The sequence below is a fragment of the Balaenoptera borealis genome, assembly GCF_965194805.1.
Source record: "Balaenoptera borealis genome assembly, chromosome: 4".
NCBI classification, from domain to species: Eukaryota; Metazoa; Chordata; class Mammalia; order Artiodactyla; family Balaenopteridae; genus Balaenoptera; species Balaenoptera borealis.
In genome coordinates, this window is record NC_138861.1 from 92,082,805 (window position 1) to 92,154,893 (window position 72,089).

A 72,089-nucleotide genomic window follows, 5' to 3' on the forward strand; every position below is an offset into this window, starting at 1 on the left:
TTAACATGAAACTACTGGAGCAGAAATACATTTAGTGCATCAAATAACTGAAAGGAAATGGTGTTTTATTAGAGTGCCTCCAAAAGCTATTAGACTATTTAAAGACGGTTCATTTCTTTAAGTGTACAGAGACTGATGCACTACAGAAAGTTCAGGCAAAGCCTCTTCAACCACTTTCCTAATGTCACTTTTATTTCTAAATAGATTATTTTCTGGATAATACCAGGGACTTAAAAGCCAGCTATTAAAACCTCTTAGCTGGAGAGAGTTCAGCACTACCAAACCAGCTTTACAACAAATGCTAAAGGAACTTCTCTAGGCAAGAAACACAAGAGAAGGAAAACACCTACAATAACAAACCCAAAACATTTAAGAAAATGGGAATAGGAACATACATATCGATAATTACCTTGAATGTAAATGGATTAAATGCTCCCACCAAAAGACACAGGCTGGCTGAATGGATACAAAAACAAGACCCATATATATGCTGTCTACAAGAGACCCACTTCAGACCTAGAGACACATACAGACTGAAAGTGAGGGGATGGAAAAAGATATTCCATGCAAATGGAAATCAAAAGAAAGCTGGAGTAGCAATTCTCATATCAGACAAAATAGACTTTAAAATAAAGACTATTACAAGAGACAAAGAAGGACACTATATAATGATCAAGGGATCGATCCAAGAGGAAGGTATAACAATTGTAAATATTTATGCACCCAACATAGGAGCACCTCAATACATAAGGCAAGTACTAACAGCCATAAAAGGGGAAATCGACAGCAACACAATCATAGTAGGGGACTTTAACACCCCACTTTCACCAATGGACAGATCATCCAAAATGAAAATAAATAAGGAAACACAAGCTTTAAATGATACATTAAACAAGATGGACTTAATTGATATTTATAGGACATTCCACCCAAAAACAACAGAATACACATTTTTCTCAAGTGCTCATGGAACATTCTCCAGGATAGATCATATCTTGGGTCACAAATCAAACCTTGGTAAATTTAAGAAAATTGAAATCGTATCAAGTATCTTTTCCGACCACAACGCTATGAGACTAGATATCAATTACAGGAAAAGATCTGTAAAAAATACAAACACATGGAGGCTACACAATACATTACTTAATAATGAAGTGATTACTGAAGAAATCAAAGGGGAAATCAAAAAATACCTAGAAATAAATGACAATGGAGATACGACGACCCAAAACCTATGGGACGCAGCAAAAGCAGTGCTAAGAGGGAAGTTTATAGCAATACAAGCCTACCTCAAGAAACAGGAAACATCTCGAATAAACAACCTAACCTTGCACCTAAAGCAATTAGAGAAAGAAGAACAAAAAAACCCCAAAGCCAGCAGAAGGAAAGAAATTATAAAGATCAGGTCAGAAATAAATGAAAAAGAAATGAAGGAAACAATAGCAAAAATCAATAAAACTAAAAGCTGGGTCTTTGAGAAGATAAACAAAATTGATAAACCATTAGCCAGACTCATCAAGAGAAAAAGGGAGAAGACTCAGATCAATAGAATTAGAAATGAAAAAGGAGAAATAACCACTGACACTGCAGAAATACAAAAGATCATGAGAGATTACTACAAGCAACTCTATGCCAATAAAATGGACAACCTGGAAGAAATGGACAGATTCTTAGAAATGCACAAACTGCCGAGACTGAACCAGGAAGAAATAGAAAATATGAACAGACCATTCACAAGCACTGAAATTGAAACTGTGATTAAAAACCTTCCAACAAACAAAAGCCCAGGACCAGATGGCTTCACAGGTGAATTCTATCAAACATTTAGAGAAGAGCTAACACCTATCCTTCTCAAACTCTTCCAAAATATTGCAGAGGGAGGAACACTCCCAAACTCATTCTACGAGGCCACCATCACCCTGATACCAAAACCAGACAAAGATGTCACAAAGAAAGAAAACTACAGGCCAATATCACTGATGAACATAGATGCAAAAATCCTCAACAAAATACTCGCAAACAGAATCCAACAGCACATTAAAAGGATCATACACCATGATCAAGTGGGGTTTATCCCAGGAATGCAAGGATTCTTCAATATACGTAAATCAATCAATGTGATACACCATATTAACAAATTGAAGGAGAAAAACCATATGATCATCTCAATAGATGCAGAGAAAGCTTTCGACAAAATTCAACACCCATTTATGATAAAAGCCCTGCAGAAAGTAGGCATAGAGGGAACTTTCCTCAACATAATAAAGGCCATATATGACAAACCCACAGCCAACATTGTCCTCAATGGTGAAAAACTGAAACCATTTCCACTAAGATCAGGAACAAGACAAGGTTGCCCACTTTCACCACTATTATTCAACATAGTTTTGGAAGTGTTAGCCCCAGCAATCAGAGAAGACAAAGAAATAAAAGGAATCCAAATCGGAAAAGAAGAAGTAAAGCTGTCACTATTTGCAGATGACATGATACTATACATAGAGAATCCTAAAGAGGCTACCAGAAAACTCCTAGAGCTAATCAATGAATTTGGTAAAGTAGCAGGATACAAAATTAATGCACAGAAATCGCTTGCATTTCTATACACTAATGACGAAAAAATCTGAAAGTGAAATTAAGAAAACACTCCCGTTTACCATTGCAACAAAAAGAATAAGATATCTAGGAATAAACCTACCTAAGGAGACAAAAGACCTGTATGCAGAAAATTATAAGACACTGATGAAAGAAATTAAAGATGATACAAATAGATGGAGAGATATACCATGTTCCTGGATTGGAAGAATCAACATTGTGAAAATGACTCTACTACCCAAAGCAATCTACAGATTCAATGCAATCCCTATCAAACTACCACTGGCATTTTTCACAGAACTAGAACAAAAAATTTCACAATTTGTATGGAAACACAAAAGACCCCAAATAGCCAAAGCAATCTTGAGAACGAAAAATGGAGCTGGGGGAATCAGGCTCCCTGACTTCAGACTATACTACAAAGCTTCAGTAATCAAGACAGTTTGGTACTGGCACAAAAACAGAAATATAGATCAATGGAACAGGATAGAAAGCCCAGAGATAAACCCACGCACATATGGTCACCTTATCTTTGATAAAGGAGGCAAGCATATACAGTGGAGAAAAGACAGCCTCTTCAATAAGTGGTGCTGGGAAAATTGGACAGGTACATGTAAAAGTATGAAATTAGAACACTCCCTGACACCATGCACAAAAATAAACTCCAAATGGATTAAAGACCTAAGTGTAAGGCCAGACACTATCAAACTCTTAGAGGGAAACATAGGCAGAACACTCTATGACATACATCACAGCAAGATTCTTTTTGACCCAGCTCCCAGAGAAATGGAAATAAGAACACAAATAAACAAATGGGACTTAATGAAACTTAAAAGCTTTTGCACAGCAAAGGAAACCATAAACAAGACCAAAAGACAACCCTTAGAATGGGAGAAAATATTTGCAAATGAAGCAACTGACAAAGGATTAATCTCCAAGATTTACAAGCAGCTCATGCAGCTCAATAACAAAAAAACGAACAACCCAATCCAAAAATGGGCAGAAGACCTAAATAGACATTTCTCCAAAGAAGATATACAGATGGCCTACAGACACATGAAAGAATGCTCAACATCATTAATCATTAGAGAAATGCAAATCAAAACTACAATGAGATATCATCTCACACCGGTCAGAATGGCCATCATCAAAAAATCTAGAAACAATAAATGCTGGAGAGGGTGTGGAGGAAAGGGAACACTCTTGCACTGTTGGTGGGAATGTAAATTGATACAGCCACTATGGAGAACAGTATGGAGGTTCCTTAAAAAACTACAAATAGAACTACCATACGACCCAGCAATCCCACTACTGGGCATATACCCTGAGAAAACCATAGGTCAAAAAGTGTCATGTACCACAATGTTCATTGCAGCTCTATTTACAATAGCCAGGACATGGAAGCAACCTAAATGTCCATCGACAGATGAATGGATAAAGAAGATGTGGCACATATATACAATGGAATATTACTCAGCCATAAAAAGAAATGAAATGGAGGTATTTGTAATGAGGTGGATGGAGTTAGAGTCTGTCATACAGAGTGAAGTAAGTCAGAAAGAGAAAAACAAATACAGTATGCTAACACATATATACGGAATCTAAGGAAAAAAAAAAAAAAAAAGGCCATGAAGAACCTAGTGGCAAGATGGGAATAAAGACACAGACCTACTAGAGAATGGACTTGAGGATATGGGGAGGGGGTGGGGTGAGATGTGACAGGGTAAGAGAGTGTCATGGACATATATACACTACCAAATGTAAAATAGATAGCTAGTGGGAAGCAGCCGCATAGCACAGGGAGATCAGCTCGGTGCTTTGTGACCACCTAGAGGGGTGGGATGGGGAGGGTGGGAGGGAGGGAGATGCAAGAGGGAAGAGAAATGGGAACATATTGTATATGTATAACTGATTCACTTTGTTATAAAGCAGAAGCTAACACACTATTGTAAGGCAATTATACTTCAATAAAGATGTTAAAAAAAAAAAAAAAAAAAACCTCTTAGCTGATAAGATTAAGGATTTTCCTTAAGACAAGAAGATTATTCCAAAAAATTACAAATACATTTCAAAATAAGAAAGTTATTGCTGTCATAATTTTTGTGGGGATTGCACCTTGGTATAACATGTTTTATTGGATTTTTCCTAAGGCTCAGTCCTCCTTTTATGTCCAGAAGGATATTAGAAACAAGCTTTTTAGAGTAAGGGAGAATAATAAGAAATGCCCTACTGTCAGTTTTGAAAAAGAACAACTGAAAAGCACATTGAAACCTAAATGATGGATGACCAGTGGGGAAAAAAATGTAGGACTGGGTCTAGGAGGACAATCTGCCATTATGAAAGCCCTCAAAAGCGTGCGTATTTTAGACCAGGTCATAGGGGAAACTGTTGCCCAATGTGATCTTGTGTCACTCAGTTCTTCAGTAATGCAAGTAGGATATTGTTGAAGCCATAATTATTGTGAGGTGAGAGAGCCGTGATGTAACAGGCCCATCTAAGTTAAAATCAGATTATTAATAATATAATATCTTGGGAGTCAGAAAATAAAAGTTCAACTTCTAGGAAGAATCATCCTGTGGGTGTCCTAGTCAAATGCCCTGAGATTGAAGACAGCACTTTCCTATATAATTGAAAGTAATTGTGGTTAAATAATGTAAATGATATAAACTGTTAAGAAAAATAAACCAATGAGAAGTGTCATCATTGTGTATTCTAATAGCCTTCAAACAAAAATATTTCCACATGATTTTGAAAAATAGATTTTTGAACCAGAATATTTTTCTGTCTCTTTCTATGCAATATATAGTAACTTTACTCCCCTCCTTTGTAATATATAATAATTAGGCCACAAAAGGCAACCAGATATTACAGTTAAAATAATTAGATTATTCTGACCAGATCACTTAACAAAGACTTTCTCCTCTTTCAGCTGTGATGGGATGCATAATGATCATTTTGAATTGGGTCAGACACTATTGATATGAAGGCATCGTGAACTTTAAGAGCATTTCCAACTCTGAAATTGTATAATTCCCCAATACTCTGAATGCATGACGCTCTCTCCTTCACTTGCTCTGATCAGAATATGCTTTCTCTTTGCCAAACTAAAATCTGCAATCATAATCATCTGGGTAGTCACAGCCAAGGCATCCCCAGAGAATGTGGCCATCACAGGAACAGCTGCCCTTCTGACTATATACAGGAGCTGGGCAAAGCTTAAACAGTTCTGCTTAGATTATTTTATTTTATTTTACTTATTTATTTATTTGTTTATTTATTTTTGTTGGTTCAGGTGCCTCATGAGCTAAGTCATGAGACAAATCCCAATAGACAGAAGTAGGTGGGAATTATTTTTTTCCATCATCTAATGAAATAATCCTGGCTCTGCTTGTCCTCTTTACTGTAATTAGGGTAGTAGAAAGATAGCTAAACTAAAATAGTGCTTGTCTAAATAGTCACTAGGTGAGGCATTCCAAGTCCCCAGTGTGACAGAAAGGAAGTATATCTTACTAGATAAAAGTAAAGAGTCTGTATTCAGGCTACATGAATGTGAATACCAGCTCCAACTCATCTAGTTATATAACGTTGGGCAATTTAGACTCTCTCAAACTCAGTTTTCTCATCTAAAATGGGAAGTAATTATAACAGCTGTCTTAAGGAGTTATGATGAGCCTCCAAAGGGTGAATGCTTAATAAACACACTTAACACGATGCCTGATGCAGAATACATACTCAACTAATGCTGCCTTTTATTATTGTGAGTCATCTGCATGCAGTTATTTATTCCCTGGATGGTTAAGTTGGGGATATTTTGAATGTGGCAGTGAATGCCAGAGGGCATGCCTCAAGAAATCCTACATCAACATGGGCCTAAGGAACTGCCCAAGATTCAACTGCCTTATTCTACTGTAACACACATGATGAGAAATCTGGTTCCTTCAATAGATTATAAAAGTTCTTGAAAAGATAAGGACCCAGCAGGTACATTTATACTTCACATAGTAGACAATAGATAAATAATTGTTGAGTCAGGGAGGTCTAGCAGGCTACAAAATTGCAGTACTTTCCTATATAATTAAAAGTAATTGTGGTTAAATAATGTAAATGATATAAACTGTTAAGAAAAATAAACCAAGGAGAAGTGTCACCATTGTGTATTCTAATAGCGTTCGAACAAGAATATTTCCAAACAAAAATATTTCCACATGATTTTGAAAAACAGATTTTGAACCAGAATAAAGCCCTTGGTAAACATGAAATGGTAAATAAATGCTGGAAACATGCAGCATTTACAAAGGAATGTTTTGAGTAGTCTCCAGTTTATCGACAATATACATCATTGTGCATTTATAACTTAATGGTGCTTTCATTAAACGCCATGCTTCTCTGAAAAATGACAAAATTACAAGGGTAAACTCCCAGCGTGGAGTAGATCTGGTGATGGGTGCTCATTAACTATTTTTTTTAATCAGTGCACTAAAAAAGAAAGAAATGGAAAATGTCCTGCCTGGCTTTCAATTAGTGTATTTTGCTCCTTGCCATTTGTTCCCAATGGTCTATTTTGATTAAACCTTGCATTTTCCCTTGCAGAACTTTTTTTTTCTTAATGCTGCTCTAAATTAACCTCTTCTCTTCTGTTTATAATATAGCAAGCAGTTTAATATTGGGCAACTAAATAACCTCATTTATGAAAACCTGAAGTTATTCACAGCTAAACAAAATCACAAATGATTGTGCAGTGGAAATACATTTTATTTGCTGTAGCATTTTCATTAGGTTGAGCATTGAATCAAATTGGAAATCAAAGAATAAAACCTGCCTCATATAAGCAAAGATCATTTTTATGTCAGTGAATATTACCCCTTTCCTGTCATCTTTTCTGGCTAATATAAAATCATGTACTGTTATATATAAATGGGGATTTGTAAATTGCAAAGCTTGTTAACAGTAATTACTTTTTTAGCTTGAGATCAACCAACATTTACTTCATTTTCCCTGACTATAACTTTGACATATTCCTGTCATTCGGTAGGAGAAGATTTGGATGGAAAAGTCTCAGAAACGGGCATCATATTTTGTGTTTGATGTGTGTGTTTGTCATTCTTCTTGACATAATGAACATTTCCCTCTCTTTTGCTGAAATCAGCACTGGAAAAGATCAAATACAGCAGTCTTTTAACAGTTTAAAATTGCCGCTGTCATTATCTTGTCAGTTACATGAGACCTTGAGTATGCAGGGCTATGGAAATCTTTCAAGACAAATTTGCTAGAAACACTGCTGGGGAAGACTTTATAAAACCTAAGAACTTTAATCATTAGAAAATTCATGGGTAATGTAAGTGTTATTTAACAATGGCCAGAAAACAGAGTGGCACGGTTTTACAAGCATGGCCATTCAAGGACATTTTGAGCAGCTTGGTCATTTTATTGCAATGTATTTTCATCATCTTCAACTTTTCTCCACATGTCAACCTATGTGTTTAATAATCCACTCTTAAAACATTCATCTGTGTTAAAACCTGGATTTACCTTTCTTTTTCAGTCTATTCCATTTATGTTACCTTTGTTATAATTGGTGGGGAAAAGGAGATTTCGAAATAGAGTGAGGATGAATCCTGGATCTTCCATTTGATAACATTTACTGGTTGTGTGATCTTAGGCAACTTCCTTATCCTCTCTAAAGCCCAGTTCCTCTCTTTAGGTGGCATACAGTACACACTCAATAAATGATGGCATATCCAGTCTCTAAGTCAGAGCTCAATGTTGATTCCTCTGCTTTTGAAAATGTACTATACATAATTCCCCCCAATTAATCTAGGCTCACAATGCAGCTGTCACTTCTTCAGTAATAACTCCACATGTTGATTTTTGTATCTTAATTCATCCTCTACTTCTATATTTCTGAATTTAGAAAAACAAATTTACACTTGAATGTCTGAGTGCTGTCTCAAAATCCAAATACCAATGTTTGATTTTTTATTCCTAAGTCAATATGCTTCTTAATTCCCACATGTATGTCAGTAATACTATAACTTTCTTCTTCAGCAACATCCTTAGGAGCAGGATCTCACACTGAATTATTTTCTTCATTTCCTCTATTCACTTAGTCATTCAGGACAATCCATTCTTCTTCCACAGTATCTCTTGGATGATTATTTACATCCAATTCTGCCACCTTGATCTGGTTTCCTATCACTGTGAGTCTCATCCAGAGAAAGATTTTTTTAATATCTCACCTTCATCTCATTCAATTTATTCTCCATTTAAACATTAGGCCACTTTTGCCAATTCACCACTTTGTTTGATAACTATACCAATATCTAATTTCTGAGGACAATTATTTTATAATATCTTAATGTATTCATTCAGAAAATTTCTTGCATTCAATAGAATAAGTTTAAATTGCAGTGGTGGAAATGAAAATAATTTTTTGCTCATACTCCATTTTGTCCAGCTCATTCAATGAGTTAGTTATCCTTGTTAGTGTCTTTAAGTGGATGATACATTGAAAGCTCTCTGGCACTTTTGTTTTTTGTATGCATTTTAGGAAGACAACATAATATATACTTATTTTGCATATCCCATTAAAGACTGGAGATTCAGTGACTGCATGTAACTAGAATACCTTTTCCCCAATTAATTGTGTAACCAAATCTCTTTTCAAATTACTTTCTATTTAAAAAATCTTTCCTTCACATATATCCTTCACTTTTTTTCTTAGAAACTGTAGGATACATTATGATATATTTCAGTTCCTTTGCCAAAAATCTATCAGTTTTCTACTGATCGAATCCTTTATATCTCTGAGGACCTAGTTCAAATGCAGCTGCCTCCTCAGGAAGCTTTCTCCATACATTTCTCTTTACATTTTTTCTGAAAAGTTTAAAAAAATTTTTTTTCTATTTTATCTAGGTTTGGTGATATAGAGAAAGTGGCAACTTATATGAGGTTGAAGGTTCTTTAGCTTTAAAAATATTAGGGAGGATTGTTCTGAATTTAAAAAAGCATAATGTATGTAACATTTGTCATTAAATCTTCATGTGTGATATGTATTTAAAGAGAACAATAACAATTATGATTAATAGTATCATATCAGCCTGGCATTGTTGGATTAGATCTACCTAAAATTTTAAAAAATGTATTTCCTTTAGTGGTGAGTTCCCATGTATTAGAATTATCCAGATAGACATTAGAAAACTGTAAATTATGAGACTAAAGAGGAAGGCATTCCTGAATTTTCTAAAGTAATATGTAAATTCAAAGTTTCTTACAAATTTCTATGCATATGTGATTATTCTCTCATTAGTGCTCATTGGGGACACAAGTATATATGTTTTTATTCAAAAATATGGTGTTTTAGTAGTTCATTCAGGCTGCTATAACAAAATACCATAGACTGGGTGGCTTACAAACAATAGAAATTTATTTCTCACAGTTCCAGAGCTGGGAAGTCTAACATCAAGGCATTGGCAGATTCAGCGACTCGTGAAACCTACTTTCTGGTTCATAGATAGCTATCTTTCTGTTATGTCCTCACATGATGGAAGGGGCAAGAGAGCTCTCTGGGGTCTCTTTTATAAGGGCGCTAATTGCAATCATGAGGGCTCTGCTCTCATGACCTAATCACTACCCAAAGACTCCATCTCCTAATACCGTCACACTGTGAGTTGGGATTTCAACATCTGAAATATGGAGGGGGGACATAAATATTCAGTCTATAGCATGGGGGAGTCTGCAAATAGTATTTATATATACTACTTTATTTTACTGTCTTCTAAATATATTCTGAATATCCTGGAAAATGATTTTATTAAAACTCAATACAGAAGTTTTTTAAAAAACAATTGTTACCACACTACAAATATGAGCCAAAGAGATACCTTAATAATTTGTAAATTAAAAAATATGTTATAATTTTTTTAGATATTGACTAGTAATTTACAAATTGTTTCTTTCTACAACAATGTAATGTGTAATAGAAATAAATTTTCATAAACTATAATATTGAAATGTCATGATGCAAATTATATATTTGTATAACAGTATAACTAATAATGTTTTACCCAGTTAATTCTCATAAAAATTCAACCAGATAGAGGTGTTGATTCCTTTAAATCGATAAACCAATTAGATTACAAAAGGTGGTTACATAGTATTATCAGGGACACACAAGTAACAATGTGGATAGAATTCAAATCCTTTACTTTTGATCACAAGTCTATCCCATCTGTACTGCTCTAGGTAGAATATCACAGTTGCCTTCATGATGCTGCATTATATATGATGCCGTTGAATCCTAATTATGCTCTAAGAGTCCCTGTGTATAAACCTTTTTTCAAAAAAAAAAAAAAAAAAACCTTTATTTCTTATTCGTGGATCCTCAGGCCCCCTGGAAATGTCTGTGAATCCCCTAAAGATTTTCCTTGAAATTTTCTCCATGTGATCAACTTTGGGCCATTGTTGGACTTCTTAGCATACTTGAATCCCTTGTGGTAGATTAAATAATGGCCCCTCAAAGGTATCTATGTCTATGTCCTAATCTCCAGAACCCATGAAGATGTTGTCATACATGGCAGAGGGACTTGGCAAATGTGATTAAGATATGGATGTTGAGATGGGAAGGTTATCCTGGATTATCCAGGGTAGGTCCAATGGGTCCTTATAAGGGAAAAGCACAGGGTCAGAGTGAGAAGCAGGAAATACAGCTACAGAAACAGTGCTTAGAGTGATTCCGTGCTGAAGAAAGGGCCATGGCCCAAGGATCAGGATTGCCACCAGAAACTAGAAAGGGCAAAGAAATGAACTCTCTTCAAGAGTCTCCAAATTGCCAGTGTCTTGACCTTAGCCTAGAAAGACTAATTTTGGACATCTGACTTACTGAACTGTAATTTCTTTTCTTTTAGCCCCTATAAGTTTGTGGTAATTAGTCATAGCAGTGTTAGGAAGCCAACACATTGCTTAAACTTTATGTAACAGTTTGTGTTTTCATGGATTTATCTGAGAAGTGAACTCAAAAATTTTAATTTCAATCTGAAAATAGCCTTTTATTCAAACTGCTTAAGGACTATATCAAGAACTATAAGGTGTCTGAGGTTTTTACCCTACTTCTAAGCTAAAAATTTTCTGAGAGACAATACAAGACCTCTGGATCAGAGACAAAAGGAATTTGTTACTCACAGCATAGCAGGCAACACAGTTATCAGCATATTTGTATTGTTTTCCCTTGCCTATAAGTCCCACTGGGCCCAGATGGACACTATTCATGCAGTGAGCTTGCGTCACAAATGAGGAACCCATGTCCAAAGGCCTAGCACTTTTTGAAAAAACAGCAAACATTGTAGCAAGTTGCAACAAACCAGTCCCCTACACACCGGGAGCAAGTAATTTTATGGTAGCCATGCTGCTGTTTCCTTGGTTTAATTATTTGCCTATGTGACCAGCTACAGAAACTGCTCCGTAAAAGGAGACAGGATGTCCAAAGGGACCACATTGTTTACATCATTTTTTTTATAGTGAGAAGTTTAAGTAATATTTTAGTGTAAATCTTAATGTAATCTTTACATTTCCTCCTTTTAATTTTTATGCCCACATATATTGTATAATATATGGCATAATATGCATTGGGAAGTATTTTAATAGTGACCATGTTCCTAATTATGTATCATTTCCAGCAGGATAATATTCCATCTGGATTCTTTTAGATTATTTACTGAAATCCACAAATACATTCCATGATTATCAGTGGTGTCTTGGATATCTTCACTCATGTCCATCTGTTCAGGGAGCACTGTGCATGCTCACAAGGGTGATTTTCCACAGGATTGCAGTTATTAAAATCAAGAGATTTGAGGGGCAATTTATTGAAGGCAGTAGATGATAGCTATGGCATCGTATTCTCCAGGAATCATGGCTTTTCCTCTTTAACAAAATCACCATTTTTACATCTGAATACATGTATTAACTCTTGTAAGGCAAAACAACACAGGGAGAAGAATACATAATTTTAGGGAAAATTTATAGCAAAATGCATTTCCGACTTTCACTAAAATATATAATAATCATTGTTGTTATGTGTCTTAAAACTGATGACGAAAGGATAAATGAAATTTTTAAAAAAGGAAAAAGCTATGGATAAGCTAATCTCACTCAAACTCTGATGTGAGTTACAATAATCTTAGGGAAGTGTATTCAAAACTTTAGACGCTGCACCCATTATTTGAGATGCTGATTCAGCAGATACCAATGTTTATTATTATATTTTTAGTCAAGTTTCCCAAAGTTTAAAGTTCTCTTCTCTAAGTCACCTCTTTAACTTGTTTCAGAGAACTTGATTTGTTTTCCTAAACTCGGGGTCGCCGTGGACTGGGGACTGACAGCCACTGGGAACACATGAAAGCAAAATGTAAGCTAATTGAGATGGGCAAGGTCTCCCAGAATTTGTTGAGTCAAGAAATGTGTGAGTATTTTCTATAGATCAGAGGTGAGCCTACATGAGAGAAAACTGGAATGGGATTGTCTACTGTCCTGTACAAAAGTCGGTGAGAGAAGTGGAGAGACTCCAGCATCAAGAAATTGGTAGTGGATGCTGAATTATTGGGGGCTGAAAAAACACCCAAAAGAGAAATGCATCTGCCCTCAGTAAGAGTAAGACATATCCAGAGCTGGGACTTTCTGAACAACCCTGAGAAAGAAGCTGGTTTAGCCACTACCAGTCATGCAGTCTACACCTTATCCTTTCCCACCTACTACAAGAGAAGACATGACCAGGGGGAGAGAGCAGAAGACTATACTCCTTCCTCAAATGCCAAGAGCTACTAATTTCAGGGTATGGGATGAGTGTGTGATTACTGGGAGAATTCTTATAACTAATTAATTCACTAATTATTGATTACCATCTTCAATAATCTAATAATAACCTAATTTCAGAATGGAGACCCTGTTTGCATCAAAGAGGGAATTGAATTGTCTATTACCTAAGAGTTTGGGAAGGTTTCCAAAGTTTTCATCCAGTGGCATGGAGATGACCCTCATGAATAAATTTTAAAGTGACCATGGGAGGCTAAATCAACTCATAAATAAATAGGATTGTATTTTACTCTCAACTTGGGAGTTGTAGGTTTGCACTGGAGCACTACTAATCTGGAATTATAGTGTTCTTTCTTTGTCCCATGGAAAATAATTTTTATGGGATTCCTCAGAGGTTCTCTTACCCTTACTACTTACTACTAGGAACCTCTGCTTTCAATTCCCTGGCATGAGCAATGCTTTCTCCAAACCATCACTGACCTATGCCTATTTTACACACGATGACCTATGCCTATTTTACCTTCAACTTTTTCTAATGAGTTTTCCTTACTCCTGGCAAGATGTATTCTTAGGCAGGTAACTTTTCAATATAACTGAAAGACTGCTGTCAAAGAGTCCATAACTGGCTCCATGGCAAATGCCCACATTTCCACTATCATCGGAGGAGGAACAGCTTTTCTTCTTTGAAAATTATCAGATACAAACCAAGTACAATTCCCTTTGTCCTCCAAAATTTGGAGGACATGTAGGTTTTCTGAATTATTTTATTTTTAAAAATCTTTCATTCTACCATACTGCCTATCTCAGTGAGTAGCATTGTCATTACGTTTCTTGCAAGCCATAAACCCAGAGTCATCCTTGATTCTTTTCCCAGTTCCATCACATTCATTATGTGATGAAGTCTTAACGGATTATATCATCTTACTATCTCAGCAATTATTTTGGATCTTTTCACCCCCAATGCCACTGCCTTAGTGCAGGCTCTCTCACTTGTATTGTGTATTGCTACATTGCATTCTTTCTGACTCTAGTCTGGCTCTTCTCCAATCGCTCCTCTTTCTAGCTACAGGAATCATTTTTTCAAATATATAAATCTGATAATGTCACTTACCTATTTAAAAATCTTCAGTTTTTCTCTGTAGCTTTAGGTTAGCATCCAGAGTCCTTTGTGATCTGGCTTTTGCTACTTCCTGCATTATCTCCACCACTTTTCTATTAACTTCCTCTCCATCAAACTGTTTCTCACTTCCTTGATTTCAGAATGACTCTTTTGTCTAAGAGCACTCAATTCCCATTGCTATATCTTCTGAAACTCTACTCATTTTTCACACCTTGGAATTATCCCTACTTACAGAAGATTTCTATACTAAACCACCCTTCCCATCCATGCTTATCTTCCATAGTTCCACATTCCACAATTTAGAGCATATGCATCTACATTATTTTTGAACTATTAATTCATTTAACAAATATATCATAAAAAGTTAATGTCAGTACAAAAACAGACTAACAAATATAGAGAACAGACTTGTAGTGGCCAAGGGGAGGCTGGGTAAGGAAGGATTGGAAGTTTGGGATTAGCAGATGCAAACTATTATATATAGGATGGATAAACAACAAGGTCCTACTGTATAACACAGGGAACTATATTCAATATCCTGTGATAAACCATAATGGAAAAGAATATGAAAAAGAATATATATATGTATATATGAGTCACTTTGCTATATAGCAGAAATTAAATCAACATTGTAAATCAACTATACTTCAATAAAATTTTAAAATATATTTTAAAAAGTTAATGTCAGGCATTGTTCTAGGCACAGGAAATACAGCTGTAAACAAAGAGACAAACCCTTGCCCTTGTGGAGCTTATATTCTAATGAATTAGATAAATAATAAACAATAAATATAGAATAAGTAATTCAACGTCAGATACAAAGGCCATGAATTAAAATGGAGCAGGGGAAAAAGAGAAAATTCCTGGGTCACAGGGTTGAGATCCAGAAGGACCTCTCTAGGGTGATGACACTCTTCCTAAGAGAAGAACATTATAAACAAGTGCATCAAAACCTCATGTCCTGAAGCAGGAGCACTATTGGGATTTTTTGAGGAAAAGCAGAAGCCAGTGTGACTGCATGGGAGAATTAGGATTATAGTGGTCAAAAAATAAATTCAGAAAGATATGTAGAAGCCTTTAAGTATTTGTATCAGTAACAACTTTTTTTTCTTGCAGCCTGAGAACTATAAGTGCGATCAGATTGTGTACCAGGTTCAACCACTTGATCAATTACCCAACTCCAGGCTCAATAGTTATTGAGTGTTGAAAAAGTCAACATCAATGTTTTGAGAAAAATAGGTTTTGTTTTGGAAAAGAGGACTCTGAGATGTATGTGTATTATGTTTGTTTTTAATAAATAAACTTTATTTTTTAAGAGCAATTTTAGGTTCATAGCAAAATTGAGTGAAAAGTACAAAAGAGTTGCCATATACACCCAGTTGCCACACATGCATACCCACTATTGATGTTTTGCACCACAGTGGTACATTTCTTACAGTCAGTGAATCTACACTGACATCTCCTTATCACACAAATTCCATAGTTTACGTAAGGGTTCACTCATGGTATTGTACATTCTATGAATTTTGACAAATGTATAATGGCTTGTATCCACTATAGCAGTATCACACAGAATAGTTTCACTGTCCTAAAAATTCTCTGTACTTTGCCACCCTCTCCCCTAACACAATCAGAGATTTTTTTTTACTCTTTCCATAGTTTTGCCTTTGGAATGTCATGTAGTTGGAATCATACAGTATGTATGTAACATTTTCAGATTGGATTATTTATCTTAGTAATATACATTTACGTTTCCTCCATGTCTTTTCATGGCTTGATAGCTCATAATTTTTAGTGCTGAATAATGTCCCACTTCTAGATGTACAACAATTTATCCATTCATCTACCAAAGGACAACTTGGTTGCTTCCAAATTTGGGCAATTATGAATAAAGGTGTTATAAACATTCATGTGCAGGTTTTTGTGTGGACATAAGTTTGCAATTCCTTTGGGTAAATATCAAGGAAGAGAATTGCTGGATTGTATGGTAAGAATACATATAGTTTTCTAAGAAACTGTCAAACTGTCTTCCAAAGTGGCTGTACCATTTTGTATTTTAACTAGCAATGAATAAGAGTTCCTGTTATCCCACATCCTCCCCAGCATTTGGTGTTGTCAGTACTTTGGAGTGTGGACATTCTAATAGATGTGTAGTGATATCTCAATGTTGATTCAATTTGTATTAACCTTAATGACATACTGATGTGGAGCATCTTTTCATATAATTATTTGCCATTTGTAAATCTTCTTTGATGAGTGCTCTGTTAAGGGTTTTAGTCCATCATTTAATTGGGTTATTTGTGTTCTTATTGCTGAGTTTTAAGAGCTCTTTGTATATTTTGAATAACAGTTCTTTATCTGCTGAGTCTTCCACAAACATTTTTACCTAGTCTGTGATTTGTATCTTATTCTACTGAAATTGTCTTTCACAAAGCAGAAGTTTTAAAATTTAATGCAGTTAAGCTTATCAATTATTTCCTTCATGGCTCATGCCTGTAATGTATCTTAAAAGTCATTGTATACTCAATGTTATCTAGGTTTTCTCCTCTGTTATCGAGGTGTTTTACAGTTTTGTAGTTTAAATTTATGTCTATGATCCATTTGTGTTAATTTTTGTGAAGGGTGTAAGTTCTGTTCTAGATTCATTTTTTTGTGTGTGGGTGTCCAATTGTTCCATCACTATTTACTGGAAAGACTATCTCTGCTTCACTATATTGCCTTTGCTTATAGGCAACTGAAAGATCAGTTGACTATACTTATGTGGGTCTATTTCTGGGATCTCTATTCTGTTCCACTGAATTTTTTTTTTTTTTTTCTAAAACTATACTGTCTTAATTACTGTAGCTTTATAGTAGATCTTGAAGTACGGTATGTCAGTTCTCTGACTCTATTCTTCTCCTTCAATACTGAGTGGCTATTCTGGGTCTTTTACCTCTCCATATAAACTTTAGAATCATTTTGCTGATATCCTCGAAATAACTTACTGCAGTTTTGATTGGGATTACGTTGACTCTATAGATCAAGTTAGGAAGAACTGACATCTTGGCATTATTGAGTTTTTATATCCATGAACATGAGATATCTCTTCATTTCCTTAGTTCTTTTTTGATATCTTTGATCAGAGTATTATAGTGTTCCTCATGTAGATCTTGTACATATTAAAGTTACACCAAAGTATTTCATATTTGGGCATTCTAATGTGAATGGTATTATGTTTTTAACTTCAAATTCCACTTGTTTATTGCTACTATATAGGAAAATAATAGACTTTATATTTTAACTTCGTGTCTTTTAACCTTGCTATAATTGCTTATTAGTTCCAGGAGCTTTTTAAAATCAGTTCTTTTAGATTTTCTGCATAGACCATCATGTCATCTGCAAACAAAGACAATTTTATTTTTTTTCTAATCTGTATAACTTTTATTTCCTTTTGTTTTCTAACTGCATTACTAGGACTTTCAGTGTGATGTTGAAAAGCAATAAGGAGAGGGAATATCCTTGCCTTTTTTGTGATCTTAGTGGGGGAGCTTTGATACTCTCATCATTAAATACAGTATTAACCATAGGGTTTTTGTAGATATTCCTTATCAAGTTGAGGAAGTTTCCCTCTATTCCTAATTTACTGAGAGTTTTTACCATGTATTGGTATTGGATTTTGTCAAACACTTTTTCTGCATCTATTGTTATGACTATAGATTTTTCTTTTTTGGTCTGTTGATGTGATGGATTGCATTATTTGATTTTCAAATTTTCAAACAGCCTTGCATTTACAAGTGCAAATCTCACTTGGTTGTGGTTTATAATTATTTTTATATGCTGTTGGATTCAGTGTGCTATTTTGTTGAGGATGTTTGTATCTATGTTCATGAAAGATATTGGTTTGCAGTTTTCATTTCTTGTAAAGTCTTTGTCTGGTATTACGGTAATCTTGGCCTCATAGAATAAGTTAGGAAATATTCCCTCTGTTTCTGTATTTTGGAAGAGATTGTAGAAAATACTATTTTATTTAAATATTTGGTAGAATTCACCTATCTGATAGAAGTCACCTATCTGGGCTTGGTGTTTTCTGATTTGGAAGGTTCGAATTATTGATTCAACGTCTTTAATAGATACAGTCCTATTCAGATTGTCTGCTTTTTCTTGTGTGAGTTTTGGCAGATTGTGTCTTTCAAGGAATCCTCCATTTTCATCTGGGTTATTAGAATTGTGTGCATGCCACAACTACTGAGCCTGCGCTGTAGAGCCCACGAGCCACAACTACTGAAGCCCAGGTGCCTATAGCCCGTGCTCTGCAACAAAGAAGCCACCACAATGAGAAGCCCCCGCACCACAACAAAGAATAACCCCTGCTCACTGCAACTAGAGAAAACCTGCATGCAGTGACGGAGACCCAACGCAGCCGAAAATAAAGAAATTAAAAATTAAAAAATAAAGACAAGTGAATTCCCTGGTGGTCCTGTGGTTAGGAGTCTGCGCTTCCATTGCAGGGGAGCCAGGTTTGATCCCTGGTGGGGGAACTAAGATCCTGCAAGCCACAGGGCGAGACAAAAAAAAAAAAAAAAGGCAAGAGATAGGTGATGGGAAGGATGTGGAGAAAAGAGAACCCTGTTGGTGAGACTGTAAACTGGTACAGCCACTATGGAAAATATTATGGAGGTTCCTCAAAAAATTGAAAATAGAACTATCATACAATCTAGCAATCCCTTTTCTGGTTATATATCCAGAGGAAATGAAATCCATATCTTGAAGAGATAGCTTCATCACATTCAACACTATTCACAATAGCTAAGATATGGATACAACCTAAGTGTCTCTCAATAGATGAATGAATAAAGAACATATGTAGTTCATCCATAAAGAAAAAGAAAATCTTGCCATTTGTGACAACATAAATAAAGCTGGAGAACATTATGATAAGTAACATAAACCAGGTACTGAAAGACAAACTAAAAAAAAAAAAAGTTGTGTGTATGGTTTTTCACAAAATTCCTTTATGGAGTTAGGTATTTTTCTTCCACCAGGTAGGTTAGGCTCTGATTAAAACCCCAGCAAGTTTAATACTGATAAAATTGCTCCTCCTGAAGACAGGCCTTTTTTAGAGCAGAATATTCTGGAGTATTTAAAAAATGGTTACATTTTCCCCTACCCCTGTCATAAGCATGAGGGAATTTTTCTCCGTTATTCACCATGAGGACCTGATAAATCTCTTGGAGTAAAACTCACAAAAACATGGGTGTCCCCTTGACAATGTTCCCCTGGAGTTTTTAATACTTAGAGTTGTCCACACAACTCTGCAATTTGCCAATTATAGTTCAAGTTTTTCTACATCAGCACTGGTTCCTGGGGAGGTTTCTGCTCATGGGTTTCTGCTCTTGAAATTTGTGATTCTCTGTAACTGCTTGTCTGTCTCTCTAATTTTTTTGTGCAGTGGTTTACCTTGTGACCTTACTTCTTTGACAGATCTAAAAAGAATTGTTGATTTTTTCAGTTTGTTCAGCTCTTTACTTTTTGTTAGGATAGAATGGTGATTTCTAAGCTTCTTACATGCTGGACCAAAACCCTGAAGTCTGTATATGTATTTTACAATTGTAATGTTGTATAGGCAATTGAATATTTTGGCTCTTGAATGCCAACAGAGGATTTCTGATAAATGATATAAATTTGGGAGTGTCCAGCACGTAATTGCTAATCCTCATATTAGATTGCAGATTTCTTGACTTCCAGTTTGTAATTGGGTCAGCACTTTATTTGCAATTTTTTCTCATTAACTGCCATATAATAAGGTTATTGACAGAATCTTCAGAATGAATGACAAAGAGTAGGTTCCAGATACAGGCAAAAATTGCATTGGCATTTGAGTCACAGAAAGAAAAAAAGACACAAAAGAGAAAGAATTATCTTGACAGGTGGTGATGTACTCATATCCAGTAACTCCAAAGAAGGGGTGGTTCTCAGAATCTGTTAATACTAAAGGTAGGAGCCAGATTTCGTTAGGGTTACTGTGAGCTGCCCAATGTCACCCATTAATGCTCCTGACTAAAGAGCCAGAACTAGATGTCAGATCTGCTTAATTATATTCCTTGATTGCATTAAGAGGCAGCAGGTCAATACCTGAATAGGATTTAGCAAAAACTTATGACAATATGCATATATAATGTTGTACTGTGAAACTCATATACATCCTTGAATTTAAAAAGGCACATTTACATCTATCCCCTCTCTTGATTCTGACAGAATCTGTATCTAATTAGTATCCACATTTAGCAGAAGAACTTGAGGCTAAGTGTGGTTAGAGACTTTCCCAATGTCAAGCAAAATGTAAGTAGTGGAGGTGGAACTAGTCATTTCACTCAAAATCTCATATTCTTTCCACTTCTTGCTGAGCTGAAATAGAACACATAAATTTATTCTTGACATACCAGCTTATTTGTCACAAATATTATAATTTGGGTTGAGAAACCGATAATTGAAGAAAAGTGTAAAATTCAGATGGAAGACCCAAAAAACACCTTTTTTTTAGACTCATGGTAATCTGTTTTCTCATGAAATGGTGCACATATGCAGGGATATTGTAATCAGAATACCCAGTGGAATTCACACACTCATTAAACTTCTCAAGCAGAGAGCAATATAAACTAACACAGTGGAAGTAAGGTCAGTGAACATAATTAGTGAAACACCTTATAAAGCGAAATTGGTGTGTAGCTTTGAAATCTTCACTTTCTACAGTTTGAGAAAATGTGACTAGCTGCTTGTTTAAATTACTGCTGTGTAGCTGTGGTCATGCCATTTGGAAGTAGGGAGATACACAACTGGATGAGTTACTAGGAGGCACAGATGTGTCAAGAGAGTTTGTTCAATATTACCCATTGTCCAATTACTGGTGGTTTTCTTCATTTATGGGACTTTCAAAAGAATCCCTCTCCCACATCTGATGAACCCTGTGTATAAGAATTATAAATAGATGGATACTCTGTGGTGAAGGGTTGCTATAACACAATAGGAAAAGTACTTGTGATTTGTAAAGTGTTGTGTCAGTGCAAGTAATTTTTATTCATTAATATTTTCACTCTTCTACAAAATTCATTAGGCAACTATTAGGTCAGATACTCTGGTATCCCTGAAAAAAGAAAATGCATGAAATGTGGTGCCTGCTTTCAGAAGATCTATTGGGTGAAACAGAAAAAAAAAATTTTTTTTTTTTTTTAAGGGCAGGGATTTTAATTTTTTTTTTAATTTTTATTTATTTATTTATGGCTGTGTTGGGTCTTCGTTTCTGTGCAAGGGCTTTCTCTAGTTGTGGCAAGCGGGGGCCACTCTTCATCGCGGTGCATGGGCCTCTCGGTATCACGGCCTCTCCTGTTGCGGAGCACAGGCTCCAGACGCGCAGGCTCAGTAACTGTGGCTCACGGGCCCAGTTGCTCCGCGGCATGTGGGATCTTCCCAGACCAGGGCCTGAACCCGTGTCCCCTGCATTGGCAGGCAGATTCTCAACCACTGCGCCACCAGGGAAGCCGAAACAGAGAAAACTTCATGTGAGTTTGGTAAATACTTTGATAGTGATATGAACAATATTTTGTAGGAGCATACAGGCCACTCCTAGGGAGATGAGAGAGTCTTTCCTGAAGGGACATCATTTGAAATGAAGGGTGGAAAATGATAGGACTCGGAAGGACTGGAAGAAAGGGAAATTGGATAAAGGTAGACAATAGCAAATGTGTGGAGTTATGAAATACCATCATATGTGCAGAGAAGAATGACATCACTCTGATTGTGGTATGGGCTGCAGGACTGTCAATGAATATGGAGAATGTTGAAATGTGGAATGTGGAAACCAGACTGCAAAATTAAATACTGTAGAATGTGTGCTTTCTCTCATAAGCAAGGGAAGCTTACCTAGGCCTTCCAGCAGGGGAGCTATGTGATAGTATTTATTCTTCTCTGATAACTGGGGGAAATATGGAACATACGTAGGGGTGGGGAAGATTCATGGCAAAGAGGTTACTTTTTAAAAGCAAACTATATGAATTTTATTATTGGAAGTATTCTAAAATAAATGCCCCAAATAGGTCACATATACCTTCTTCAATTATACTTAATACAGCAAATAATATAGCTTAGTAGCAATGGAAAAACAGACTGATTTTCTTGAGACTCAGGTATCTTATCTACAAATGAGAATTTTAGTCAAGATGTTCTCTAAGGGCCTTAATGTTCTAATATTTTATAAGGTACCATTAACTAGGGGTGCTTAGCACTTTGTCACAAATTGGCTCCCAGGTTCATTTGTGACATTTTGAGTAGTATCCAGGAAAAACAGATTTTGTCAGGGGGATGTGAGTGGGGTAAAGTGGATGAAGCTAACATTTTCTTGCCCTGTCTTGAACCTCATGAAGGAAGAAAATAGAGAATAAAGAACATAACTCCTGCTTTGAGAAATTCATATTCTTAATAAAAATAAATGAAACTACTTGTTTTCAGTCAAATACTAGAATGTTCTTTCAAGCTGGTTTTTCTTGACAGTGATTTCTGGTAGTATTTTCTAGTTAGTTACATTTACATTTGACATAGTCCAGCGGAAAAGAATTTTGGATTAGAATACAGGAGATTAGATTCTAGACTTTGTTCTGCATCCAAGCAGAGGAGTGTATTTTAGATATTATTTAATCACTGTATTTCATTACTCTGTGCCTCAGTTTGTTCATTTGTAATATAAGAATGATGTCTTTCAGACATAACTATAACATGGATGTTTCTGTGAATATACGTTGAGAAAAGGTATTTATATATGTTTAAAATGCTTTTATTATTGGTAAAATTGTCATTATCCAATACCTTTTCCCTGGGAAATTTCAAGGCATAATGGAATTTTAGGAACTTACAGCACAAAGAAGTACAATAGACATAATCAGTTCTCACAAAGATTTCCAGTGCTTCTCATCTTCCTTCCACATCTCTTTGAATAAGCATGGCTGTGTGACTAGCTGTGACCAAAGGAATGTGTGGGAAAGAGTCACATATCACTTTCATCTTTTAAAGAAACCCAGAGCTGGACAATTGTTTAAGTGGTAAAAACAGATTTTATTTGAGCACTATTATAACAGAGGAAAAACGACTTCAATATATAACTAGGCTCAATTTCAAATTCAACAAGAAAAAGTGGGGATTTATAGTTATGGAGCAGGGTCGGTGGTGGTGATGGTGGTTTAGTGGGTAGAAAATTACTAAGAAAATAGAGAAATTCTTGCCAAATTGACCTGAAAGAAGTTTTGCTGAAGGCAGACCAAGGTGATCAGATATTTCCTAGGGGAATTAGTCTGTTTGGTCTACTATAACAAAATATCATAGACTGAGTAGCTTATAAACAACAGAAATTTATTTCTCACAGTTCAGAAGGCTTGTTACTCCTAAATCTTGGAGCCAGCAGATTCAGCATCTGGTAGGTTCTGCTTTCTGGTTCATAGAAGACCCCCTCTCACTGAGAGGAGCAGAGATCTCTCTGAAATCTCCTTTGTAATGGCACTGACCCCATTCCTGAGGGCTTCACCCTCATGACCTAGTCACCTCCCAAAGGTTCCACCTCCTAATACTATCCCATTTGGGATTAGGTTTCAACACAGGAATTTTAAGGGGACACAAATATTCAGTCTATAGTAGTGGGGGATGAGGAATATGATCAGATAGCAAGGGTAATCAGATATTGAGGGTGGGAGATTCTTGCTAAACTGACATAGCAAGATTCTTGCTACAACTGGGCTCTTGAAGACAAGGCCTAAGGACAGAGCCTAGTTGAAAAGGGGCTCAGAGGAGTCTGTCTAGAGTTTGGTCAAGTAGAGAGTCTTTGTCAATTCCAAAGCATATACTTGCTTATGAACAGCCCTCCTGCATTTTCTTGCATCATCCAAGAAAGCTGCATGTTCCAGATTATATAGCAACAGCAGCCTTACTCCTAGTCACCAAGTAGCTGCATGAAGGACAGTGGCCATAGAGAGTTTCCTGGATCTTCAGAAGAATTAGTGTGAGCATAAAAAGGAAAAGTGACAATGAGATTTTGATTTTTTCCCTATTGTACCAGCGTAGCCTTGCTTATCCTAGAGATATCAAGACCCTTTGAGATCCTATTTAGTTTATCTAATTTTCTAAGTGAGGAATTGATTTCTAGAAAGTTTAAATAACTTGTGTAAAATCACATATCTACCTAGGAGTAAATCTGTAACCAGAAACACTATCTACTGATCTACTGGCTTTTCATTATTAAAGAAGTTATAACTTCTTTAACACAGATCTTTCATGGTTTAAGATGAAAAAATTTTTGTTGTTGTTAGAAGGTATGGATAACACGTTTTAAAAGGCAGAAAATTATATACTATTTAATATGTTTTAAAAATAATAGAAGTCATTCAACCTCAGTTTTCCAAGCAACAATTTTCCAGGGAGGACATTTCTCTTGTATTTCTAAAAGGCCAAATGAGTATCAAACTCCTGCCACTGGTCTCCTTCACATAACCAAAATTAAAACAAACAAAAAATTGAGTGTGGTATATTATTTGACAGGTATCTAGTAAAGTAATTAGGATTCAGTATCAAAGCTGGAGGAAACTTAATATAGTTGACTGTAATAAGCTCTGAAAAAAATTGCATATGTACATCTACAAAAGTAAATAATAATGTCTTTAATAGAGTTCCAGAAATAATATTTTCATGTATACTAAAGTCAGTAAAAATATCTTCATTTAAAATAAAATCCAATATTATTACCATAACTTTAATTTTTTTTTTTTTTTTTTTTTTTACTTTAAGGAAACTTGGCTTAATATACCAGCACTTTAGCTGGTTTAGGAACTAAACTGGAATGATCACAATTGCAAACTTTAGAGTAATATCTGCTGAGATATTACTACCATTTTCTAATAAACCTGGACATACATCTTCCTGCTAATAATAGAATAAGTCAGTAATAATGCAGAATGATATACCTAAAATGTTATATAGATATAAATGGAAGTGAAAAGAGCAAGCACTCTTATGACAACTTTTAACCCATTATTTTCCAATAAACACATACCCATCTGATGCTTCTTTGGAAAACATAAAGGTCAGAAATCCTCTAAGTATTCCTTGAGTAATAAAAATTCTGTGTACCTATTTGTTCTAATATACAAATTATAATCCTTATTGTTTTTAAATTCAATGTATTATAAACAGGTGGCAACTTCTTTTATCAGCGTATTCAGTTTTATTTGAGAAGATAAGTCTAGAAACTTGGGTTCAAATATGGTACTTATATAAGCAAAGCATGTGCACTCTGAGTCACAGTTGGAAGAAATACTCTACTAAATCAGTTCATCGCTCTAAGTATCTACTTTTACTTTTCTTATCCAAATGTCAAAATTGAAGGAAAATATCTTTAAATCATTTTATCATGCCAAATTTAAGAATTTCAGTAAGCTGAAATACCAAAAAGTTAACAAATCTGTTATCTGTCATCTGTTATCTACTTACCTTTCTTTCTCTCTATCATATAAGTATACATATATTTTACTTTTATTTATTTTTTTAATTGGCCTATACTGTTATTAGATGTGGTTAGTTTTTCATTTGAAAATACTTTAATGAATAATTCCTGTAGAACTCTTTGCTTTGACACTTGAACTCTTAGAAAAGGGTGCTGTGTAATCACACTCAGAATATGAAAGAAAGATATCCTCTGTGAGAAATTCCCAGGCCATCGATGCTAAAGTACATAGTTTATAAAGTATTCTGTCTTTCTCAGAGGACCAACACTCAAAAGTCAACATTGCATGAACTAAGTCTAAATCCTATTCAAGCAGAATTCTCCCAGAGACCATCATTGAGATTCCCTGTACAAGTTTTGCAAGCAATGTATTAAGACCAACTAGTTACTAAAGTTGTATATTTCTTTAACTTGGCAGAAAAATGCCAGAGGTAAAATTTCTGTTAAAAATGACATCCTGAAGAAGGGGTTATATTGTCTTAAATAATTTCAGTGTCCCTATGGATTTGCGTATAATGATACTTCATCTACTAGGCTCTCTGGTAATGAAGCTACATTTTAAAAGTCAACTAACTTAAACAGAAGAAAAGACACTGGCACAATTCTTGGAAAATGAAACAGATCTGGCAGTCGACAGGTTAAGAGAGTGTAAGGAGTGGTGTTTTCCTCTCTTCAATGTAACTCCTGCTATATAGCACCAGGGAAGGCTATTTAGAAACCTAAGTAGGTCAGAATAGGCTTTCAGACATTTAGCACGGGGGTAAAGCCTGATTTCCACAACTCAAGCAGTTGGAGAGCCTCCTAAAGAGAGGCAAGTCACCTGATGATGCAGAGCCCTGAATTAGGAGTCCTCTTCCTGGATTCTCATCTCTAATATTCAACACTATCATTGCCTCAGAGATGCAGGGAAACATGACTCACCTCATCTTGGACTCTATCCTTACTTTAATATTCACATTATTTGTAACTCATGTTGTTATAGTACAAACCACACCGTAGAAGATACTCACTCTATTCTGTCAATAGTGAAAGCAATCATGTTTGATGAGTCTGGTAACAGCAAATTATCTATAATAAATAATTCTGTGTAAAGTAAAACATAATGTGTTTGGAAGCAGACTTTTCTTTGAAGACAGAATTTTCCACTAGTGGAACTTGAGAATAGTTTACTTAAAATCTCTGTGCTCCATTTCTACCTCTGGAAAGTAGGTATAATAAGAGTTGTCTAGGTATTCTGTAGGGGCAAATGTGAAAGTGTTTGTGGAAAAATGCTGTGTAAAGTCTTATTATTCTTATTATGTTCTCTATTAAATGTAACAGTCAATATATACTAAAAATAACTGGTGGCCTCCTTTTTGCATTGAATGAAAGCTTATAAATCTGGGCTAAAGTTGAACTCTTTTCCCTATTTTGTTGAACAGAATTCTAAAAATGATCCTCAGTGACCTTGGCCTTGAATAATCTCCTACCCTTGGGAGGTAACTGGAACTGGTAAATATGATGAGATTTCACTACTGTGATAATGTTATATTATATTGAATTGACCTGAAGATAGGGAAACTATCTAGGCAGGACTAAGATAGGTGCATAAGTCCTTTAAAAGCAGAGAATGTCTTCTGGCTGATGACAGAAGGGGAAAGTAAAGACAGAAGACTAATACTAATACACTGATAAATAATGAGTTCCTCTAAATTCCTCTTACTCATATTCCTCTTCACTGTAACACTGCAAAATTCTTCACCAGCTAAAAGATTCCTAAGTCCCATTCATCTAACCAAATCAAAGACTATCATGTATTTAAAAAAAAAAAGAGCTAGTGAAAAGCAGTGTGGAGTCTAGTGTGTTATACACCTCCCTAAGAATTCTTTTGTCATCTACCCTTAGAGAGATTTATTGATTTTCAAGTATTCTTCCCAATTGGGATTTAACCTTGATGTAGCTTGATTATATGCATGACAACTGCCCTTTTCCCTCTCTGTACCCCCATCTTTTTATTTCAGACCCTTATTTTCACTTTCAAATTAAATTCAGAGGGTGTTGGGTTTCTCTTTCATGTCCAATCCTGTAACTTTACTTGGTTATTTTAAGCAGACTTTTTTTTTTCTTTTTTCCTTTCTTTGTTTTTTTTTGGAAAAAAAAAGTCCTCTACAACAGAGTCATCTGGAAATCCTGGTAAGAATTAAAGGGAAGTCACTTGTATTTTCCATAAATCTTTATAATTCTCTTGTGAATAATGCAAAGGAATTACTTTCTATATCAGGAGACGTATCTTCTATGTGAAATTCAGAAAGGCCTCACTTACCAAGGGTCTAAAGCGTTCAACGGGCAGGAAAACAGATGGTTTGGTTCAGTTTTCTTATTCTAAAAGATAACACATTATAATACAATTTCACCAAGGATGCAAGGTAATTGCAAAGGTTAAATCATACCTTTCATAGCTACTATATTGTGTGATTTGGGGAGTATAAAGAGTAAAGAAGTTACATCCTCTGTCTATTAAAAAATTATTATTTGCATTAAAACAACACAGAGAAAATCCCTAAAGTTGAGTCATGACAGTAAGTAGTGAAATGGAGCAGGACCCTATGATCCTTGCCCCCCACGTCCTCAGCTTGCCTCTTGTCTGTGGAAAGACTTTAGCCAAAGAATAAGTTTAATCAGAGAAGTGAGAAAATGCAGAAACAAAGGAAAACCGTCAAAAGAGACCAAATAATAATAGTCAATAAGCATAGTCAAGGACCTTTATTTCCTTCTCAGGATTATAGATAATATTCTGAGCCATGTCCTGTGAGCTGTCTTATAGATACTGAAACCCCCACCGGGTGGAAGAAGTTAACTGCATGATGACCAGACTGTAGCCATGACATAAGCTGCCACAATTCTGAGAATTGGCCCAAGGAAATGGGAACAAACCAACCCTGGAACTGAAGATTAACTGTACTTAAAACAATCAAGATGATGCTGGGCAGACCACCGATGACCAATTTAAAGATTACCGTCAGAGGAGAGAGGAACCAAGATGGCGGAGTAGAAGGACGTGCTCTCACTCCCTCATGCGAGAACACCAGAATCACAACTAGCTGCTGGACAATCATCAACAGGAAGACACTGGAACTCACCAAAAAAGATACCCCACATCCAAAGACAAAGGAGAAGCCACAATGAGACGGTATGAGGGGCGCAATCAGAGTAAAATCAAATCCCATAACTGCTGGTTGGTTGACTCACCAACTGGTGAACACTTATACCACAGAAGTCCACCCACTGGAGTGAAGGTTCTGAGCCCCACATCAGGCTTCCCAACCTGGGGTTCCGGCAACGGGAGGAGGAATTCATAGAGAATCAGACTTTGAAGCCTAGTGGGAATTGATTGCAGGACTTCGACAGGACTGGGGGAAACAGAGACCCTACTCTTGGAGAGCGCACACAAAATAGTGTGCGCATTGGGACCCAGGGGAAGGAGCAGTGACCCTGGGGGAGACTGAACAAGACCTACCTGCTAGTGTTGGAAGGTCTCCTGCAGAGGCAGGGGGTGGCTCTGTTTCACTGTGGGGACAAGGACACTGGCAGCAGAAGTCCTGGGAAGTACTCCTTGGCGTGAGCCCTCCCAGAGTCTGTCATTAGCCCCACCAAAGAACCCAGATAGGCTCCAGTGTTGGGTTGCCTCAGGCAAAACAACCAACAGGGAGGGAACCCAGCCCGACCCATCAACAGTCAAGTGGATTAAAGTTTTCCTGAGCTCTGACACAGCAACAGTCAGCTCTACCCACCACCAGAGCCTCCCATCAACTCTCTGAGATAGCCTCAACCACCAGAGGGCAGATAGCAGAAACAAGAAAAACTACAATCCTGCAGCCTGTGGAATAAAAACCACATTTACAGAAAGATAAACAAGATGAAAAGGCAGAGGCCTATATACCAAATGAAGGAACAAAAAAAACCGCAGAAAAACAACTAAATGAAGTGGAGATAGGCAACCTTCCAGAAAAAGAATTCAGAATAATGGTAGTGAAGATGATCCAGGACCTCGGAATAAGAATGGAGGCAAAGATTGAGAAGATGCAAGAAATGATTAACAAAGACCTAGAAGAATTAAAGAACAAACAAACAGAGATGACCAATACAATAAGTGAAATGAAAACTACACTAGAAGGAATCAATAGCAGAATAACTGAGGCAGAAGAACGGATAAGGGACCTGGAAGACAGAATGGTGGAATTCACTGCTGCGGAACAGACTAAAGAAAAAAGAATGAAAAGAAAAGAACACAGCCTAAGAGACCTCTGGGACAACATTAAATGCAACAACAGTCGCATTATAGGGGTCCCAGAAGGAGAAGAGAGAGAGAAAGGACCAGAGAAAATATTTGAAGAGATTATAGTCGAAAACTTCCCTAACATGGGAAAGGAAATAGCCACCCAAGTCCAGGAAGCACAGAGAGTCCCATACAGGATAAACCCAAGGAGAAACACGCCGAGACACATAGTAATCAAAGTGGCAAAAATTAAAGACAAAGAAAAATTATTGAAAGCAACAAGGGAAAAACAACAAATAACATACAAGGGAACTCCCATAAGGTTAACAGCTGATTTCTCAGCAGAAACTCTACAAGCCAGAAGGGAGTGGCATGATATAGTTAAAGTGATGAAAGGGAAGAACCTACAACCAAGATTACTCTACCCGGCAAGGATCTCATTGAGATTTGATGGAGAAATCAAAAGCTTTAAGGACAAGCAAAAGCTAAGAGAATTCAGCACCACCAAACCAGCTCTACAACAAATGCTAAAGGAACTTCTCTAAGTGGGAAACACAAGAGAAGAAAAGGACCTAAAAAAACAAAAACAAAACAATTAAGAAAATGGTCATAGGAACATACATATCGATAGTTACCTTAAACTTGAATGGATTAAATGCTCCAACCAAAAGACACAGGCTTGCTGAATGGATACAAAAACAAGACCCATATATATACTGTCTACAAGAGATCCACTTTAGACCTAGGGACACATACAGACTGAAAGTGAAGGGATGGACAAAGATACTCCATGCAAATGGAAATCAAAAGAAAGCTGGAGTAGCTATACTCATATCAGATAATATAGACTTTAAAATAAAGAATGTTACAAGAGACAAGGAAGGACACTACATAATGATCAAGGGATCAATCCAAGAAGAAGATATAACAATTATAAATATATATGCACCCAACATAGGAGCACCTCAATACATAAGGCAACTGCTAAAAGCTCTAAAAGAGGAAATCGACAGTAACACAATAATAGTGGGGCACTTTAACACCTCACTTACACCAATGGACAGATCATCCAAAACGAAAATAAATAAGAAAACAGAAGCTTTAAATGACACAATAGACCAGGTAGATTTAATTGATATTTATAGGACATTCCATCCAAAAATGGCAGATTACACGTTCTTCTCAAGTGCGCACGGAACATTCTCCAGGATAGATCACATCTTGGGTCACAAATCAAGCCTCAGTAAATTTAAGAAAATTGAAATCATATCAAGCATCTTTTCTGACCACAACGCTATGAGATTAGAAATCAGTTACAGGGAAAAAAACGTAAAAAAGACAAACACATGGAGGCTAAACAATACGTTACTAAATAACCAAGAGATCACTGAAGAAATCAAAGAGGAAATCAAAAAATACCTAGAAACAAGTGACAAAGAAAACACGATGATCCAAAACCTATGGGACGTAGCAAAAGGAGTTCTAAGAAGGAAGTTTATAACTATACAAGCCTACCTAAAGAAACAAGAAAAATCTCATGTAAACAATCTAACCTTGGGCTTCCCTGGTGGCGCAGTGGTTGAGAGTCTGCCTGCCAATGCAGGGGACACGGGTTTCAGCCCTGGTCTGGGAAGATCCCACATGCCGCGGAGCAACTGGGCCCGTGAGCCACAATTACTGAGCCTGCGCGTCTGGAGCCTGTGCTCCGCAACAAGAGAGGCCGCGATAGTGAGAGGCCCGCGCACCCCGATGAGGAGTGGCCCCCGCTTGCCACAACTGGAGAGAGCCCTCGCACAGAAACGAAGACCTAACACAGCCATAAATAAATAAATAAATAAATAAAATTAAAAAAAAAAAAAAAGCTTACTCTAAAAAAAAAAAAAAACAATCTAACCTTACACCTAAAGAAACTAGAGAAAGAAGAACAAACAAAACCCAAAGTTAGCAGAAGGAAAGAAATCATAAAGATCAGAGTGGAAATAAATGAAATACAAACAAAGAACACAATAGCAAAGATCAATAAAACTAAAAAGTGGTTCTTTGAGAAGATAAACAAAATTGATAAGCCATTCGCCAGACTCATCAAGAAAAAGAGGGAGAGGACTCAAATCAATAAAATCAGAAATGAAAAAGGAGAAGTTACAACAGACACCGCAGAAATACAAAGCATCCTAAGAGACTACTACAAGCAACCTATGCCAATAAAATGGACAACCTGGAAGAAATGGACAAATTCTTAGAAAGGTATAACCTTCTAAGACTTAACCAGGAAGAAACAGAAAATATGAACAGACCAATCACAAGTAATGAAATTGAAACTGTGATTAAAAATCTTCCAACAAACAAAAGTCTAGGACCAGATGGCTTCACAGGTGAATTCTATCAAACACTTAGAGAAGAGCTAACACCCATCCTTCTCAAACTCTTCCAAAAATTGAGGAGGAAGGAACACTCCCAAACTCATTCTATGAGGCCACCATCACCCTGATACCAAAACCAGACAAAGATACTACAAAAAAAGAAAATTACAGACCAATATCACTGATGAATATAGATGCAAAAATCCTCAACAAAATACTAGCAAACAGAATCCAACAACACATTAAAAGGATCATACACCATGATCAAGTGGGATTTATCCCAGGGATGCAAGGATTCTTCAATATACGCAAATCAATCAATGTGATACACCATATTAACAAATTGAAGAATAAAAACCATATGATCATCTCAATAGATGCAGAAAAAGCTTTTGACAAAATTCAACACCAATTTATGATAAAAACTCTCCAGAAAGTGGGCATAGAGGGAACCTACCTCAACATAATAAAGGCCATATATGACAAACCCACAGCAAACATCATTCTCAACGGTGAAAAACTGAAAGCATTTCCTCTAAGATCAGGAACGAGACAAGGATTATTCAACATAGTTTCTATTATTATTCAACATAGTTTTGGACGTCCTAGCCACGGCAATCAGAGAAGAAAAAGAAATAAATGGAATACAAATTGGAAAAGAAGAAGTAAAACTGTCACTGTTTGCAGATGACATGATACTATACATAGAGAATCCTAAAACTGCCACCAGAAAACTACTAGAGCTAATTAATGAATTTGGAAAAGTTGCAGGATACAAAATTAATGCACAGAAATCTCTTGCATTCCTATACACTAATGATGAAAAATCTGAAAGAGAAATTATGGAAACACTCCCATTTACCATTGCAACAAAAAGAATAAAATACCTAGGAATAAACCTACCTAAGGAGACAAAAGACCTGTATGCAGAAAACTATTAGACACTGATGAAAGAAATTAAAGATGATACCAACAAATGGAGAGATATACTATGTTCTTGGATTGGAAGAATCAATATTGTGAAAATGACTATACTACCCAAAACAATCTACAGATTCAATGCAATCCCAATCAAATTACCAATAGCATTTTTTACAGAACTAGAACAAATCATCTTAAAATTTGTATGGAGACCCAAAAGACCCCGAATAGCCAAAGCAGTCTTGAGGGAAAAAAACGGAGCTGGAAGAATCAGACTCCCTGACTTCAGACTATACTACAAAGCTACAGTAATCAAGACAATATGGTAATGGCACAAAAACAGAAACATAGATCAGTGGAACAAGATAGAAAGCCCAGCGATAAACCCACGCACCTGTGGTCAACTAATCTATGACAAAGGAGGCAAAGATATACAATGGAGAAAAGACAGTCTCTTCAATAAGTGGTGCTGGGAAAACTGGACAGCTACATGTAAAAGAATGAAATTAGAATACTCCCTAACACCATACACAAAAATAAACTCAAAATGGATTAGAGACCTAAATGTAAGATGGGACACTATAAAGCTCTTAGAGGAAAACATAGGAAGAACACTCTTTGACATAAATCACAGCAAGATCTTTTTTGATCCACCTCCTAGAGTAATGGAAATAAAAACAAAAATAAACAAATGGGACCTAATGAAACTTAAAAGCTTTTGCACAGCAAAGGAAACCATAAACAAGATGAAAAGAGAATCCTCAGAATGGGAGAAAATATTTGCAAATGAAGCAACTGACAAAGGATTAATCTCCAAAATATATAAACAGCTCATTCAGCTCAATATTAAAGAAACAAACAACCGAATCCAAAAATGGGCAGAAGACCTACACAGACATTTCTCCAAAGAAGACATACAGATGGCCAAGAAACACATGAAAAGCTGCTCAACGTCACTAATTATTAGAGAAATGCAAATCAAAGCTACAATGAGGTATCACCTCACACCAGTTAGAATGGGCATCATCAGAAAATCTACAAACAACAAATGCTGGAGAGGGTGTGGAGAAAAGGGAACCCTCTTGCACTGTTGGTGGGCATGTAAATTGATACAGCCACTATGGAGAACATTATGGAGGTTCCTTAAAAAACTAAAAATAGAATTACCATATGACCCAGCAATCCCACTACTGGGCATATACCCAGAGAAAACCGCAATTCAAAAAGACACATGCACCCCAATGTTCACTGCAGCACTATTTACAATAGCCAGGTCATGGAAACAACCTAAATGCCCATCAACAGATGAATGGATAAAGAAGATGTGGTACATATATACAAAGGAATATTACTCAGCCATAAAAAGGAACGAAATTGAGTCATTTGTTGAGACATGGATGGATCTAGAGACTTTTATACAGAATGAAGTAAGTCAGAAAGAGAAAAACAAATATCGTATATTAACGCTTTTATGTGAAACCTAGAAAAACGGTACAGATGAACCGGGTTGCAGGGCAGAAGTTGAGACACAGATGTAGAGAACAAACATATGGACACCAAGGGGGGAAAACTGTGGTGGTGTGGGGATGGTGGTGTGCTGAATTGGGCGATTGGGATTGACATGTATACAGTGATGTGTATAAAATTGATGACTGATTAAAAAAATAAAATAAAAGATTACCGTCAGAGCTGACCATGCTGTTTCTGCATGTAGGCCCCTCCCTCAGTCTATAAAAGCTCTTGCTCACTAGTTGTGGCGGGGGGTGGGGGGGAACAGTCGGCCTTTGGACAGGCGTCCACCGCCCCCCTCCCTCAATTGCCAGCATCCAGAGTAAAGCAAACTTTCCTTTCCACCAACTTTGCCTCTTTATTGGCTTTTGAGCGGTGAGCAGCCAGACCCCACCTTTGGTTACAGTAGGACGACTTGATAAATATCTGTGTGCCTAAGGTGAATCAAAATAAAACCTTTTGTCAGTGAGTTCATGGGCATTAGGGGAGAAGAAATCTGCACTGATGACTCTGTTACATTATAGCAAGTGATAAATGCCTTGAGAGAGGAGAGAAGTGCAGTAAGTTCAGAGATAATTGGGAACAGTTGTTTCTGCAATGGCCAGGAAAGGTCTCAAGGGAGGAAGAGGATTTGGTATAATGCCATGCAGGTTGGAAAAATACTCTCATAAACAAAGGAATATAAAAGTGTGACCACATCCACAAATAAGTTTACTTCTTGACCACTATCTTCATTTTACTTAATAAAGCCTCAGATTCTTCAGGGGTAAGGTGAGTCACTTAAGGAAAGAGACTTTTTAATGATATGAATCATTACAGAAATTATAGTTGCTGATATCTGAATTAGCATGGCTTGATGTTCATCATATTTTTTTTTAAATAAATTTATTATTTATTTTTGGCTGCATTGGGTCTTCATTGCTGTGTGCAGGCTTTCTCTAGTTGCAGCGAGTGGGGGCTACTCTTTGTTGTGGTGAGTGGGCTTCTTACTGCAGTGGCTTCTCATTGCGGAGCACGGGCTCTAGGCGCATGGGCTCAGTAGTTGTGGCTCGCGGGCTCTAGAGCACAGGCTGAGTAATTGTGTCACACAGGCTTAGTTGCTCCATGGCATGTGGGATATTCCTGGACCAGGGCTCGAACCCGTGTCCTCTGCATTGGCAGGTGGATTCTTAACCACTGCGCCACCAGGGAAATCCCTATATTCATCATATCTTATGTTTTTTTCACACTAAGATACTTCTCTTCCACTTCCAGAATAAGCAATGCATAGAAATTATCACTTAATAATAACGATGATTATACTGTCTAAAATATAGCACTTATTTACTCTATACTAGCCCTTCTTTGAGTTAAGCACTCTACATGAATTTTGACTTTAAATGTTTAAACCACACTAACGACACTGGAGTGTTATGAGTTAAATACTTTAACAATGTTGATTTTATAGTTAGGAAACAAACCCAGTAATTCTGATCAGAACATGAGTCATGTTCTTTGATAAAGGTTTTGTTTTTTTTTTAATTTGAATACCCGTGTCTCTCTGAAAAATAAACTGTAAACTTTAGAGATGAGAGGAGTTGCAAATAATCTAGCCCAGTGGTTTTCTATCTACTTCAGGAGTCAGGAGAAAAAAGCTGAATGTACAAGGGGCAAGACTCAGAGCTATGTTTCATTGAAGTATATTTAATCATATCCCTCCCAAATGCAAAAGAGATTCACCCTCTCCCAAGTTTCCCCCAAATCTCATCCCATTATGCATCATATCAAAGTACAAAATTTGATCTTCAGTTACAGCGTCATGGGCAGCACTTCTGCATATGGCCCGGCAGGCTGAGCTGAGGTGTCAGCACAGCCATGTCTCACTAGGCACTCTGATCTGAAGTGCCAGGTGCTAGGCCTCTGCATGAAGCACCCTGTGAACCAGTGAAACTAGACAAAGCACAGAGGAAAAGAAAAAAAAAAAACGGAGACCTTCAAGATGGCAGAGGAGTGAGACGTAGAGATCACCTACCTCCCCAAAAATACATCAAAAATACATCTACATGTGGAACACCTCCTATAGAACACATACTGAATGCTGGCAGACGACCTCAGACTTCCCCCAAAGCAAGAAAATCCCCATGTACCTGTCCATGTGGCTGACAGGGTCTTGGTGTTCTGGCCTGGTGTCAGGCCTGAGTGTCCGAGGTGGGAGGGCTGAGTTCAGGACATTGGACCACCAGAGACCTCCCGGCTCCACGTAATATCAATCAGCAAGAGCTCTCCCAGAGATCTCCATCTCAGTGCTAAGACCCAGCCCCATCCAATGGCCAGAGGCTCCAGTGCTGGACGCCCCATGCCAAACAACTAGGATGAAAGGAACATAACCCCACCCATTAGCACAGAGGCTGCCTAAAATCATACTAAGTTCACATACACCCCCAAAACACACTGCTGGACGCAGCCCTGACCACCCGAAAGACAAGATCCAGCCCCACCCATCAGAACACAGACACCAGTTCCCTCCACCAGGAAGCCTGCACAACCCATTGAACTAACCTCACCAACTGGGAAAAGATGCCAAAAACAACAGGAACTAGGAACCAGCCTGCAAAAAGGAGGCCCCAAACTAAGTTAAACAAAATGAGGAGACAGAGAAATATGCAGCAGATGAAGAAGCAAGGTAAAAACCCACCAGACCAAACAAATGAAGAGGAAATAGGCAGTCTACCTGAAAAAGAATTCAGAGTAATGATAGTAAAGATGATCCAAAATCTTCGAAATAGAACGGATAAAGTACAAGAAACATTTAATGAAGACCTAGAAGAACTAAAGAGCAAACAAACAATAATGAACAACACAATAAATGAAATTAAAAATACCCTAGAAGGAACCAATACCAGAATAACTGAGGCAGAAGAACGGATAAGTAACCTGGAAGATAAAATACTGGAAATAACTACTGAAGAGCAGAATAAAGAAAAAAGAATGAAAAGAATTGAGGACAGTCCCAGAGACTTCTGGGACAACATTAAATGCACCAGTATCAAATTATAGGTGTCCCAGAAGAAGAAGAGAAAAAGAAAGGGTCTCAGAAAATATTTCAAGAGATTATAGTCAAAAACTTGCCTAACATGGGAAAGTAAATAGTCAAGTCCAAGAAGCGCAGAGAGTCCATACAGGATAAATCCAAAGAGAAACACGCCAAGACACATATTAATCAAACTATCAAAAATTAAATACAAAGAAACAATATTAAAAGCAACAGGGAAAAGCAACAAATAACATACAAGAGAATCCCCATAAGGTTAACAGCTGATATTTAGGCAGAAACTCTAGAAGCCAGAAGGGAGTGGCAGGACATATTTAGAGTGATGAAAGGAAAAAACCTACAACCAAGATTACTCTACCCAGCAAGGATCTCATTCAGATTCAAAGGAGAAATTAAAACTATTACAGACAAGCAAAAGCTAAGAGAATTCAGCACCACCAAACCAGCTTTACAACAAATGCTAAAGGAACTTCTCTAGGCAGGAAACACAAGAGAAGGAAAAGACCTACAAAAAGAACCCCAAAACAATTAAGAAAATGGTAACAGGAACATACATATTGATAATAACCTTAAATGTAAATGGATTAAATGCTCCAACCAAAAGATATACACTGGCTGAATGGATACAAAAACAAGACCCATGCATATGCTGTCTACAAGAGACCCACTTCAGACCTAGGGACACATAGACTGAAAGTGAGGGGATGGAAAAAGATATTCCATGCAAATGGAAATCAAAAGAAAGCTGGAGTAGCAATTCTCATATCAGACAAAATAGACTTTAAAATAAATACTGTTGCAAGAGACAAATAAGGACACTACATAATGATAAAGGGATCAATCCAACAAGAAGATATAACAATTGTAGATATTTATGCACCCAATATAGGAGCACCTAAATACATAAGGCAAAGGCTAACAGTCGTAAAAGGGGAAGTCGACAGTAACACAATAATAGTAGGGGATGTTAACACCCCACTTTCACCAATGGACAGATCATCCAAAATGAAAATAAATAAGGAAACACAAGCTTTAAATGACGCATTAGACAAGATGGACTTAATTGATATTTATAGGACATTCCATCTAAAAACAACAGAATACACTTTCTTCTCAAGTGCTCATGGAACATTCTCCAGGATAGATAATATCTTGGGTCACAAATCAAGCCTTGGTAAATTTAAGATAATTGAAATCGTACCAAGTATCTTTACCGACCACAATGCTATGAGACGAGATATAAATTACAGGGAAAAAAATGTAAAAAACACAAACACATGGAGGCTAAACAATATAATACTAAATAAGCAAGAGATCACTGAAGAAATCAAAGAGGAAATGAAAAAATACTTAGAAACAAATGACAATGAAAACACTATCACCCAAAACCTATGGGATGCAGCAAAAGCAGTTCTAAGAGGGAAGTTTATAGCAATACAATCCTACCTCAAGAAACAAGAAAAATCTCAAATAAACAACCTAAACTTACACCTAAAGCAATTAGAAAAAGAAGAACAAAAACAACCCAAAGTTAGCAGACAGAAAGAAATCATAAAAATCAGATCAGAAATAAATGAAAAAGAAATGAAGGAAACAATAGCAAAGATCAATAAAACTAAAAGCTGGTTCTTTGAGAAGATAAACAAAATTGATAAACCCTTATCCAGACTAATCAAGAAAAAAAAGAAGACTCAAATCAACAGAATTAGAAATGAAAAAGGAGAAGTAACAACTGACACTGCAGAAATACAAAGGATCATGAGAGATTACTACAAGCAGTTATATGCCAATAAAATGGAAAACCTGGAAGAATTGGACAAATTCTTAGAGAAGCAAAACCTTCCAAGACTGAACCAGGAAGAAATAGAAAATATAAACAGACCAATCACAAGCACTGAAATTGAAACTGTGATTAAAAATCTTCCAACAAACAAAAGCCCAGGACCAAATGGCTTCACAGATGAATTTTATCAAGCATTTAGAGAAGAGCTAACACCTATCCTTCTCAAACTCTTCCAAAGTATAGCAGAGGGAGGAACACTCCCAAACTCATTCTACAAAGCCACCATCACCCTGGTACTAAAACCAGACAGAGATGTCACAAAAAAAGAAAACAACAGGCCGATATCACTGATGAACATAGATGAAAAATCCTCAACAAAATACTAGCAAAAAAAATAAATAAATACTAGCAAACAGAATCCAGCAGCACATTAAAAGCATCATACACCATGATCAAGTGAGGTTTATCCCAGGAATGCAAGGATTCTTCAATATATGCAAATCAATCAATGTGATACACAGTATTAACAAACTGAAGGATAGAAAACACATGATCATCTCAATAGATGCAGGAAAAGCTTTTGACAAAATTCAACACCGATTTATAATAAAACCTCTCTGGAAAGTAGGCATTGAGGGAACCTACCTCAACATAGTAAAGGCCATATATGACAAACCCACAGCCAACATCATTCTCAGTGGTGAAAAACTGAAACCATTTCCTCTAAGATCAGGAACAAGACAAGGTTGCCCACTCTCACCGCTATTATTCAACATAGTTTTGAAAGTTTTAGCCACAGCAATCAGAGAAGAAAAAGAAATAAAATGAATCAAATCAGAAAGGAAGTAAAAGTGTCACTGTTTGCAGATGACATTATGCTATACGTAGAGAATCCTAAAGATGCCACCAGAAGACTACTAGAGCTAACCAATGAATTTTGTAAAATAGCAGGATACTAAATTAATGCACAGAAATCTCTTGCATTCCTATACACTAATGATGAAAAATCTGAAAGAGAAATTAAAGAAACACTCCCATTTACCATTGCAACAAAAAGAGTAAAATACCTAGGAATAAACCTACCTAAGGAGACAAAAGACCTGTATGCAGAAAACTATAGGACACTAATGAAAGAAATTAAAGACAATACAAACAGATGGATAGATATACCATGTTCTTGGATTGGAAGAATCAACATTGTGAAAATGACTATACTACTCAAAGCAATCTACAGATTCAATGCAATCCCTATCAAACCACCAATGGCCTTTTTCACAGAACTAGAACAAAAAATTTCACAATTTGTATGGAAACACAGAACACCTCGAGTAGCAAACCTATCTTGAGAAAGAAAAATGGAGCTGGAGGAATCAGGCTCCCTGACTTCAGACTATACTACAAAGCTACAGTAATAAAGACATTATGGTACTGGCACAAAAACAGAGATATCTATCTATGGAACAGGATAGAAAGCCCAGAGGTAAGCCCACACACATATGGTCACCTTATCTTTGATAAAGGAGGCAAGAATATACAATGGAGAAAAGACAGTCTCTTCATTAAGTGGTGCTGGGAAAACTGGACAGCAACATGTAAAAGAATGAAATTAGAGCACTTCCTAACACCATACACAAAAATAAACTCAAAATGGATTAAAGACCTTAATGTAAGGCCAGACACTATAAAACTCTTAGACGAAAATATAGGCAGAACACTCTATGACATAAATCACAGCAAGATTCTTTTCGACCCACCTCCTAGAGAAATGGAAATAAAAACAAAAATAAACAAATGAGACCTAATGAAACTTAAAAGCTTGTGCACAGCAAAGGAAACCATAAGCAAGATGAAAAGACAACCCTCAGAATGGGAGAAAATATTTGCAAATGAAGCAACTGACAAAGGATTAATCTCCAAAATTTACAAGCATCACATGCAGTTCAATATCAAAAAAAGAAACAACTCAATCTAAAAATGGGCCGAAGACCTAAATAGACATTTCTCCGAAGAAGATATCCAGATTGCCAACAAATACATGAAAGGATATTCAACATCACTAATCATTAGAGAAATGCAAATCAAAACTACAATGAGGTATCACCTCACACCAGTCAGAATGGCCATCATCAAAAATTCTACAAGCAATAAATGCTGGAGAGGGTGTTGAGAAAAGTGAACCCTCTTGCACTGATAGTGGGAATGTAAATTGATACAGCCACTATGGAGAATAGTATGGAGGTTCCTTAAAAAATGAAAAATAGAACTACCATACGACCCAGCAGTCCCACTACTGGGCATATACCCTGAGAAAACCATAAATCAAAAAGAGTCATGTACCACAATGTTCATTGCAGCTCTATTTACAGTAGCCTGGCCATGGAAGCAACCTAAGTGTCCATCGACAGATGAATGGATAAAGAAGATGTGGCATATATATATAATGGAATATTACTCAACCATAAAAAGAAATGAAATTGAGTATAGTGAGGTGGATGGACCTAGAGTCTGTCATACAGAGTGAAGTAAGTCAGAAAGAGAAAAACAAATACCATATGCTAACACATATATGTGGAATCTAAAGGAAAGTAAAAATGGTTCTGACAAACCTACGGGCAGGACAGGAATAAAGACACAGATGTAGAGAATGCACTTGAGGACACAGGGAGGGGGGAGGGTAAGCTGGGACGAAATGAGAGGGTGGCATTGACATATATACACACTACCAAATGTAAAGTAGATAGCTAGTAGGAAGTAGCTGCATAGAAGAGGGAGATTATCTCGGTGCTTTGTGACCACCTAGAGGTGTGGGATAGGGAGGGTGGGAGGGAGACACAAGAGGGAGGATGGGGATATATGTATACATATAGCTGATTCACTTTGTTATACAGCAGAAACTAACACAACATTGTAAAGCAATTAAACTCCAATAAAGATGTTTATAAAAAAAAAAGAAAGAAAACAAAGTACAAAATCTTGTCATCCAGATCAGGTCCTGGAGTAGATGAGATTCCTGAATATAATCTCTTAAATACTGCTCCTGGGACAAAATTCCTTTCATTTGTGGACCTATGAAACAAAAGACAAGTTACTTGCCTCTGTACCATATGATGGTAGGGTAGGCAGATATCCTATATCCTGAGCTATAAACATTATGTTTAAGAAGAGGGAAATAGGAGGTAAAAGTAAGTGCTTGTTTAATAGTAGTTCTGATCTGGAAAATGTTAGGAATTTCTTGATTAGATTTCAAGACTAAAGAATAATTATTTGTGGCTCTTTACTGTATTCTCTGTTTTCTTGGTTCCATCTCTGTGTCATCTTCACTTTTCATCAAAAGTAGCATGTGTTTGTAGTGCATAGTTTATCTGTCTGCTTCCTGCCTACTGTGGACTAGATATCTGTGTACTCCACTATTGATATGTTGAAATCCTAACCCCCAATGTGATTGTATTAGGAAATGGGACCTTTGTGTATTGCTTAGGTCATGAGGGTGGAGCCTCATGAATGGGATTTGTGCCTTTATAAAAGAGATCCCAGAGAACTTTGTTGCCTATCCTGCCATGTGAGGACACAGCAAAAAGATGGCCATCCATGAACCAGGAAGTGGGCTCTTATTACATACCTAATGAGCTGGCACTTTGATCTTGGACTTCCCAGCCTCTAGAACTATTAAAAATAAATGTTTGTCATTTATAAGCCACCCAGGTCATGGTATTTTATTATAGTGGCCTGAACAAGCTAAGACACTTCCAGTAGACTTTTGGGGTTTCAACTTTTCCTTTGATACTTTTTCTGTCTCTTTCAGTCCAAGCTGGCAATATTTGTGCTGATATGATTTTCTCAAGAACTTTATGGATCTCCTGTGGATTACAGTGGGGTTCAGCCCATTAGACAAAGGTCACATTCACAGATATTTTTGAAATAATCCCTCTCTACCTCCTGTTCAGAAGGACAAGGCTGTCAGTCTTCCTAGGCTGACTGAGAAGATTGAGAGGATCTGCCAGGCACGTTATTAATTCTTTAAGGACACTTTGTGTAACTGAATACTCTGATCTTTTGATCTTTCTGAGAGTATAGCAAAAGGTTGTATATTTGCACCCCCAGCTTTTCCCTATGCCATGCTTTTAGAAGGTATTTCTCAATTTTAGCATTCTTTGCCATTTGGAAAGTTTGAGTATTTCAAACCCATCAAGATATGTTTTCTTTTCCTTTTTTTTTTTTTAAGTATTCCTTCAATTTATCTCTCTCCTTCATGTTTTACTAAATACAGCAAAGAAACAAAACAAAACAAAAAACAGGTGGTACCTTCAACATTTTGCTTGGAAATCTCCTTAGCTAAATAAACAAGTTCATCCCTTACAAGTTTTGCTTTCCATGTAACTGCAGGAGGCAATTTTGCTAAGCTTTCTGCCACAGTATAACAAGGATACTCCTTCCTCCAGTTTCCAATGACACATTCCTCACTTCGTTTTTGAGCCCTCAGCAGCAGCGTCCTTAAAGTCTATACTTTTAGTAACAGTTTTTTCAAAGAAATTAAGAGTTTCTTTTTAACGATCCTCAAAATTCTTCCAGCCTCTGCCCATTGCCCAGTTTTAATCCACTCTCACATTCTGAGGTATTTGTTACAGTACAACCCACTTCCAGGTATTAAAATGTGTGTTAGTTTTCAATTGCTGTGTAACGCATTACCACAAATGTAGTGGGGTAAAAGGACACACATTTCTTAGTTCATACTCTCCATGAATCAGGAGTCTGAGCATGCCTTACTTTGGTCCTTTGATTAGGATCTGACGAAGAGGCAATCAAGGACCGCCCCTGGCTGGGTTTTCTTCTGGATGCTTGACTTAGAGAGGATCGGCTTTCTTGCTCAGGTGGTTGCTGACAATATTCATTTCACGCGCCTGTCAGATTCCGGGAGTTCTAATTCCCTCACTTCATTTGGGTTTTTGCTCAAATGTTTACCTCACTAGAGAAGCTTTCTGAAACTACTCCATCTCAACAATGCTTCCTATTAGTTCTTATTCCTTTATTTTGCTTTATTTTTGTTCATAGTTCTATCGCTTCCTGCCGTCATATTGTACATTAATTTGTCTAATTTTTATATCTACCTATCAGAATGTAAGTTCTGTTAGGGCAGGGCTGTATTATTGCTTTGGTGGTGTTTTTTCACTGCTTTTTACCTTGCCATCTAAGAGAATGATTCTCACATACTATCAACACAAAAATATTTATTGAATTAAGGAATGGGAATCAGTCTCCCAGTGTCTAACTGGTAAATGATTACAATGAGAAGGACTTAAAAATTAAAAACAAAAGTTTTCTGCCTCAAAACTCATAGAATTTGGACAGCTCTATTTAGAGGAAAAGTCATAGAAATAAATTCCACTATTTTTAAAGTAGAGCATTACAAAAATGTAACCGAAATTGAGACATAAATAATTATAAGTCAACATTTTAAGTTGTAAAGACATGTATTTGGTCTCCATAAACTGAGTTCAAGTCTTAAAGTACATACACCATCTTTGAACTAAGGAAATCAATTATTATGAATTCAAATTTTTCTAAATTTTCCTTGCTTAACACACAACACACAGAGACACACCTAGAAACACACAAGGATAGTAATGAGGCTGGGGAAAAAAACATACCAGAATATTTATAGTGGCCATGAGCAGGTGGTTCAAGTATAGATTCACTTAAAAGTCTTTATAGCTTTCTGCATTTTACAATTTTGTATTATTACAGATCAACAATTATTAATGGTGAAAATATCTAAATGCCTGTGTCTCCTTCATGTTGCAGTTAATTTCTGTAGGACAAATAGATATGATTTAAACAGTGGGTTTGCTTATAAGTGCATGTGCCTCTGTGTGTGTGTGTGTGTGTGTATAGTCACTTCAGAACGTCTTGAGATATGATAGGATATATAAGAATGATTTCTGTATTGAATGAGAGAATACATTATTTTGGGACTATTATGAAAGAGTAAATTCTGCTCACAATTCTAAATTTATTTGAGAATTATTTCTTTAGATATCTGAATATAAAATATGTAGGGCTAAAAAATATCTGCAGCCAACAGTTTGAATCTACTGATCAATACAATTCTTAAACGTGATAAAATCATTGTATTGGTCTTCTTTTAGTAAGAAGTCATCAGTGTTAATAAGTTTCAGCGTTTTAAAGAAACAGTGATAAAACATATTGATAAACTTAGTGTCTAACATCATTTAAGTTTCTGGACTGGGAAATTAACATTCCAGCCCACATTAAACACTGCTCATGATAAATTGTCAGCAAGTAGGATATCTTGTATCCAGTTTTGGCTGTGATTCTGCCTTATTGAATAAACTTTTGACAACCTGTCTGGTTTTAAATTTCTTCTCCTTTAAATAAGGACAATGAACCAGATGTACTCTATATTTCCTTCCTGCTCCATCACTGTATATATCTACATAATTTTTTTCTTTTTGAATTAAGTCCCATTTGGTAGTAATTCTCAATGACTTATGAAGTGTAGTTTAAAATAGATTTTCATTGGAAACAGGAAAAAATTAAAATATTCTATCAGAAAACTATACAGTTTAAAATTGCATTTCCATATGGAATTAGGTCACTAGTTTTAGTAAGGCATTCCAACATTTTTGGACATTTCATTACCCTGGAATTAAGCAGCAAATTAAAAATTTCTAGAAAGAATAATTTTAATATTTAAGTATATTAAAACTATATTATGTATAAAGAGCATAAGAATAGTTTTAAAGAAATAAGACTCTTTAAAGTTGGGATCCCCACATAGAACACAACAAAATTAATAACATTTTTAAGTACAGATAAAGAAAATTTGTTAATAGAATTAGGTTGGAAGAAAGTCAAGACAGTTACCCCATGTGAAATTTTGCTTCTTGATTACCAACATACATTCTCAGTGTAAGTGTGTCATAATATTTCTAACTTCTTACCCTATGTATGAGGTGTAGGAAATCATATACCAAGTTGTTTATTTTTTTGAAGTAAAACTGAAACTTCACTCCAATCTAAGGAACCGAGGTGACATTGAACAGTGAATTTCCATATGTAAGCTTCTCTCCTTCTTTTATCTTTTTACTATTAAGAATTGTATATAGACTCATTTTAAAAAGATTTGGCCAAGATATTTTTATAAAACTAAAATCAACATAAATAATAGGGGTAATCTCTTTAATATCACACATTTAAAGAGGTCTTTTAATTAATCTATTGATATTATCAAGTCACAGAATATGAAAGTAGAATTTTAAAGCTGGTGGCTTATTTAGATACAAACAATTTATCAAGTTTTATTTATTTTCAACAAACTCTTGTATCTTACTTAATATATGCCAACCACAGTTCTGAGTGCTTTACATTATTAGTTCATTTAGTTTGCAGAATAACCTTATGAGCAAAACGCTTTTGTTATCCTCTCCATTGGGTAGGTGCAGATATCAAGAGACTGGGTGCATTGCACCAGGTTTTGAAACTAATGGCACAGCCAGCATTCAGACTCCTCAGTCCATGCTCTTAATCACTGTATTAGACACCCCTTTAACAGAAAATGATATCAAAGCCCAGAGAGGCAGTGTGACTTACTCGGAGTCTTAAAGCTATTTCACAGAAAACCCAACATGAGCAACATTCTCCCAAATCACTTTAACATATAATAAATTGGGGAAAAACATAGCAAAATAATTCAGGAAGATCAAACAGTTTCCTAATGTAAAGTATCTCTTGGTTTCTATTCACTTATTATTACAGTTTTCTATAGGTGGAAAATAAACAACTTCTGGGAAAAAAAAATTCCTTAGCTGTATTTCCTAGTATCTGCTGAATGATATTGTTTTTAAATACAATGTTCCAGGTTAACCTGAGCTGAAGAAAGAAGAAGGAGGAGCAGTAGGAGGAGGCTTGGGGCAGGAATTAGAAATAGTGAAACATGTTGAAGAACAAATAGGGATTTTCATTTTGTAAACATAGAAATTAGAGTGAGGGGCACAAGTTTCTGGAAGAGTTTCTCCATTATGGGTGTTTCCAAGACAGCATTCCAACTATCACCGATGCTGATACCCACCTTCACCCCCGCCAAATATTCTGCATTTCTGTTTTTCCACGATGTAAATACCATAAATGAAGAATAGAAAACACAAATGCCTCCCGTATCTGTCAGGGTGTAACTATATTATGTATTTATTATGCACACATAGTATTAGAAATGCAGTGGGGCTGTAGCACACAGCAATAACTCTGCCTCGTCCATTTAAAGGGGTTACACATACCTGCCACTTAACCAGTCAGTTGTTACCATGCAGAAGTGTGGGCCAAGTGGTACAGGATCTCTGATTTTGACTTTTATGCAAAATTGTCTAATATTAAAATGTTGGCTTTTTTTGTGTGTGTGGAGGGATAAACCAAATCTATCCAGAGACCAGCTCCAGAGCACTTTTGCAGGCAGGCGGCTTTCAACCTCTGCCATAAATAATCTCAGAGAGAGGCTTGATTGTGCTTTTTTTCATTGGAAAGTGACCACATGCTTCTATGAAACTTTATTTAAAACCATCATAATCTGTTTTTTGATGAAGCTACTTGGAGGTACACAAAAAATAAAGTGTCATATGTATGACAATTTTCAATACATTTTTACAGTTGGAGAGTAGACACATAAATCTTACTTCTATAGTTTTAAAAATAGATTGAATCTGTCCTTGCTTGAAGTAATTACACTATGGTGCAATCACATTTACCTAAATTAATATTTAAAGATGGAACCAATTGAAAATGAAATTGAATTAAACTAAGGTATCATACTGCACTCTATGCTGGTGGTTTGTAATTGATCGCAAATGTCAATCTATAAATGTAATAAGCTGTGCATACAAAATGGATCAAATATAAGATGCTTAAGACAATATAACATGTCCTTAGAATGTAAGATGATGTGGCATAAAATGATTGAGTTCAATTGCTTAATAAATAATGTAATATAATAGCTTTTAGAGGGTATTTGTGGAATGAAATTGGGAATCTCACAGAAACAACATTTCATATAAATGTGTCATACATTCAAACACCCAAAAGCTTCATAATTCAAGAAGAAGTTAGTGGCTTAGTAAGTAATAGAATTAATTTCTGTAATTGGTATTGGGTGGCTTACCTACACACAATTCTCATATATGCATGTTCTTATTATCATCTTGCCTACATAACTTCATGCTGTTTAAATATTACTAGAGCAAATCTTTATGGAGTGCTGTGTATAAGCCTTAAATGTATTATTCATGGAGTATAATCCTCAAATGTACTCTCTCCAGGTAAAGCACAACTCCCCAACTTTTGGATAATTATATTTATTCTGACCCCCCTACCTTTTGTTCCCTCCCCAACCCAGGAAATGCAAGCTATATGAGAAAGCTATCTTAGCAGTGGGAGAAATATGTCTTTTATAGGAATGTATGGTTGGGAATGGGGGCCATTTAGAATTTTGCTGCCACTTTCTTGACTGGGATCATGACTAAAACCTGAAAGGCCTATTTCTGAAGCAGATTGAATGTTATGTGCAGCATGATATGACAGATGAGCTTGAGTTCAAAATCTGGCTATTATATACCACGGACTGCACTACAAGCCATTATCTTATTTAACCATTATAATGGGCTATTTTTTTTTTCAGTTATGAAAATCTGAGGCACAATATGCCATACAGATCTTGAATGAAAGTCAACACTTAGACATATCAAGGCTATGGTTTCCTCATTTGTTCTAAGAATTCCATCGTATATAAAGTCTCCATGATACAGTGTATGACACGCAGTATATTTTTCTAAAATTATTCCAAGTCCTAGAAGTCAGTGCTACAAATGATAGAAGGGAGTAAGAGGTGTAAGCTAAGAAGGCTTGTGGGGCAATCTTAAAGCAGAGAACTGCGTAAAATGAGAGATGAAATTAGATTTATATTTTATATTTAGAGGATGACCAAACACAAGTTCGAATTTAATTCAGAGGCAGACTTTATAAGACTGTGAGATAAAGGATGTCTTTTATCATTTTTTCACATCCATTTTAGTAATGCCAGAGAGCCCATTTGGTAGACGCAAAGGGCACTACTCCAATAAGAAAGAGTAGTTATTTTAAATAATTTCCTAATTCATATTTTGAAAGTCTTGACATAGTAACAATAAGGAAGCAAGTAGGTAGAACATTGTTACACTTTTTGCACTTGTTCCAGTCTTGATATTTTGTTTTTATTTAAATTTGTATATGAGGGATGGGAAGGTATTGTAAACTCTTCAGTGCTTAAAACCCCACCCAACATTTCTTTGAAATATAGTTCTCTTCTGTTGATTTCAGTTCTCTCCTATCCTAATGAGTTGTTTTAGGATAAAAAACCCGACATATCTGAACTCAGGAATCATGAGTGATACATTTATGGCACATCTTGTAAAGGAATTACCTTTGAACAGAAAAGAATGCTTTCACTCTGACAGACCACTTGGCTACCTTAGCCATGCCTGATCAGAAAGATCCTTCAGATAAAACCCTGTTCTGGAAAACCAGTCACAACCAGAGGTGTCCAGTCCATTCTGGGTTTTGTTAGAGTTTGGAAAAAGGAAGGCTAGATCTTTGGGAATTTTATATGCTTTTCTCTAGTAGAAATGAAAAATTTTTTTTGAAAAATTTTAACCTTTCTTCCCAGGTTCTTTGAAACTTTGAAATTAATACCAAAAATAAAGTATGGTCCCATAGAACTTGCCAAACACTGTAGGAGCACACAAGTATCATATACTGTACTACGAAGACTTTATACACCAAGGAATTCGTAGAATAAATGAGGGAACCACAGTCATGATGTATAAATAAAGAATCAATAGAATATAGAAGTTTAATCATGCTATAGCAAGCACAGAGGTGTGTAAAACATAGTTTTTATTCTTAAGGAGCTGGTGGAGAGGGAAAAATGAACGCTATAATTAAGAAAGCATACACATGGAATTCTTTTTACTTTGGAGGGAGGAGAGACTACACACGGATGAGAGGACTTTGGAGAAGAAGAGTTAGTGTTTGCATTTGCTCGTGCTAAGAATCTCCATTCTGTGAAGGACAAAGGACAGCTACTGGAAGTTGTTTCAGAAAGAACAAAATGGGTGTTCGGAGGTCTGAGGTATAAACTCCTGACATTTTTCCTCTTTGCAGAAAAGGTAAAATGACAGTGATGACAAGATCATCTACTGTAGGCTCAAGCTGTTAAACAGCAAATCCAGGATATGTCATTACACTCAGGAGGGATGTTGATAAGTGTGTCATAGGAAGCAACATAAGGTCAGTGGCTTCTGTGCTTTAGGGAAAACTTTATGTGGCAATTAAGCTGAAATTAGCTCTATTCTTGCCAAAAGCCACAACCCCTTGAGGTGTTATTAAAGAAAGCTACCTGACTAATCAACCAAACTAACACTGTGGCCAAGATTCTAGTGCCTCAAGTGGGCTGAACCAAGCAGTTACTGAACTTACATAATGGAATCTGTGTGAGGCCTAATTTGACCAGCATGGTCCTTATGTTGCAATTTCTCCAAACTGGAAGAATGCAGAATCAGGTTGGTTGGTTTGCTTGGTTTGCTTGCTTGCTTCCATAGCTGTTTGCATTCATTTTGCTTCTTTGTCTGTTGTTTTTGTCTTTCTATTCCTTTTTAAAATCTTTCTACAGGGGCTAGAAAAAAATTGTCTGCTTAACATATTTTCTGGACTGCTTCCTATTATTCCTCTGATTTTTTTCTAATAGCTTCTTCGATTTCTAGCTCCAAACATGAACAGCCCTAGACTGCCATAAGTCATATTAAGGTAATTCAAAATAATAATGGAAAACAAAGGCTAGAGGTGGATACCAGTGAGTGAAAATGCAGAAATCTGAACACTTACATGATGGGTCTGTCACCAGTAAAGGTGTGAAGCCATGGGGTAAGCCTGAATGCCTTACTGAGTTCTCCAGTGCACATCACAGTCTGTCTTTGCCTTGGGTAATTACTGTATGACTGAATCCCTGTTTAAATCAGCCAATTATTTTTGAACTTCTATCATCTCTCAGGAATTATGCAAATGAATAATGTATGGTCTGTCTCCTCAAGTTGCTTATAGTGTAATTTAAGTCAGGCAGACCGACTAAAGCAGACAATTTTAAGCAAATGCAGTGGGAGAGCTATGTACAAGGCACTCCTGTAGCCTTGAGGGAAGGGCTCAGGCAAATGTTCCTGGGGAGAGCACTACCTAAACTGAGATAAATTCCAGGGATGTCAAGCTGGATTGACTTCAATTGAGGTTAATGGTATCAAGTGAGAATCTATCCCTGAATGTATACTTGTGCATATACATATAGCATACATGGACTATACTGAGTTGTATACCAATATATTTATGTGTGCCAAATATACATGTATGTGTATGCATTTATATGTGTGTATTTGTAATAAATTATGTATATACTTACACACACATAGACACACACAACTCAGGCTACTCTAAGAGTTTGATTAGAATACTGATTTTAGGGAATATTGGAACAGTCTAACCTGGGTCTTGTTCATGCACTATTGTGGCAGGGAGATGTCATGGGGGAATAATTGTAAGGTTTACCCCAAGCCTTCAAAGTCTTTTAATGGTTATATTCCACTTAATGTTAGTCAGATGGCACCAAGGACTCACTTGAGATGTGCTATCAGGTGGTATATAATCTAGGTAGCATTGAACAAGTTTTTGGAAATGGCTGTGTCTGGCCACCACCAGACGGCTCAGCAGGAATTGTTCTTTGAACAACACTCAGAGTAGTTACTGAAACAGTATCTTTAAAATGTTTGTGTTTTTTAATTTTTATTGGAGTATAGTTGCTTTACAATGTTGTGTTAGTTTCTACTGTACAGCAAAGTGAATCAGCTATACGTATATATATCCCCTCTTTTTTGGATTTCCTACCCATTTAGGTCACCACAGAGCACTGAGTAGTGTTCCCTGTGCTATATAGTAGGTTCTCATTTGTTCTCTATTTTATACATAGTATCAATAGTGTTTATATGTCAATCCCAACCTCCCAATTCATCCCAAGCCCCCCTTCCCCCTTGGTATCCATACATTTGTGCTCTACGTCTGTGTCTCTATTTCTGCTTTGTAAATAAGATTGTCTATACCAATTTTTTCAGATTCCACATATATACATTAATATACGATATTTGTTTTTCTCTTTCTGACTTACTTCACTCTGTATGACAGTCTCTAGGTCCATCCATGTCTATACAAATGATCCAATTTTGTTCCTTTTTATGGCTGAGTAATATTCCATTGTATGTATGTACCACATCTTCTTTATCCATTCCTCTGTTGATGGACATTTAAGTTGCTTTCATGTCCTGGCTATTGTAAATAGAGCTGCAGTGAACATTGTGGTACATGACTCTTTTTGAATTATGGTTTTCTCAGGCTATATGCCCAGGAGTGGGACTGCTGGGTCACATGGTAGTTCTATTTTTAGTTTTTTAAAGAACCTCCATACTGCTCTCCATAGAGGCTGTATCAATTTACATTCCCACCAACAGTGCAAGAGGGTTTCCTTTTCTCCGCACCCTCTCCAGCATGTATTGTTTGTAGATTTTCTGATGATGCCCATTCTAACTGGTGTGAGGTGATACCTCATTGTAGTTTTGATTTGAATTTCTCTAATAATTAGTGATGTTGAGCAGCTTTTCATGTGTTTGTTGGCCATCTGTATGTCTTCTTTGGAGAAATGTCTATTAAGGTTTTCCACCTATTTTTAGATTGGGTTGTTTGTTTTTTTGATATTGAGTTGCTTGAGTTGCTTGTACATTTTGGAGATTAATCCTTTGTCAACTGCTTCATTTGCAAATATTTTCTCCCATTCTGAGGGTTGTCTTTTGCCACAGAATTGTCTGGGTGGAACATGAGAGAAATAGAAGGATTAAAAAGATGCCACCAGGAGCACTTACTAGGAAGTTACTAGCAAAGACAGCAACTGTCACCTTCTAGAAGTCCCTGTGTTTATGGTGGCTGCTTCCATGTGCTTCAAGGAGCATCTGTTAAATTGTGGTCGTTCAGAGATTGGACTGTCCATTAGTTTTCATCGTCCTAATATTATTACCCTTAACACCAATGGGAAGGTTGAACTGTGGTATCTTTCATTATATTCCTTACAAAGGAATGACCTACCAATCAGAAAGACTGAAGCAGGATTTCTAAGTGGCAAGATAGAATTGTAGACAGACAGAAGAGAGATGAAGCCTGTCATTTGTTAGATTTGTGTCCGTGTGTAAAATAGGAAGAGTAACTGCTACTTCACAGTGTTGTTTTGAGTATATAATTAGAATATATATTTTTAAAAACGGTGTGGTAGAAAGAGTAATGCTTTCCCGCCTACGTCCACATCCTAGTCCCTCGAATCTGCAAATATATTACTTAACGTGGCACAGAGAATTTGCAAATGGGATTAAGAACCTTGAGTTGGGGAGATTATTTTGGACTATGCAGGTACACCCATGTAATCACAAGAGTCATTATAAAAGGGAGCTAAGCAGGTCAAAGAAGAGAAAAAGAAGATATGACAAAAAAAGAAAGGCTGGCCGTATTTTGAAGATAAAGGAAGGGGCTATGAACCAAAGAATACAGATGGTACCCAAAAGCCGGAAAAAAACAAAGAAACAGATTCTTCTCAAGAGCCTCCAGAAAAAACACGACCCTACCAATACCTTGATTTCATCCTGGTAAAACTCCTTTTGGAATTCTGACCTCTAGAATTGTAAGAAAGTGAGTCTGTGATTATATTTTTCAGTGCCAATAGGAAACTGACACAGACTATTGCAATATATACCATAGAGGAACTGTTTCATAAATGGATATTATATTATTAATAATTGCTTTATATTGCATAGTAAGATATTCCTACAAAAATATCTGTTTAGGAACCAATAACACTTAATTTGTTAATTTATTTCCTACTGTTTATGAAAGCACAGATACTCTGGATGGTGCTTTGCATGTATTATTTCTACACCTCATATTATTTCAGTATTACTAGTATTTTTCTCATTTGTAATTGGCAATATAATATTCACCCCGAGTACTAAACTCATTCATCAAATCATTCAACGATCAAAAAATATGTAAAACAAATTTTGTGTTTTACATGCATATCTTTAATAAATATCTGTTGTGCCACCAAGTCATGTAGTTAATTTTAAGCTACCATTTATTGAATTCCAACTTTATCATATACTATTTCTATATTTCCCCTTCATTTAACAGAGACTGGTATTATTCCTATGCTTTTCTCGTTTGCTATTTAGAATAACTATGAGCATCAAAATCTGTTTGTTCTTTATTAATCAAGGTTCTGACTAGGGTACAAAATTGAAACAATGGTTAGTTTGTCTTAAACCTTCCTTCTGACTTTTTATCTTCTGGACTTCTTATTTTTTCCTCGAGTCATTCTGACCTTCATTCATGATAGCAATTTATTTTCCTGCCTTCAGTGATCTTAATTTACTCATGGTCATTCCATGGCATCTTAAAGAGACAAGACCCTTGTTTCTTTTAAATATTTTCAACTTATGTTGCAATGATAGAAGAATATTAGACAAAGTTAAACAGGTTTATATATATAGTACATATAGACAATGTGTTCCAAAGCTCTTGACCATCTGGAGATTAACATATGGCACGCATACTAATTGTAGCCACTCCTATAATTCACAAAACAGTGCTTGGAGCCTGATTCTAGCTTCTTTCCATGATAATCACATTTTCTGAGTCAGAAATTGAGATTTATCATCTGATATTTTTTTTTCAAATGGAAAATTTATTTCTATGAAATTTTTTTCAAAGATAATTTATTTAACTCACAAAATTAGCTTCCACATTTACATGCTTCTTTCATTGTACCACCGCACTGTCCTCACTCCCCCTAACCTCAGCTGTGAGCATTTTGAAGGATAAGAGAGTTGGTCCATTTTTATGTTGACAGTCCCAAACAACATACCAGAATATGGAAAAACTCAATTTATAGATGTAAATAAATTTAGCAAATCACTTTACTGTAAGAAATACTATTGTATAAAATAGGATGAGCCATCATGAAAAAATCAAGACAAAAATTACTTCTATAGAAATGAATAGCACATTAATTGTTATTTATTAGCTGCTATTTATTAAATGTGCTTTTAACTCTGAGGAAACTAATTATCTGGTCCTAGTCCCTCTCCCATATTCATACATTTAATTAAACATGTAAAATTGTTATAGTCTAATGAGACACTTTATTCGACCCTTATTTGTGCCAAATTGGTTTCCCTGTACATTATTTTGCTTAGATTCTTCCTTATGCTGATAAATACATGCCTATTCATTTTGTTGTTTTTGTTTAAAATCAGTACAAACATGTATTGTACTGTTTCTCAGTTTCTACTTTTCTAGAATATCTTACCCAACTCCTTGAACTCAAACTGATCTGTTTTTCCATGTACTGATGCTGTTTGTAACTATACTCTTTATAATTACATGTCTTATTTCTTAATGACCTATTGCTTAGTTATTTTCTCCAAAGGCTTTGTATCAGCAAGTTCTTAGCTCCTATTTTAATCATTTAAGCTTCTCAAGAACAAGAAAAGTGCTTTGTTCTCCTTTTTTATAAAATTCTTGCATCTAGTAACTATGTAAGTTTTGTAATGTCTGAGATTTTGTCTACTTTATTCAGCTCTGAATTCATCACCAGTATCACAACATGAAGATGTCGATCATCCTATTTATCAGCATTTCATCAGTGTCATTTCTGAGAGGCTTAGTTTACTATTCTTTACAGTTTTACACACTTCTTCACATTAAGGAGGAGAAAAATGTTTGAGAATTATGCCTTGGCCCCATCTCTAGCAAAAAGTCTATCTGTGTTTTATGACCTACTGCTTGATTTGGCCCATGGAATTAAGTAAAATGTGCTAGGAAATCAGGGTGCTTGGCACTAGTAGAATGGGAATATCCATATGCATAGAAGAGACTGGAAACCATTTGCTTGGGAACCGAGGGAAAACATAACTCTCTTAGAGTTCCCTGCTTGTAAGCAAATTACAATTTTAACACCTATAATTTTTTCACTACTTAACGACCTAAAAGCAGAAGAACCTAAATTATTTTTTTAAGTTTATGGAATTATTATGATTACTATAGAAGACACAGATTATCCAAATGCAGCTTTCTTGAACAGAAGGTAATGTACATACTTCATTACATTCACTTATAAACTGAGAACCTAGCTCCCCTATCTACAATCTGAATTAAAATATTTTAGGAATGTAAACTTATCAAAATCAGCTTTCTGATAATGACCATTAACTCTCAGAAACTTTTAGAGGTTTGGCCACTCAAGACTGTAAAAGTTCACATCTAATGATTATCAAAGATGCTAAAACTAAACATCATTCTTCATACTTGGTTCATATGTAAGGATTATATTTTTGCAATTAAGATTCAGCAAATGATCACAGTTTCTTTTTTAAAATATACTTGATAATATGGAGAACTTTTTATTACATTGCTCAGATTTAATAGGTTGAGTTTGTTCAAAGTCATGAGGAAAGTAAATTTACTCTTTAAATAAATATAATGCTATAAAGTGGGAAGGAATGGATCTTGCTTTTTCCAGTTATCTGTTCAGCTCAATCAAATGAATTAGAAAGTGTTCTACCAGTTGATTGTAATGCTTCTCCAATTTGAAGATTGAAGAAAAGATCCAGGAGCCCTACTAAACATGATCCTAGGGTCTAATTTGCCCCCAAACTATGTCTGTGTTCCAAAAATCTTATCTAAAACCATGGTCATGAATGCTGAACCTAATCTTTCTCATCTGAATCCGTGTTGACAGTTGTTTATAAGTTGATTTAAATACGACATCTTTTTATCAGAAAATTACTACAGTATATTAGATTGCTGAGAGAATATAGAAAAGCAGGAAATAAAAGCTATTTTTTTTTGATCCCTCTGGTAACACATACGAGTTCTAACAAAGACATGAAATAAATCTGCTTGTTTTATTTAAGTGTCTAAAAGACAAATTAGGTATTTTCATTATTTTCTTCTGGTCAAACTTCTAAACCTATAAAACAAACAAACAAAGCACTGTCCAGTTTGAAACAATATTATTCTTCATATCCTAGTTTTCTTTATTGCATATTTGGTTGTTTCCTCCCCATACTTTTGTTTGTTTCATACAATATTTTTGTTTGTTTGTTTCTAATATCCTGATACCTCTTTCAGCTCCCCTGGGAGTTTAGAAATTCTCTTTATGTTCACTATTGCTATTTTTGGTTGTTGTTGACATGGTGATTATTATTGTTTTTAATCTTATTAGAGTTGCCTTAGAGTCTGGTTGGCAACATTCTAAAGTGCCTAAAGTCATCAGCTAGATAATGAACAAGAAAAGGTAGTCATTTCAGATGAACTCTTTTTTTTTACATTTTAATAACTTTTTTCTAATTTTTAGAACCATTAAAATATTTCAAGCCTGAATCTTTTGTTTGAGAGAGTTTGAAAAGCACAGAATTTTCAAGTTATTGAAAACTCTATGGATTTGATAGTTTAAGCCTTTTCTGTCACAGAGATGGAAATGTGGGCCTTGTAAAAGCTAAGAGATATAATTACCAGTGTTTGGTTTACAAACTAAAATCCTGGTTTCTCAATCTAAATTTTTGCATAAAACTTGCTTTGATATGGCTATTGTTGCATGAGACACAATAGCAATTATGCTACATTTCTACCCCATAATCAGGGTAAAGGTAAAGATAAAAGATTTCAAAAGTTTTTTTCAATAAACAGGTCTCTAAAGGATATTTGGTCTAAACTGGCATCCAAAGTAATAACAGATAGAGGCAGTTGGTGCTCTGTGTTTTGGGTCTAGGAGCGGATGTAAATGAAAGGTAGAATTCTATATTGTACGTATGATTATTGATTGAATTAGGTTAAGCAGTGATTCCTATTAGAAGAAACTGCACTTTATTGTTTTAGAGGATGTGCATTGTTTCCTATGCCTCAAGATATATAAGACTAGAATAGAGAAGAAAAACAAGATGGTAGGTACTCTATAAAAAGAATTAAAAGTGGATGTATAGTATTATTCACTGAAATAAATAAAGTGGATGTATAGTATTATTCACTGAAATAAATAAAGTCCAGGTAGAACTGTTTATGAGTAGAAGAATAAGCTTTGGAGAAAGAAGGCATCTTTGGTTTAATTGTGAAGGACTTGGTATATTTGCAAGAGAATATTGTTTATTTCAACCATATGATCAAGGTGACAGATGGTGACTTCTGGGAAGTAAGTTCTTAGCCATTTCTCATTTTTCTGTTGAGAGTTATATATTTTCTTTTTCTAAAATATTCCTTTTCCTTCTCTGTTTTTTTCTTTTCAGGAATCACTTAGCAAACTTGTCACTTTTAGTTTTCTGTTGTCAAAAACCAAACTGAGACATATTAAAATTTTAAGAGTTTATTTGACCAAGAATTGATAGGAATTGGACAGTGCCAAACAAGAAGTGGTTGGGAGTGCTCCACAGACAGGAGCCAGGGGAAAGACTTATATAGAAAATGTGTGAAAGCAAAGAAAGAATGGAACGGAGCAGAACCCTGCAGGGCCCCAGTATAAAACCGAGCAGTTAATGATTAGGACAGTAGAGTCACAGACTCAGTGTCTGATGCATTCCTGAGTTGTTTTAAGGATACTGTAACTTCCACCAAATGGAAAAAAAAAACTAACTGTGAGATGACCAGACTGTAGACATGACATAAGCTTCTCCATCTTGAGCAGTACTGAATCTATGGCTAGCACAATTCTAAGATCTGGCAAGAGAATGAGATTAACATTATTGCTCATAATAATCTATATCTTTGTGGGAATCAAAATAATTGTAGCTTGCTCTGCCTGTATATGTAAGTGGGCAAATAGGATTGTCAGCAAAGAGATGCTACAGACCCATGTTGACATTTTCCACTCTGAGAATACAGCACCATTTGTCAGCATGAAGAATTTACAGAAGATGGATCTTCGCCCCTGATCCCATAGAAATGGAAACTGAAAGTAACTCTTTTGCCCCTTTCCTGTTTGCCCATTTCTGGGCCCCTCTCACCTTAAAAGAACCTAATTATAGGCATGAGATCATTAGGCAATTTAACCTAACTCCTGACTTATGCTCTCCTGAACACACACCATGCCTTGCCTAACCGGTTGATTCTTTTCCTATATAAAAAGAAATAAGAATGAAGAATTAAGCAGTTAAAAAATGACTAGCTCTCTACCCCCAACAGCCCCATTAGCAATCCTGCAGGCAGATCATGCAGGCAAGATAACATCTGAAGAAAGAGTCAGCCATTCTGCATGCAATGGAGAATGATACAGAATCCGGCCTCTTGCCTCGATGATTCCCTTCCCCCCTTTTCCCCTTTAAAAACTGTCATGGCTGAGCAGAATCTTTGGAGTTGCTCTCAGGATTTTAGTCCACCTTCTCCCCAGATTGCCGGTTTTTCTGATTAAAGCAACTTTCCTTTCTACTGACACTTGTCTCTTGAATTATTGGCTTTTGAGTGGTGAGCAGCTGAACCTGAGTTCAGTAACAAGAACATTATTGATTGGATGTAGTTTAAAGTCTAATTGGCTGTTTGTGATTAGTTTTCCTTAGGTTTTGATTTCATAGCTTTGCATTTACAGATTTGGATTTTGGTTTGCTTACATAAGCCACTAAGGCATTAGAGCCACCTCAGGCTAATGGTCTCCTTGCTTAATTAATACTGTCCTGTAAAATTTAATTTCTCTGGTTTCATCATAACATCAGTGGTCTCCATATTATATTAATCAAATAATCAATTAATTATTAGTGTTAATTAATTTTATAATATAATTCTATTATATTTAATTAATTGATATGTTCCTGCTGTTGTTTTCTTAATGTTTCTTTGTTTTTTGGAAAGGAGAATGCAGTCAAAGATACACAAAGCCAGACACTAGCTAAAGTGGTAAGGACAATTTTTAATCAATAATATGCTTTTGCAATAGCAAAATAAATCTAAGATGAACTGAACTCAACTCTGATTTGTACAGAGGTTACTGGGAGTTTTAAAGGGAGAACGAGGGAATAGGGAGTGGGATGAACTGGGGTTCAATAGAGTTAGGGAAGTGGAAAACTACAAAAAGTGGGAAAGGGGGTTGGTCTTTGTGACACTCATGTGGATTTGCTAACTGGAGCTTGTCAAGTTAGGTTCCTACCCTCCCATAGAGACTGAGATACAGGGTCGTATCCTCTGTAATGACTAGAAAAAGCAGCAAATTTGGGGGGCAGTCTTGAGTTTTCTCAGCCAAGCACTTAAAGGGAGGTTAGGATCATCTTAAGAATATAGCGTTGAGTTGTTAGAAACTATGTTAGTTTTTTGTCCAAATCTTTATAGGTCAAGGTTGAACCTAGTCAAAAAGGGTCTCAGAGGATCCTTGCTAGAATTTGGTCAAGGAAAGAATCTTTGTCAGTGGGTTCATAAAATATCCTTGGCAGGACTTCATTAATAATATTGCCCAACTACCAGTGCGATGGTAAATTTTATTTGTTAACTTGGCAAGGTTATGGTGTCCAGTTGTTTGATCAAACACTGGTCTAGGTGTTGCTGTGAAGGTATTTTACAGATAAGATTTACATTTACAGCCAGTTTAAATAGATTACCTATGATACTGTGGGTGGGCCTCATACAGTTAGTTGTGGCCTTTAGAGCAAAGACTGGTGTTTCTTGAGGAAGAAGGAATTCTGTAATTGGAATAATTCCTGAGTTTCCAGCTTGCCAGCCTGCACTACAAATACTGGAGTTGCCAGCTGCCATAATCACAGGAGCCAATTCCTTAAAATGAATCTTTCATTCATCCATTCTCTGTCTCTCTGTCTCATTCATTCTCTGTCTTTCTGTCTCTTCTCTGTCTCTGTCTCTCTCTGAATATATGTATTCTATTGATTCTATTTCTATGGTATTAAAAGATAAACTGAGGCATATTAAAAATTTGAGTTTATTTGAGTAAAAATTGGTTTGAATCAGGCAGCATCCAATCTAGGAGATAGAAAGGAGCTCTGTGGAGCTGTGCAAAATGAAAGACTTACAGGCAAAAGTGAGCAAGAACAAGGAAGTTATACTGGTTATTGCAAGGTACTTTCCATTAGGGGATGGCAGGGTCTCTATCAGGCAGATTACCTAACTAGCGCTGCCACATTATAGACAACTGCCATACCCTAAAGGAAAGTGGCCTTGTAATAACCAAGCAGCTGTTTTGTCTAGTATAACTTCCCTGTTCCTGCTCCCTAATGCCTGCAAAATCTTTCGCTTTGTACAGCCCCTTGGAGCTCCTTTCTTTCTGCTATATTGGATGCTGCCTGACTCAGGAATCACTGAATAAAGCCAATAAGATCTTTAAAATCTACTTACTTGAGTTATTCTGTAGTTGATGTTTTCATTTATCTAATTTCCTCCTCCAAAGATAAAAGATGCCTAGATATTTTTTCTTTTAAAATTACCAGTTAATTTCAACAACTGTAGTTTCACATAAAGTCAACTCACCTTGAGCAGCAGTGCTGAGAAAATAATGAAATTTGTCTTCTATTTCAAAACCCTGAATTCATGAAGCAAATCTGAAAGCACCCAAAAAAGGAAATTAAAAAGTCGCCTTGTTCACAAACACACCTAAAAGCTCTGAAGATGAGTTGAGAGTGAAAATAGTCTTGCTATGGGCAGATAAAACTTTAAAAAAAAATACATATTGTATCACCTACATTTAATTTTTTTTACTAATAACAATCATTACATGAGCTTTTGCAATACTGTAAGAATTGGGAAAATAAAAGAGAGTGAGTTGTGGTGAATTTCATTAATTTTAAAGCAATATTAAACACTTAACAAGGCAGCACATAAACATGTTTTGTCTAATGACATTTAGGCCCAGCATGTATATTATTATGATGAAAAATGAGTTTCCTAAATCCAAAGATGCTGCTAGATTACAGATGGTTTGGTGTAAAGTTAATTTTGAAATTCAGCTTTAAGAATCATGCTTGATGTGAAGTATGCTACCACAAAGACTTATCTTGATTAAGTGTTTTATTGAATTAGAGAATGTTACATTTGCAAGGATTCTTTGAGATCATCACGGACTTTCAAGATAAGAAATTTGAAGCCTGTTGTTGCTAATTTCAAAAAATATTATGTACTAATGTAAGTTCAGACTTACAGAAAACTTGCAAGAATGGTACTCAAAAAATTCCTGTGTTCTTCATACAGTTTTCCCAAGTGTTCAGATATTGCTTACATATGCATTATCTTTTGTATGCTTTCTTTGAATGTATCCATTTATGTCTCTGTGTGTGTATACAATTACTTTCCTGAATCACTGGGCAGTAAGTTGTAGATATGATTACTCTTTACCCCAACACACTTTAGTGTTTATTTCCTAAAAACACAGACATTCTATTATATAATTACAGCATAATCATCAAAATCAGGAAATTTAATATTGATACTGTGTTGTTATTTAAGCCAAAGTCCATATTCAGATTTTGCCAATTGTTCAGATAATATCCTTTGTAGAAAAAGTAAACTAGGATTATGAATCACATTCACATGTCTTTAGTTTCCTTTAATCTGACACAGTTCCTGAATCTTTCTTTGTATTTTGGACAGTGACATTTTCAAGGAGTTTAGTTATTTTGCAGAATGTCTTTCTATTTTGTTTTATCTGATGATAGGGTTTTCCTCATGACTAGATTCAGGTTATGCACTTTAGAGACAGGAATACAACAGAAGTGATGTATCTTTCTTGGTGCCTCATATCAAAAGGCATGAAATATTAATGTGTTAAAATATTGGAGATATTAACTTTAATACTTGGTTAAATTGCTACTTGCCAGGTTGCTTTACTGTAAAGTTACTATTTTATCCTTTTTAATTAATAAATATCCTTTGGAGAGATATTTTGAACTTATTTAAACATTTTAATATTCCTCAAACTTTCTCCCACAAGTTTTAGTATCTATGATCTATGATGGCTTGTGCATGAATCAGTTTTTATTACCATGGTTGACAAATTGGGATTTATTTTCCAATTCTATCACTCTGTCTACATTTATTAGTTGGTTTTCTTTCATAAAAAGCTTTCCTTTCTTTATCTTTTATCTATCTATCTGCTTATCTATCATCACCATCTAGCTATCATTCATTTACTTTTTATGTCAGTGTGAATCCTTGAATCATTTTACTGAATAGATTATAATCCTTTACTGTCATTATTTATTTTGAGCTTCAAATTGTTCCAGATTTCACTAGTTTAAGCCCCTTCAAGCTGACTCCTGTTTCTTTAACCTGTCCCCATAATTTATTTTATTTTAATACTTCCTTGTTTTCTGACACATCAGGATATCCCAGGATTATCTTGTTATTTTTCAGTCATATCTCTGGATTCAGGCATTTCTTCATAGTTTCCTTTTTGTGGAGAATGGTATTTAGAAACCTAGATCTGGGTACTATTTGCTCATTGCTTCTGGGTTTCTCTTGCTTCTTAGTCTTCTTAGCTGATAGAGCTAGGAAACATATACCAGACACACATACCACACACACGTGTGCATGCGCATGCACACACACACACACACACATCTATTTCTACTCTTATATCTAAGTATTTACATACTTTAAAACCTCGAATAAACCCAGTTCCAACTCAGCACCACATGGTTTATTCCATCCTTTTCCTTTTCCACATTATACATTCCTTCTTTGACAAAGCTGGCTCTCATTATCCACAATACATCTATGTATTTGATTAGTCTTAAAATTTATAGAAAAATTAGTTTCAGAATTGGTAACCTATGTCTTTGTGAAAAAGAAATCTACTAACTAGAGTTCAATATTTTTGTTTGTCTTTAGCTAAGGTCATATATTCCAAATACTGTGTTCAAAATGTACATGGGCTACTTCTTTATTCCCACCCATTCTTCAGTGTGGTTATATTATTCATTTATAATTTGTATTTTGGTGTATTAACCAAAGCACACTTTGGTTAATTTGTTTCTGCTTTTATTCAACTTTAGGATTTTCTCCCAAACTTCTTGATTTTAATTCTTTTCTTTTTGATTATGTGAAACAATAGCAGGTTTTCAAAATCAAGATTGTATAAAAAAGGTAAATTTAGAGATGTGCCATTTCCCCACCCCCTTCCCTCCCCATTCATTCCTTATAGGTAACCAATCACATTACTATTTGACTTATTCTTCTGATATTTCAATTGTTGTTCAATGTCTAATAGCTGAACTCAGTTTCCCTGACATAAATTTCACTTTTTCCCCCACAAAAATAGATTATTTCAATAGATTGAAGGATTCTGTTTTTATTATTAGAATGTACAGGAAAACACATGTGTTTTGGAGTACACAAAACAGAGTTTCGGTTTAATATTTCTGTTTACTAATTGTGTAAGATCCTTAGCTTTTCTGATACACATTTTAAAAAATGAGAATTTTATCAATTTTACAAAGGTGCATGTATATGGAAAATAGCCTATGTAATTTGCTTAACACTCAACACTCAGTATTTGGAAATTTCTGAATAATTGACAGCTGTCATTATTTCTAGTAGTAATGTCATTTCTCACAAAGTAATAATGCAGGTTCTGCTTCTTACAAACACATGGTATTCATTTGCAAATCAATATAAGGCCTACCAATGAATTGTTATTAGTCCCTAAGCTGCACCTCATTTTACTGATCAGAAAACTGCGGTTCAAAAAATTGTGTCAAAAAGTCTAATAACATTGTGTTAATGTAAGATCCAGGCCTGAACAGTGAATTCCTTTCAATCAAGGACTTCCACTAAGTCCTGCTAATATTTTACTGGGAGGTAGCATGACTTTTTGTTCAATGTCTGGAGTTAGTTACTCTAAAATAGATACATGGGTTCCATTCATTAAGGAATTTGAAATTCAGATAAAGAAACAGGGAAAATACCCTTATATTTGCTCTGTATATGCAGCCCATAAATGCTGTGCTTTTCACTCAAAAATAAGGTAGATTCCTTGAAAGGGGAATTCAACTAAACTTATCAAAAAAATAAGAAATAAATTAGAAAAATTTTCTCATAGAGTGAATGATAAGTTCATTTTGAAATTTTATATTTTGACATTTAATTAAAATGTCTTTGCAATTAAGAATATTTGTTGAATATGATAATATTACTAACATGGTATCTGAATGTGCTATTTATTTTATGAAGTGTGTAATTTATCTCTTAGTCTCTGTGGTTGACTCTAGAATGTAGAAATAAACACTTGACTGCAACACTATTGAAACTCCAGGAGATTTTTCCACTTTAATATTTGAAGGACATTTACAAGAAAGCTAAGATCGCTTGAATTCCTGACTTTAGTTTTTATTAGTAGAAGGGCTCAGGTCAGCCACTGACAATTTTTCTCAATTAGGAAACACAATGAGGTATGCAGGTAATATGTACTGCAGCAAAAGAACATTCTGCCCTGGTCATGCAAGCTTTAGTGACATTTTACATAGAAAGGTTGAAGGAATCAAGTCCATTTTGCAGTAATTTTGTAAGCTGGAGTAAGATTGATCCATTCTGCAACAGGAAACTTCTAGACCATAGTAAAAATAAAAGCAGTTTATAAAAATGATGTAACACTACAAAATCTAAGCTTTGGTCAAGAGAAAAGACTGAACTTAAAATATCACTAAAACAATATTTCACCTGATTCTCTACTGTGAGTATGTGAGTGTGTGTGCATGTGTGCACAAAAGAATTTCCTTGAGATTACAGAAGTGGAGTAATCAGTTTGCTTTGTATCCTTTCCCTAGATCTTTAGCCATGAATAAGAATCATGCTTAGTTTTCATGAACAATGGTTCATTCCTTCTCTCTTGCAACAATTTTTAAAAATACTGATTATATGTGTGTGAATCTGAAGTTATCTGTGGTGGGCAGAGTATTTGGTCTCAAAGAGCACTGTATTTTTTTCAGACAACACGTTTTCTCTCCAGTGTTAGGAAAACTGAACAGGGAGTCCAGGATGGCCAGCTTTTTCTAGAGAGAGAGGATTTGAAATTGTCGACCGGTAATTGGTAAATGTTCCATCCATGTGAGTCTACTGGCTTTTCGTGTCTTTTTCATTTACAGAATACAAGTAAATATTCATACTAGGAAGAAGTTTTTAGCTAGAAGGAAAAATATATTTAACAAATGCTTATCAGAAAAGGTCATTTTTTACTTTTTTTTTTTTCATTTTCAATGAATAATAAGCAAGCAATGATTTTAAAAGCTTTTGGAGACCCATGGTCAGTGAAAAACTAAATGCTGCCCTGGGACACATCTTTATGAAAACAATTAACAAGATTTTTTCCCACTGGAATTAGATTTTGCCATTTAATGAAAAATAATTCATGCAGATTCAATCAACCAAAATATAACAGTGTTTACTTACCTATTACCCTCAAAAGTGGTTTAGACCTTGAATAGAAATATTTTGATTCAGGAAAACTTGACTCTCCAGGGGAATATTTTAGGAAGAGTAACTCTGAAAAGCTGAGTTAAAATCATTTTGGTTCATGAAGTGCACTTCGATCATTAACTTCGAAGCATTATCACAAGGAAATCCAATATTCAAAGCAGTATTGGAGGAGAAATGAAATGAAAAGGAAATAACACTACTCTGTTTGAAGTGGATTATGGGTTAGAATTTGGCACAAGCTGAAAGCAGTCCTCATTCTGAAACTTTTCTTTCTTTTCCCCCCCACCCCAATGGGACTATTAACAGTTGTATTGGGGATGCGGGTTTTCTAAAATTATTGCCCCAGTGCCAAATAATTTTCCTGGTGGTGATTCAAACTGGGGGGGCGGGGGGGGGGCAGGGGGGGCGGGGGCGGGAGCATGCTAACTCTTTCTGGCTACTGGAGAATATATGTGTAGGGCATGTTATTATTGGAAGTTCCAGTTTGTTCCATAAAGATCTCAAATTCAATCTCTCCTCTCTCCCTCCCCACCCCACTCTCTCTCTCCCCACTTCATTCCCAAACCCCATCCTTCATTCATAATACACAGTTACATTTCAGAGGTCTCTTTGCAGGGGTGAGTAGGTGGAACGAATATGACAAATACAGAGTTCAATTTTAGATACATCTCCTGTAAATGCTGTGATTTCAGTAATACTCTACTTTTGACTGTTTCCTTCTCTTTGAATGGAGAATAAGAATTATTTTCTAGGATTTTTCTTAGACCCTATTGAAACAACATATATGACTTGTTCAGCACAGGTTTGGTAAAGAATAAGCTCACTTCTTTTTTCCTTGACATAGAAAAGAGCCATGGAAAATATCACTAACATTACCAGGCCTCACAGTTCAAATATTTGTTACATGCACTTGCAATTGTGTGTGTATACATGTGTGTGTATCAGTAACAGACATTGACCTACATTTCTTCATATTACCAAGACCATAGTTTACTTGATAATATAAATTTACCATTTTCATATGTTGGTTCTTTTACTTTTCTTTTTGTCTTATTTATTTGATTCCAAACCTGTAGGAATACAGCTTAAGATCCTCACACTGTCTGAGAAGAGTCAGCCTGCTTCACACCATGATGTTTTATTACTAACTCAGCTTTAGGAGAAGTATCATAATAAAAATCAGAGGATACATAGAAACCCCCTACTTATTTATATTTATGTAACTTTACAATGTGCTTCCTTTGTTTTCTCATTATTATACAGTGATTTTTGAAGTCACTTTTTGTTTAAATTTTGCAACTATTCACATTCTTTACAATTTGAACATCTGTATAATGTTCTATATTCTGCGGTTGCTTGCTGTCACTTAATCATACCTCTGCCAATGACCTTGAGCAATTCTTATCTCTTTATATCTGTTTCCACATTTGTAATGCTATGATTAGAAATAATCATTTTCCCCTAAAGAGACATAAGTGTAGGACATTTTAAAATGCTGGAAGAGGATTGATGATCAAAAACTAAAATGTAAATAAAACCTATATTAATTTCTACCACAGGCTTTGAAACTGTATGATTGCAGAAATGTTAGGGAAGATATGAGATTGTAAGTGGTAAACTGGAGTGGAAACATTCAGTTGATGTATCTTATTTTCTCACTTGGGTTATAAAGTTACTATTAAGATTTCAAAGTCAAGGCAGTATGACTTAGGCTGTCAAGAATGAAAATCTTTATTTTAGAAATTGCCTGTGAATGGGTTCTAGTCTCCACAGATAGAACTGTAAAATTACTTACAAATACACACTAATCACACTAATCACAGACTCACAAAAACACAGTGATTGAGGAAATCATAAGGTTGGATGGTTAAAAGACTTTCTGTAGTGCAAACAATATTCTTATTTTGGTTTGTCTTTGATTTATTCTTTAGGTAGACAGTATTACACCACTTCTTCATTTTAATTTAATAAACTGGAAGTTAGTGAAGATTATTTCTTAAAAATACATTGCTATTTTTATATGACCCATATATTTAAAACTTCATCAGGATAAAGTCTTCAATTAGAACATTTCTCTTTTGAAAAATTGAGAAATTATGGCAAAAGGCCCCACCTATTTTATTTCTAGAAATTAGCTCTCTTCAAAATACCTATCAGTTATAGCTAAGTGTCCCCATAGTACTGTCTTATACATACTCTCATTTACAGTTTTCTTGTGGAACATTTCCCCTTCTTCCTTCTTTGCTCCACTACCCACTTGTTATAGGTAAGGCTACATGAAGTCATTTGGCAAAACCTCCTTACTGTCTTTGCCTGCCATTGGTATGCCATGCCAAGGGTGGTGACTACAGATGTATACACAGCTTCCAGTTCTCAGGGTGCGCTGATATTGCTTCATTCAGTGCAGAAGCTAGAGAATGGCTATTTCCCATCTCAAAGACGTATTTTACCATGTGTACATTGAAACAGCTCTCCTTAAGACTAAAATACTGTTACTTAACTCATGAAAAATATTTCTTTCTTGTCTACTTTGTATCCATAGATGCATACACCTAGTCCAACTGGTTTAAATGAAGCCATGCTTTATATTCCTCTCAGCTTCCCTGCTGCTACCACTCAGCTACTAGTTTAGACAAACAGTATCAGCAGTGATAATTCCATGTAAATCAACAACTATAATAAGTAATTTTGGAAAAATAAATGAGGAATCGTGCCAGGACAGGAAAATTGGTATTTTTCTATTAACAGTTACTAAGATCTAGTTTAAGTAAAAACTTTACTGCTACCATTAGAAGTAACCAAGTACTCAGTCAATATTATTTTTTAAAATGAAATATATGAATTTCTTGTTTTATTATCCATTGAGTTATTCTTTAATGATTAGAACATCTGGTGTCTCTCTTTTTTAGTAATTGATACCATGATTTTATTTTCCAAACCTGAGTTTCCATCTGACATTTCTTTTAAGAGCGATGTTGATATTCAGGTAACCAAGCTCATCATCTTCACTATATAGTTGATATGATTGGTAAATTTTTTGATTCACATGGTCTAGAATCCACTTTCTCTCATGATGATTATTTACATTTTTAATCAGATTTTACATTAATCTGAAAAGGGAATTCCACTATTTTAACCTCTCTTTGCTTCAATCACTCTTACACAATGCTGTGAGATTATTGTTGACCAGATTATTGGCATTTTGGAATTTAAGGTTTTAGAGGTTAAGATTCAGGTGCTAACAAGGTTTGAAATGTGATCATTGAGTAAATGTTGCTGAAGTAGTAGAGATCATGGACCTGTAAGATCAGGTTGTTGAAATCACCCTTGATTTTGATAGCAGCTATTGATAAGAGAAAAAATACGATCCAAATTCTAGAATGGTCAATAAAAAAGAAGTAACTTGGAAGTCACTCTGGTTGTCCCACTTATGGCACTCTCCACCCTTTACCATGTATGGGGCCAATTGTGTGCATAGCTTACCTTCTTTCACAAAGTGTAGTCCCCTTGAGAGATGTTTTGTGTATTATTATTGCAGTCTTATCCCAACATTTATATAACCGTGCCACACGTATAATATGTATGTAAAAATCATTCATTGAGTGAATACTAAATGGATATTAAACACTTAGGATATTTAGCTGCTCTACTCTGCTCATTTTTCAGATGTAAAGATTGAGGCCAAGAAGACAAGTAAATGTGCAAAATTATGAGGCTAAAGGGAAATGAGGATTATAATTAGATTGAATACATCCCAGATTACTCAGGAGAGTTTGGGTTTATGATGTTATCCTGGAATAATTTTTATAGCACCGCTTTTACTCTCAGTATTGTCCTGTATTACATAATAAACTATATGGTCAACTAGTTATAACCCAGATATCTGAGTGAAGCCTTGTGATTTTTTTCTACTCTGCCAAATTATTCCTAATTTTTAAGTAAATTATTTGAATATCTATTTGACTAAAATTATATCATAAATGAGTAAGGAAGTTATCCATATTCAGGGACTGTTATCCCTGTGGGTCCTTTGATAATGGTTCAAGTATGAGATTTTATTTCAATAAGTATGTTTAAAATATCACTTAATTTTTTGAATCTATAATCTAGATGGTTACAGGTATATTATAATTTATTTATAATTACAAATACATATTAAATAAAGGACAAATTCTTTTGTGTCCGAATGTATTTACTAGGATTAATCTTTCAAGGAATTGGGTAGCATGTATTCGATCAATTCATATGTTAGATTTTTATTTTGTGCTGTGTAATTTTAAATATTGACAGAAGATGCTACACATGCACCTCAGTCCTTTGAAGGCAGAAAGAAAGTCCTGTAGTTATCAGTACAAGATAGAGGTTATTCGCTTTCTCAGTCTGAACCCTTGAACCATGCTGTACCCTTCAAAACATTTTGTGTCCGCATGCCTCCTATTTGCTTTCAAAAAAGCACTAATTTGGGTCTTATAAAATTCCCAATTCTCTTAAAAATTATATTCTTTTTTATGTGCAATAATATAATGCTTTTATAGTGTAAAAAATTAGAAAATGTGGATAAATAGCTACAAATTTTTAAAATGTCATTGAACAGAAAGAAGCAAGCATTGTTGTTATCATTTTTAACAGT